The 72,089-nt window shown below is 39.9% G+C and overlaps 1 long non-coding RNA gene across 1 annotated transcript; it reads right to left on the bottom strand.

Annotated features, from left to right (window-relative positions):
• Positions 1-42,623: 42,623 nt before the first annotated feature.
• Positions 42,624-68,829, bottom strand: LOC309619996. The gene is made up of 2 exons (XR_014239355.1): positions 47,439-68,829; positions 42,624-47,217 (listed from the first exon to the last, which is right to left on the bottom strand). It is a non-coding gene; the product is annotated as an uncharacterized lncRNA (long non-coding RNA).
• Positions 68,830-72,089: the final 3,260 nt, after the last annotated feature.

Genomic DNA, 72,089 nt, shown 5'->3' with positions numbered 1-72,089 from the left:
CAGAAGCATTAGTGAAATGCTAGCTATTGTTATTAGCTATGTTCTGACTCACAGACCAGCATTCTTTCCAAATCTCTGCCACATTTTATAAACCTCTCATGAACTTTAATCGTTGTTTGCCTCATTCCTCATGACTACACTCATGGGAATAAATTCTTAGATATTGAACTGAAAGAAAAAATTAACGAGCTGACACATAGCATGGGGAGATCAGCTCGGTGCTTTGTGACCACCTAGAGGGGTGGGATAGGGAGGGTGGGAGGGAGACACAAGAGGGAGAACATATGGGGTTATATGTATATGTATAGCTGATTCACTTTGTTATAAAGCAGAAACTAACACACCATTGTAAAGCAATTATACTCCAATAAAGATGTCAAAAATTATATGTTCTGGTATAATGTAAAAAAAAAAAAAAAAAAAGATGTCAAAAAAAAAAATAACAAGCTGACTAGTTCTAATTCTTCCTGCCAGCTGATGATACCCAGAGTTTTAATCAAATGAACCAAATATAACTGTGTACCAAACAGCCGTGCTCATGCATAGGCCCTGGCCAGGTGCTGTTTGTGCTGTCACTGGGTTTTTTATGTCACCATTTCCTGTGTGTAATCAGTAATCGACACCGAAGCTCTGACAAAATGACCATTTTTAGAGTGCCATTAGCTGTCTCCCTGGGTTTGGCTGTAAATGTAACATAAGTAGGATCTTTAATACATCAATTTCTTATTGCAGGCATGTGTATCTTCCTGAAGTAAAGAGCTCTGGGAGGAGCTGAGTGGGTGGGTATTTTGGCTTGTTCTTCAGCTAAAAGATGACTTTGATGTTCTTTTACTATTACCTGAAATGTGTGTGCTATTGCAGAAAGCATCCTTCTCAAGGGAAGAACATGGGTATTGCTCGAGCTAAAGTACTGTTTTTGTTACGTGTACAAATGAGGCAGAAGGTTTGTAAACATGCTTCTTACAGAAAAGCTGCCCTGGTAATTTGTTTGGTAGTACATCTAAATAGCCTAATCCTTAATTAATCACTATGGGCCATCTTTTGCTTGTTTCATATAGAGCACAGAGCTTTCAAATTTGAGTAATGAGAGAAAATTTCTTCTTTGGTATATATAAAAATTATAATTGCCACCAGAAGCAAGGTAAATCTATAATTGCCAAAGCCAAGACAACAAGATGTTTCTGAAGGTGCCTTAATTAGAGTTTGTTCCACATTGCATCTTATCATGAAATTGAAAATACCAACCATGAAAACACTCTGTGGATAAGCTTTCTTTGTGTTTTGTTACATGCTTCCATACAGATTCTTCTATATTAGAATTGTAGATTCAATAGAATTATAGCTTGTATTGTTAATTCGGATGACCGTAAGGGAAATTGACTTAATTAAACAAGGAACAGATCAATAAAAACATTTCAAGGGTTTTGGTTATCATGGGTTTCTGATTAAACAAATTTTGAAGTCTATAGAAAAGCCACTATAGTTAATTTACCAATTGGAACTTTGTACAAGGTTTGGGATACTTGAACACGGCAATTTTTAGTTTCAACCATTGTGACCCTCCTGGAAGTAGTAAGAATTTAATGAATAAGAATCTGGAAGAAATGAGTACCTTGCAACTGATGTCATCCAAAACTCATTCTTATTTTAACATCAGCCAAGTATTCCCTACAGTCAAATTTCCCATGTTCTCAGAAATTGTAATTGTGATAAAGTGCCTTGTTGGCTCTAATTTTTCACCCCTCCCTGTAGCATACCTTTTGTCATGTGACTTTGGAGATCCTTCATAAAGGCAGAGTTTTTATTGCCACCCCTTGTCTTTGAGTTGGCTGTGTGATGTCCTTTGGTCAAAGGAATGTGGGTAGAAGTGTAGGGTGCCAGTCAAAGCCTCAGTCTTAGAGCCTTGCATGTTTCTGTTTACCTTCTTTTAGCTCTGCCATCCCATAAGAAGAACATGCCTGAGGCTGAGAGATACGTGGAGCTGAGCCTCCCACCCAGAGCCCAGCCTAGATCAGCCAACCCCCAGGCAACTGCAGACTTGTGAGCAATAATAAATAATTGCTGTTTTTTTTTAATTTTATTAATTAATTAATTTATTTATTTATTTTTGGCTGTGTTGGGTCTTCGTTTCAGTGCGAGGGCTTTCTCTAGCTGCGGCAAGTGGGGGCCACTCTTCATCGCAGTGTGTGGGCCTGTCACTATCGCGGCCTCTCTTGTTGCGGAGCACAGGCTCCAGACACGCAGGCTCAGCAGTTGTGGCTCACGGGCCTAGTCGCTCTGCGACATGTGGGATCTTCCCAGACCAGGGCTCGAACCCATGTCCCCTGCATTGGCAGGCAGATTCTTAACCACTGCGCCACCAGGGAAGCCCAATAATTGCTGTTTAAACCACCAACATTTGGGGTGGCTTGTGATGCAGGAGTAGTTAACTCACATGATCCCGTAAAGCAGTTATTGACTTGAGCTTCTCTAGGTTGTGACCTATAAATACATATAATGTAAGCCGGTCAAGTTTCTATAATAGGGAAGTTATTATCCAGCTATAATCTCAAGGAAAGATTACTTCTGTATGATACATCAAAAAATAAGTTACCATCGTTCAGTTCTGGGCTCTGTGCTCTTCTGGGTGCTGATACACAGGATGGAATACACAGAAGTGGTTCTCAAAGTCTCAGACATTGGTATATGCTCTCTAGTAACTGAAAACTTGGAAGCACGACTGCAAAGGCCATTCAAACAGGAGGCTGTAAAACTTTCTCTTTTCAGGGCTCTGTTTCCTATAGCCAGGTTTTGTAATATCTTGGCCTTTGTGTGAACACTGAATCCAATGTGGCAAGCACTCTCTCTTGCCTGATTCAGTAGAGGTTCAGGAAGTACCTCTTGTCCTGATTTCCTATAGAGGTGACTGGTTAAGTTAGGTGTGTGACCCATGGAGGAATGGGAAATTCTCATAGGCTGCAAGCCTCTCAGTATAGACAGATGTGTGTGAGAGAGGCTGGCCTAGTGTGTGGTCAGATGGTGAGCAGGGAGTAGGACTTCGAAGTACTCACCATTAGAACAGACAGACAGAGAGATGATCCTGGAAAACAGGGCCACTGGGCAGAGGTCGGAGGGCTGGAGTGGATAAAGAGGAGAGCCAGGGGGAAGGAAGAGGACAGGTAGAATGCCGAGCTGGAATCAGAGACAACTCAACTCTTTCCCAGAGGACCTTTATATTAGTTTTTTTGTTTTTTGGGGTTTTTTTTGCTCATTTGGATGTGTTTTAGCACCAAGTGGGTTATAGCACCTTGTGGGGACTTTCAGCTATGGTGTCATGGGTGTTCTTTGTTCTGCACTTCCCTTTCTCTGACATCAAGGACCAGGACCATTTGGAAAGAAGATTGGTCCTCTAGTTTGGAAGAGATATCTTTCCCTGCTCATGAAGCCTCCACATTTGTCAAAGAACTCATGCAGCCTTTGGGCACATGGAAGCCTCATTCAAGGGACAATAGAAAGTTGAGTTCTCTGAGAGCAAGAGATGTTGCTTCTCGGGTCCTTCTCCTGGGTCCTGGGACTTAGATCCTGGCCCCTAGGTTCTGCCATGTCACACCAAAGGAAGCCCTTGGACTCTCTGTCTCCTCCTTTTCAATCCACGCAGGGCATTCTGACCCATCTAGGTATCAGCAGGGGATGACTCATCAGTGGGCTGCCTCTGAATCATGGCTTGGTCCTGATGTGGAAAGGCAGAGTGAATGCAGCACTTGAAAATTAATGTGAATTGGTATTCATTTGGGGTTTGTACTTAATGTAATTTGACTCAATGTTAACCCTCCTTTTAGTTTAATAAAATAATGATGGCAGGATATTCACAGTTGCTCTGATGACTTCATTCCTAATTCAGAATCAGCCTAAATGTCCATCATTTTTGATATTGAACCCTTATATCAAAGTAACTGCTGATGTCAAATAATGACTGAGTTGATGAGACTCCATAATTCTTTTTTTTTATTGAAGTATAATTGATTTACAATGTTGTTAGTTTCAGGTGTACAGCAGACTGATTCAGTTTTTTATGTGTGTGTGTGTGTGTGTGTGTGTATTCTTTTTCAGATACTTTTCCATTATAGGTTATTACAAGATATTGAATATAGTTCCCTGTGCTATACAGTAGGTCCTTGTTGTTTATCTATTTTATGTAGAGTAGTGTGTATATGTTAATCCCAAACTCCTAATTTATCCTTCCCCTCCACCTTTTTCCCCTTTGGTAACCATATGTTTGTTTTCTATGTCTGTGAATCTATTTCTGTGTTGTAAATAAGTTCATTTGCATCATTTTTTTAGATTCCACATATAGGTGACATCATATGATATTTGTCTTTCTCTGTCTGACTTACTTAGTATGATAATCTCTAGGTCCATCCATGTTGCTGCAAATGGCATTATTTCATCTTTTTTATGGCTGAGTAATATTTCATTGTGTGTGTGTGTGTATATATATATATATATATGTGTGTGTGTATATATATATATATATATATGTGTGTGTGTGTGTGTATATATATATATATATCACATCTTCTTTATACGTTCATCTGTCAACAGACACTTAGGTTGCTTCCATGTCTTGGCTATTGTGAATAGTGCTGCTATGACATTGGGGTGCATGTATCTTTTCAAATTAGTGTTTTCTCCGAATATATGCCCAGGAGTGGGATTGCTGGATCATATGGCAACTCTATTTTTAGTTTTTAAAGGAACCTCCATACTGTTCTCCATGGGAGATTCCATAATTCTTGATGCAAAACAACTTCAAAATCAGTGCAATTGACTATTTTCTTTTGGAGAGAGGAGCAGATCTTCCCATGGGATCAGCCTCTAGAACTGTTGCTAGTTTTGTTGTATTGATAGTTCTGATTAATCTCTCTCATCATGGTCCATAAATTATTTAAGATGACAAAATAATAATTTTATCCTGTGAACAACTATGTAGTCAACGCTTTAAGTTGTTCTAGTTCTTTCCTTTCTGGATTATGTCCCTTTATGAGGATCTGAAGTCATATTATCTGAGTTATTTATTTTATTTAATTTTCCCGACAACCCCCTATTGCCATCCCTCTTTCTCATATGAGGAATTTGAGTCAGCCTTTCAGAGAGGTCCAGCAACTGGACAACAGCAATACAGTTATAAAGTCATGGAGCCAGAATTTGAACCCAGGCAGACTGACTCCGAACTCCTTGCTCTTAACCTTTATGCTACTAACCTCACCAGATGCCTAAGTCCAAATTATCTACTCCCATATCCTAGCCAATATTTGCAAATAATTTAGAAATGGAGGCTTTCTTTCAGATACATTCTAGGAGGCTATTTTTAAAACACCCTTAAATCATCTTGTTTTCCCCAATATTGATCCTTATTGTCAACATTTAATACAACTTACATTGTACTTGCAGTAAGTACAACTTTTATCTTGGTGACTTGAGGTTCTTGTGTTAATACTACATTTATTTGGTAAACTGAGGTTCTTATATTAATACTACAGTTTAAAAAGCAGCATTTTCCTGTTTTATAAACAAGCTTCAACTTTTCCTTCCTCATCTGTCTGCCTTGTGGTTATATCTAGTAACCATCAATTAACAGTAATGTCAGTAAAACAAGCTTAGCAAAGTGGGGGTAGGAGAAACAGAGTGAAGAACATTATGCCAGGAAGTACTTTAATGCAGGTGGAGCCCTGCCAACTTTTATTATTATAAGAAAACAAAGCAACTTTATTAACCCAACTTACATTATACTTTGGCTTTTATTTTTATTTTGTTTTATTTTTGAGCATGCAATAGAATTCTTTGGGCTTGGATTTTCCTTATTGTTGTCTGCTACTTGCTTCGTATAAAAGGAAGCTTATTTTAGTGGCAAGATATGTATGTCTTTCAATTTGTATTCACTCATTCTTCTCAAATATCTACAAAATTCTCTTATCTATGGTGTTTGAGAAGCAAAAATGCTACTGAAGCAGAACCAATCCAGCATCTTGCTTCCTTTGGTTAGGGCAGAATTTGTTGCAGAAGAAATTGTTTGCTTCTGAGCTGCCCCAGGAGCAACTAAATCCCCTGAAAGGATTATAAATAATGACAATTTTTATGCATAAATTTGCTCCATTACTAGTATCTATTACCAGAAAAATCCAAAACAAAATAAAAAGGAAGCTCCAAGCAATAACAGACTTTGTCATTGAGGTTGCAGACAATAGGAGCTCAGGCCTATCGGGGCCCCTCCACTCCCCCCAGACCCTCTTCATCCCCTCCCTTTGCAGATGCTCACGGGCAGATTGACAGAATTTGGTAGCTATCTGAATATCTAAAGAGAAAAAAAATATATCCAGTAAATGTATGCAGCTTTCTCATCAGGTTTTCTCTGCAGGAAAGAATAAAATGTAGAAACATCTTCATATTTCCATGCTTGAAACACACCCTTAAAGTCTTCATTTGGTATAAATTCAGATTTTGTGTGCCTCTCTCTTTAATGAAAAATCGCAAACCAGGTCTCATCTAAGAATAAAATAAAACATTGGTTGCTCTGCTTTAACATTCTATTATAGAAATTTTCCACTGTTCACACAATCGAGAGAATAGTACATAAAATGAACCCTCATATATCTGTCACCCTGCTTCAATTATCAACATTTTGATAATCTTGTTTCATCTATTCCTGCTGTACTTTTTTCTTGTTTTTTTTTAATTTTTTATTTCATTTTATTTTTATTTATTTATTTTTGGTTGCACTGGGTCTTCGTTGCTGCGTGCGGGCTTTCTCTAGTTGCCGCGTGCAGGCTTTCTCTAGTTGCTGCGAGCGGGGGCTACTCTGTTGTGGTGCGCGGGCTTCTCATTGTGGTGGCTTCTCTTGCTGTGCAGCACGGGCTCTAGGTGCGCGGGCTTCAGTAGTTGTGGCACGCGGGCTCAGCAGTTGTGGCTTGGGCTCTAGAGCGCAGGCTCAGTAGTTATGGCGCACGGGCTTAGTTGCTCCGCGGCATGTGGGATCCTCCCGGAGCAGGGCTCGAACCCGTGTCCCCTGCATTGGCAGGTAGATTCTTAACCACTGTGCCACCAGGGAAGTCCCTCCTGCGGTACTCTTTCTTACTTTCCACCCCACTGCCCAGGTCTCCAATGTAGTATGTTTAAAACAATTCCTAGACATATCATTTCATCAATAAATACTTTAGTTTGTATCTCTAACTGGTAATTGTTTGTTTGTTTACATAACCACTATGGCATTATCATACCTCATGAAATTAATAATAATCCCTTAATAGTTTTTAATGTTTACTTCATAGTCAAAATTTCTCCACTGTCTCAAAGGATAATTGATTTGGTTCAGTGAGGATCTATATCAGTCCCATCAGGAAACAGCAGTCTCAGGTTAGGATAGTTCAAGGAGGGTTTATTTACAAAAGCACTGTGGGGTGTAGGGGAATCACGGAGGCTAGTGCAGTCATCTTTGGCTAGCAGCAGCAGAGCTGTTACCACCGCTAGGTGTGAAGGAATAACGAGGACAATGTCAAGGTTACTAAACCTGGAAGGAAAGAGTCTGTAGAGAAGACCTTGAGAGGAACATTGTCCTTCTATGGAGGGATCCAGCCAGTCCAGGTGACCTCACAGAGAGGAAGTCAGGGGAATAAATCCCCAGACTGCCCACTCTTCCCCTCTCTGATCTCCTGCTGGGGCTTCCCATTGGCCAAACCCAACCAGAAGCCGGAGGGCAAGGGAGCCTAAAGGCACAGTCCATATAGGTCAACTTTCCAGGCCAGAGAGAAGGGTGGAGAGAAAATCTGGAGGAGAAAAGAGAAGATCCCTGGCATAGGATCCAACAAGTCCTACGCACTGGATTTGGTTTTTATGTTTCTTAAGGCTCTTCAATTCTGTAACAGTCCCCACCTTCCTTTTATTTATTTATTCTAACATGCCATTAATGAAGAAACTGAGTTTTTGGTCTTGTAGGATATCCCACATTTGGGATTTTATTGCTTCCCTTTGGTGCTATTAAGTTGTTCCTTTATCCTCTATATAATTTCTATATGACACTGATTCACATATCTACAGATGCATATAAGTGTTATTTATGATTTCTATGTCTTGTAAACTTGGAGTTATATCTAGAAACTTGATTAGATTTAGGTTCAATGACTTTTTTTTAGGCAAGAAGACTTCCTAGGTGGTGCTGGGACTGTCCCATTGCATCACTTCATGAGGCATTTAATGTCTGGTTTCCATCAACCTCTCACCTAACCTTGGCTACACATTAGAATCACCTGTGGAGAATTAAATAGTCACAATGCCAAGGCCACACCCATAGTCATTTAAATCAGAATCACTGGCTGTGTGACATGGGTATTGGCATTTTTTTTAATCCCCTAAGTGATTCCAACGCGCATCCAAAGTTGATAACCTCAGACGTAATGATTTTATTATCCACTAATTATCATTTTTTCTAGACCTGTTATTTCATTTGAATTTGAAAATTGTTAATTTTCTATTCTATTCTATTGATAATTTCTAATTCTATCATTCTTTCTGTATTTATTAGCTATCAAAGAGTACCAAGCATAAGCTTGCACTCAGTAAAGAAGTATAGGTTAAAAAAAAAAAAAAAAGAAGTATCGGTTGATTTGATCTATAGTTCATGTTTAATGACTCTTTTTCATCAAAAAGTTTTATGGAATTTCTCTATTAAAGAGATTCAAGCATTTACAAATGGATTTAAGTAGGATTTTATTATTTCTATCAGATCGATATTTATTTTTACAGATGATAGCTCTCTGGATCATGTCTAAAATTAAAATTTCCCTCAGAAAAATTCTCGCTCTAAAATCTCAACTATATGTGTCTGTTATTTGTTATTCATGATATGTTAGATTTTTCAGTCCCACACACACTAGGACCATGTGATGTAAATACGTAAGTTTTTTTGAAGGAAAACTTACACCAGAGAAGTAGAGAATACACATACCCCGGAAGCTCTCATTACCCCATAGAGAGGTGTACTTAGGCTGATCAGGCTAGGCTGGACAGACAGGGTTCCAAAAGAGAGACCCCCATCTCCAATTGTACCCTACATATTTATTTTTAAAATTGGGAGTAGGGAATCCTCGGGAACCATATAAAAATAGAAGGTTGATGTTTGAGGAAGTGGCCTGGTTAGAAAAGGGGAGCCCCTGGAACTTAGCAACTGGCATTTGTTGAGTTAACTCAGACCTGCTAGGCTACCTCTCTGCTAAACTACCAAAGGAGTGAAGTGCCTTCCAGCTTTGTCTATTTTCTTTTTTTTTTTTTTTAAGATTTCCCAGATTTATTTTATTTTAAATATTTATTTGTTTGTTTGTTTTGGCTGTGCCTTGTCTTAGTTGCGGCTCATGGGATCTTCGTTGCGGCATGGGGGATATTTAGACGCAGCATGAGGACTTCTTAGTTGCATCACGCAGACTCTCAGTTGCAGCACTCATGCGGGATCTAGTTCCCTGACCGGGGATCGAACCCGGGCCCCCTGCATTGGGAGCGTGGAGTATTACCCACTGAACCACCAGGGAAGTCCCCAGATTTGTCTCTTTTCAATATCATACATATATAAGATAAATATAAATATATAGAATTACAATATATAAATATATAAGATTACACTCTGAGCATTTACTAGGTGCCAGTCGATTCAATCAATGATGCTGTTATTTTCCCCAAACACACTTAGAAACCCTCTATCCTTCTTTGATTTCTTTGTCCTCCAAGATCCATTTGGTGTTTCATCTCTTTTAATGCTTATTCATTTGATGTGCACTCACTTATTCCTTTTATTCATCTGTCACTTCATTTACTCAATTATTCAGGAACATTTATGTAATAGACCTTTTTATTATTAATTTTTATTGGAGTATGGTTGCTTTACAATGTTGTGTTAGCCTCCACTGTACAACAAAATGAGTTAGCCATACACGTACAGATATCCCCGCCCTTTTGGACTTCCCTCCCATTTAGGTTACCACAGTGCATTAGGTAGAGTTCCCTGTTCTATACAGTATGTTCCCATCATTTGTGTAATAGACCTTTTGTTGAGGGTGATATGGGTTCCAGTTATGACCAAGGCATAGCCCAAGTAGCTTATAATCTAGATGATGAAATAAGGCAAACCTAATAACCAAAATATAAAAGGTCCCTTCTCTGTCCTTTCTCTCCATCCTCCCCATCCTAGTCCAAGCTTGATTCTCGTCCCTATTTGGCTAGCCCTCCTGCTTTTGTTTTATTTTCCAAACCATGCTGCGTACCTCTTTCAAGTTACTTTCTCCAAAATACTGCATTTCACCCTGTTCACAAAGTAAATGGCTCCTTTTTTTTGCCTACTAAATGAAATACAAGCTTTTAAATTTAGTTTAGCATTCAAACCCCTTCCAGACCTGTTTATTACCAACTTCTACCTCTCTCTTAAATTTTCCCCTTTGAACCCTTCTCCCCAGTGAGCTTTTCTGCCAAGTCATCTACACCCCAAATCCATGAAGCCTTCCCCACCTGTCCTATCTTCCTTTGAACAGCTAAAGTAATTATTAACTGTACCTCTGATTTTATCATCATCGTGTCCTATCTTATATTTTTAATAACCTTTTCATATGTTGATATCTCACATCCCCTACTAGAGTATAATCTCCTTGACATCAGGAATTGTGTCTTATACTTCTTTTTTTCTCAATACTTAACAGTATTAAATGAAAGGGTGCTCAATAAAAGGGTGTTGATGAAGATGAGAATATTGGGAAACTCTTGGAATATGGGGGTAGTTAAAGCATTATATCAAGAATGATATGGTTTTTCAACATTTCAATGGATTCTTTTTCTCTTATCATTAAACTAGAGTATATCCAGGTCTCTCCATCTTAAAGATGGAGATTAAAGATTTCCTATGTGCCAGTAGGTAACTGCGTCTCTCTCTCTCTCTCTCTCTCTCTCCCTCTCTCCCCCTCTCCCTCTCCTCCCCCCCTTTCTCTCTCTCTTCATCCCTCCCTCCCTCCCTCTCTCTCTTTCCCTTCACAGCCAGACTTCCTAAATGAATAGCCTACACTTGCTGCCTCTGCTTTTTCACCTCCCATTCACTTCCTCAACCCACTGCCATCTGGCTTCCTCCACCACTATACCAAAAATCTCCTGGCAGAGGTCACCTAGCACCTCATAGATGCCAACTCAGATGGACAGTTTCCAGTTCTTTTTGCATCTCATCTCCATAGCATTTGATGCTGTTTCCTCCTACCTCATTTGGGAAACTCTCCTTTACTTTGGGTTTTTAGACCACACTTACCACAGTTTTCCAGTACCTCTCTCTATTTCTTCTCTAGTTCCATCATGGGCTTCTTTTTCCCGAGTCATCCCTTGAATGTTATTGTAGACCAGGTTCCATCCTTGCCTGTCTTAATTTTGGTTCTCCCAGAAGCAGACCCTGAGACAAGGATTTACATGCACATCATTTACTGAGGAGATGATCCCAGGAGGGGAGTGGGGAAGTGAGGCAGGTAAGGGAAAGAAGCCAATAAAGCATGTAATATCAAGCCAGTTACCACTGTGGGCAACTGGAGCATAATCCCACTGTAGAACACATGCTTCAGAATTATCCTGCTTTTGGAGCCACCAAGCTTATGAGTTGTTGGTTGAGGGCTATTTTAATTCCCTGGCACTACTCACCTGTCCTCAGGCAAAGAGTCGCAGGTGCCATAGTTGGAAGTCAGACTGCTATGCACAGAATGTTAAGGGCTGAGGGATATGATTGGGGCACCAACAACATCAGCCATCTTCTTTCTTCACCTTAACCATTACTCTCATCAATGATAATAAAATTAACAATGATAATAGCTAACATTTATGTACTAGGTTGGATGTTTTACCTATGTTAGCTCATTTAATCCTTACAACAGCTCTATGAAATACCATTATCATCCCTATTTTATTGAGGAGGAAACTGAAAATCACAGGGGCTAAATTGTCCAAGGTTCTGATATCTCTGCACTTATTTACAACCTATATTGCTCCAAGCTCTAACTAGTATTGCCATTTGCCAACTGGATGTCCTCACCAGGTTTCTATCGGCATCCCAAATGCAACACATTCCAAATGAACCTATCAGAAATTCTGAAGAAGCCTTGACACATTATGATTCTTCTTAACTTTTTCCTTTTTGACAGCTTTTTGGCTCTTCACTTAAAGAATAATTTTTATCTTAAAATGAGTATTTTTAAAGTATTTTTTTTATCTAAAAATAAGGGATCATTATAAGGATTTGGGAAAATATGGGGAAGTATAAAGATTGCAATAAAATTCTCCATAGCTGTGCCACACAGTTGATACTGTGGGCATCTCCTTTTGCCCAACTGTCTATATATTTTTAAGATGTCTGAGAATATACTCTGTGTGTATAAATTTGCATATTGCTTTTTACATTATAAGCATTTTCCCATGCCATTAAAAAATCCTTATAAACATATTTTAAAGGCTACATAATGTTCCTGACATATAGATATACCAAATTTGCTTAACTCTTCCCTTGTTATTGAACATTTGTATTGCTTCCTTTCTTTACTCCTATGACAGCTGCTGAAATCAGTATTTCTATACCTAAGTCTTTATCTGCATTTTGGATTATTTCCGGAAGAGGAATCATTTTTAAGGGCAATAACATTTTTAGGGTTTTAATATGTACTGCTTTCCAGAAAGTCTGTACCAATTCACACTCATACGAAGAGAATGCAAGAGTGTCTTCCACCACACCCTTGCTGGCAATGAGTACTTTCATCCCTTTATAAACTTGTTAAATCTATAAGAGAAAACTACTTATTGGTTCCACATTCATTACCTCAGTTTCCAATGAGGTTAAATTTTTTTCACCTGTTTGCTGACCATTTATGTTTCCTTTTTGTAAACATTGTTGGCCAATTTTTCTACTGGTCATTGTGGTATTTCTTATCACTTTTACAAATTAGTGATAAGTCTTTATTATATTTATGGAAAAATTCCCATCTTGCCATTTGTCCTTTCAATTTTTTACATAACGGTTTAAATGATGTAGCAGAGTAGCTCCCTTGATGCAGTCTTTTGAAAGTCAGCCCTCTACAGGAGGGGTTTTAAAAAAGAAAAAAAAAGATTTAACTATTTTCTGAAGTCAAATCTAACCTTTCTCTTTGAGATTATTCTGATTACATTTGAGCTTTGACAGTCTTTTCCCATCCAAAGATTAGGTAAATAGTCACCTATATTTTCTTCTAGTATTTTATGGTTTGTATTTCTGTATTACATTTCTTTTAAATCCAATAAAGTATTACATGAAACTGATTTCCCCACTCCCCCAAATGCAGTACCTGCTAGTCAACTTTTCATTTATTGAGTTCTTATCCCCATTGTTATATGATATCTCCTTTGTAATGGATCACATTGTTTCAATTGCTGAAGCTTTGCAATAGATTTTAATATCTGTCATAGGAGGAGTACTATAATCCTTCCCCGCCCCCAATATTTTCTCAGCTATTCTCATCTATTTATTATTCCATATGAAATTTAGAATCATTTTATTATCAGGTTACAAAAAATTCCAGTGTGTATTTATTGTAATTACATCAAATATAAATATTAGAGAAGAATGGATCTATTTAAAATATTTAGTGTTTCCATCCATTAAGATGATGAATGATCTCTCAATTCATTAATGTCTTCTCTTGTATGTCACACAAGCTCCTAAACTTTTCTTATTAAGTTTATGTTAGTGTTTATGTTCTTTTTCCTATTTCGAGTGTATTCTTTTGTTTCACAATCTCTTATGACTGGTTATTTCTGTTATAGAGTAGATCTATTTATTTTTGTACATTTGTTTGTTTATCTAGCCACTATGATGAAATCTCATTAATTATCATAATTTTTAGTCGATTCTTTTGGGTTTCTTCCTTTTTTTCATATCTACTTCTACTACTTTTGTTTTTGCTGTTTGGGGTTTTTGCTTTTGTTTTGGTTTGGTTTTCCAGAACTTCTAAAACAATGTTGAATAATAATTCTTTTGGTGTATCACAATTACTTAGGTATTTACTGCTATACTGGGATTAATATTATTATTAATTCTATGCTAGTTTTTCTTTCTTTTTTAAAGCTATTTTTTAAATCAGAGGTGGCTATTGAATTATCAACTCCCTTTTCAACATCTATTACAGTAATAATATGATTTTTCTTGTCTGTCATCCTGATATGATGCATTATATTAATATATTTGCTAATATTATATTGTCCTTATATCCCTGGGATAACGTTACTTGGTGAGTTATTCTTTTAATATGCCATCAGATTTGATTTGCTGCTGTATTATTTTATTGCATTACATTCATACTGAGATTAGACTACAATTTTTGTTTTTGAGGGTTTTTTGTCAGATTTTAGTTTTAATTTAATGCTAACTTCATAAAATAAGTTTAGTAATAAAAATGGATGGGAAAGGTTCTCATCCTTTTTTTTCTGTTCATGAACAGTTTATATAGCATGAAAATGATGTGTTTCTTGCTGCATAGAAAGAACTCACCAGTAAAGCCATATGGCAAGGATAAATTTTTGTTATAATTATGAATATAGATAACCTACGTTGACAAGCAATTTAGGAAGAAATTAATTATTAATCATTAATTGTGCAACATTGATATTGTGCTTTCTTCATTTCTAAAGTACTCTTACATATGCTACCTCCAGTCATTCATTCCCCCATTCAAAGAAACCTTTATTGAACGCCTTCCTGAGCTAGATAGAATAGTTGATGCTGCAGATAAAAAGTGAATTGCCTGTGGTCCTTGATTTGGGGAATTCTTTAGCTAAGTGAGACAGACATGTCAACCAATAAGTCTAATAAAATATGACAACTATTTTAATAGAGACATGTTTACTCACATTATCCTTGGTCCACTTATACTAGCATCATTATGCCCTTTATACAGGTGAGGCAACATTCCAGGTCAGTGGATTCGTATTTGAATACCTCCAGTGACCAATAATTCAGTATCTCCTGAGGAAAACACACTTATCTTTGGACCAGTCTAATAGTTGGTGTGTTATTCCATATGTCTTCTACGGAATAGCAGAAGACATGGTTTAGCTTCTCCCAAACCATGTTTCTAGCCCTCAGAACCATACAAAGAGTCTGATTCCTTTTACACAGAATGGTTCTTCAGATTTTTTTTTAAATACTTATTTACTTATTTATTTATTTGGCTGTACCAGGTCTTAGTTGCAGCATGCAGGATCTTTCGTTGCAGCATGTGGGACCTTCCTTGTGCCATATGGGATCTAGTTCCCTGACCAGGGCTCGAACCCTGGTCCCCTGCATTGGGAGAACGGAGTCTTAGCCACTGGACCACCAGCAAAGTCCCAGTTCTTCAGATTTTTAAAGACTGTTATAACCATACCCTCCCCCCACTGTAAGTCCTTTTAACCAAGACAAAAATAAATCTTCAGTTCTTTCAACCTGTATACAACACAGTCCTGAATAATTATCATCTTGGCCCCTTTCCTCTGTATGTACCTCAGTTTGTGTTGTTTCAGAATTCTGCCCAATACTCTACATATGCTCTGACAAAAACAGGGTATAGAATAAATACTACCTTTTTCATTCAGATATTACACTTATTAATGTAGTACCAAGTCAACTTGGTTTCTTTGGTGGTATGACTGTCAACTGACATTGAAGCTGTTAGCCACTGAAAACTTGAGGTTTTTTACACATATGCTCCTGAGTCATATTCCCTTCACCCTGAACTTGAACAGTTGTTTCTTGGTACTCATACCTGATACCTGTCACTTTTCCCTGTCAAATTTGATTTTAGTTGTTTAAAATCATTACTTAATTATTAGAAGATTTTTTTGGATCCTGAATCTGCTATTGATTAGCTAATCTTTCTAGCTTCACTGATACATAAATATGATGATCCTGGCTCTGCAAGTCATGATAAGAATACCAGATATAAGAACACTAAGGACTGAGTCCCATGCCATAACAGGAACCACTTGTCATGCTGGCATTGATCCATTAATTAACACTTGCTAAGTATAGTCATTGACAAAGTTACTTTATTATGTGATATATATTATGTGTATATATATTGTATATACAGTTCTTGCACTTGGCTCACACATCTCCATCTTGTTCACAGTTGCATATAAGACCTGTCGAATGTCTCTGGCACTGAGATCATTGCTTACTAAGAGAAATTAAAACATACATCCATACAGAATTTGTACATGAATGTTCATACAGCTTTATTCATAACACCTCAAAATGAAAAACAACCCCAAATGTTCATCAACAGGTGAATAGATAAACAAAATGTGGTATAGCTACACAATGGAATATGACTTGCAATAAAAGTAACATCCAACAGCATGGATAAATTTCAAAAACAATACAGTGAGTGACAGAAGCCTGACACAAAAATTTATATACTATATGTTTACATTTATATGAAATTCTAGAAAATTGAAACTAATCTGTAGTAACAGAAAGCAGATTAGTGTTTGCCTGGCACCAGGAATTAGAAGGGGTTTGACTGCAAAGGGACACAGAGGAACTTTTGGGGGTGATGGAATGTTCTGTATCTTGATCATGGTGATGGCTACATGGGTGTACACATTTGTCAAAATTCATCAGACTACACACTTTAAATGGGTGCAGTTTATTTTTTGTAAATTACACCTCAGTAAAGATGATCCTGGGAATTCCCGGGCTTTCCAGTGGTTAGGACTCCACACTCTCACTGCCGAGGGCCCCCGTTCAATCCCTGGTCGGGGAACTAAGATCCCACAAGCCCCGCAGCACAGACAAAAAAAAAAAAAAACGATGATCCTTTAAAAAATAATATTGCTTATTGCATTTCCTGGATTATCATAATCATCTAATAATTTGATTAAAGAAAAAATTAAATTAGTCTCATTCTTCATGAACCCCTGCTGGGTCCTAGAGACTGCTACATCATTTCCTAAGTACATGTAAATTATTCTTTTAATATGTTCTAGAACGTTTCTGAAAATCAATATCAAGTTCACCCAGCCATACTATGTGAAAGCTATCTTCTTCCCCCCTTTGAAAATGGGAATTCTACTTCCCTGTCTCAGTTTTCTGTGACTTTTTATATTGCCAGCTCCCACAAAGAAATAATGATTCTGTCACCTCATTTGCATGCTCTCTTAGTTCCCTGGGATGTAATTCACCCAAATCAGGAGATTTAAAACTTGTTTGGAAATATTTAGTGCTCTTTCATCTTGGGCTTCCTTTGCAAGGAGACTTTTGAGTTGGAGATACTGTGGGAGAATTTAGGCTGCAGTTTAAGGAGCCGCTCGCCGCTTATGAGCCATTATGTTAGCCTCTGTCAGGATGTCTGGCTCCAAGTCTGGTGCGGGCAATGTCTGAGGAGCTCTCTTTGTGAGAGCACCGCAATTTCCTGCCTGAGAGTTCAGTATTGATCTGGCTCAAACCACTAACGGATTTTTACTCTCCTTCACTTCTTTGGTGGCAGGAGACAAGGTTACTGATGCCTTTATACTGTGTTGATTTCATATATTCACGTGGAATAAATGCATGTATAATGCATGTCATGCTTGGCATTCTATGTTAATGTTACTGAGAATATGTTTCCTCTCTGTTTCTGCAAAAACATTTGAGCCTGGAGGAGAAGAGAGAGTGAGGCGACAGTCTGCATTCTGAGCTGACAGCCTCTAGCCTCTATTTCATCCAGTCCTTCCTGGCCCATTGTAGGTCAAGTTACAGATCAGAAGGGAATGCTGGTACATCTGTGACAGGGAGCTATGGGCCAAAGGGTAAGAGTTGGAAACCCTGGTAGGTGAGGAGCCCTGTGCCCTCCCTCTTCAGAGCACAGGATAGTAGACAGAAAAGTGGGCCTGGAAAAGTAAACAGTGGATGGAAGAAATGCTTTGTGCTTTGATAGGCATGCCTTTGGAACTGTGGCTTTGACCTTGATGTCCATGGATCACATGATAAAGAGGAGTACTTACCAAAAACTCACCAAAACAGAATAGCCCTTCTTAAAGGGCTCTGGGTACTTCTGTAAGAGAGCTTATTTATACCACTAGAATACGATAACCCTAACAACAATCCTCCAAAATCCTCAAAGCCTGAAGTACACTGGAAACAAAGGAAGATCACTGTGGCTCCTATGTCAGATTTAGAGATGTTTTCTTTCTGAATTTGGAAAGTCAGAATCACCAAGCACTGTGAGTGTTAGAATCAGTTGAGGGTTGGAAGAAATGTTTAGATTAATCTAATCTATCCTTCCACCTAAAGCAATATCTCTGACAGATGATCACCACGCCCCAGATAGATATTTAATGCACAGGAACTCAATTCTTACGAGGCTGCTCACTTCCTTGCTGGAACACTTCTTTATCACTCTGAACTGAATGCCCTCCCTGGGTAAGTTGTATTCAGCGCTCTTACTTCTGACCTTTGAAGCCATATAGAATAAAACGGTATTCTTTTGAGTCTGAGAGTCATTTAAATATCTGAAGACAGTGATCATGTTTCCCATTAGTTACAGCCTCCCTACTTTAAACATCCCTAGTTCCTTCAATCATTGCTCCTTGATACAGTTTGCAGATCCTGCCCTGGATGCATTTAAAATAACCAATACAACTCTTAAAGTATGATCCAACCCTTAAACACAGTGTGACTCATTGGCGTGACAGGCACACGGAACACATACTGTACGACACTTCCATTAGAGCAGCTTAACAGTGTTTAGCTTATAGCTGACAGCAAATAGCTGCTCTGGCATAATTGTTCTTTACTGTGGAAGGGTTGTGGAGTTCACGACCCAGAGACACAACTCCTTAGTCACGGGAGCCTTTGCTAAGACTATTCAAAATTACCAATCTATTTTAATCTTTTAACAATGATACCGTCAAAGAATGTTCCTTAAAATGCATAGCGAACCATCTCCTGAAATGTGATGTAGAATAAGATTACTTTAATTAAAATATAAAAATATAAGGAATTTAGAAATAGTGAAATTATATCTACCTAAGCAGATAAGTAAGGTTGCCCGTATATTTGAGTACAGAACATGTTGCTGGGGATCAAAGCCCTGGGGGCATTTCAAAGCTCATGTTAACTTTTTTGTTTCCCTGGACAACATTCCTCTTTCCATTCGTTGTGATTCTCAAAAACTGCATGGAAGCTGATGGGGGATGTTTGTTCTCTTAAGTTGGGCACTATATTATGTCATAATATTTGTTAGAAGCAGTTTTGTTAGAAATGAAGGTCTGTATTATTTGCTGAAAGTTCTGGACTTCAGAGTAGCTGGGCCCATTTGGGGTTCAGCACATTTCTCATCTTCAGCTAAACATGTTCTGCATGGCATCGCGACACACAGAGATGAGACGCCGTGGGGTAGATGCTGTGGTCCTTTCATTATGTCTCATTATGTAGTTGACTTCACACTACATGAGAATGTGACCTAGAGGGTGAGTTACTTCGCTTTATCTAAGTCTTCTCTTGTTTATGGGCGGCTGATCATTTTCTTCTCCTCTTTGAAATCATGAGAGTGTGCCTGCGGGGGTCTGTGTGCTGGGCTTTCTAATGTAGGGGAATGGAGGAAAGGGATTTTTGAAAACATGATTCTATTTAATCTTTAAATAGCCCTCTCATGTAGACGTGAGAAATGTAGTCTTGACAAAACAAAAGCAAAGTGATCCATTCAAAGTCATAGTTGATAACAGGTAAAGCTAATATTCAAATACACATGTTCCAGAGAATAATTCCCTGGAGGGCCAGTGGTTAGGATTCTGGGCTTTCACTGCCAGGGGCCCAGGTTCAATCCCTGCTTGGGGAACTAAATCCTGCAAGCTGCACGGCGTGGCCAAAAAAAAAAAAAAAGTTCCAGAATCTAAAGCTTTAATTCTAGATGCTATGCGTTATGCTGCTCTGCGTGTCTCCCAAGAGTTGTAGAGGAAGAGTCCAAGTGTTCTTTTGCCCCTCCAAATTTGTGGACATAAAGACAGATATTGTCTTAACTTTTTCACAGGATACATAGTGATGGCTGTGCATCCATTCTCCCTGCTTATTCTACTGATACTGATGGCTACCAACCCATTCATGATTTCTACTGATAGGAGCCTGTTATTGTTCAAGGCTGCACTGTGTCCCCAGACTCCTTTACAGCTAGTGTCCATGTGATCCATTTTTGTCCAGTGAAATGTGAGCAGATGTCAAGTGGGTGAGGCTTCCCCAAGAGCAATCGCTCTCCTGATAGAAAGGGGGACACTACAAAGGGGCAAACTCAGTGTCTTTCCCTTCACCCTTCTCCTTCTTCCTCTCTGGGATGTGGGCATGATGTGCTGGTGGAGCAGCCATCTTGCAACCTTTGAGATGATAGCCATAGCCCAAAGATGGCAGAATAGAAAGATGAAAGTAACCTGTGTCCCTGGTGGCATCTTGTACTGCTACTTCTAGAATTCTGATTTTCCATACATTAGAAAAAGTTACTATTACATACAGACCAATGTAGTCCTAACTGATACATTGATTTTCTCCTTACTTCCCTTCCATTTGTCTACAAGCCCCAGACCATGGTTAAGAAGAGGGTATTTGAAGCCTTAATTTGGGAATTCATATCAGAGTTGTTCATAGGATACTGTGAATTAAGATGCTTCTCCTCTACCACCCCCAAACCAAAATTTCATTGTACTTCCCACCACCCCCAATGCTGTGGGTGACCACATGCCTGAACTGGGGGAAAGCAAAATGGGATGAGGGGTGAAGAGAGAGAGGTAGGTTCTTGCACTCCTAATTATCAAGCAAGGATGGTGTGTCCAGAGCCCAGGGTTGAATGCCCTGAAGTCTTCTATATTTCATCTGTATTGAATTTTAGAAGAAAAAGGTATGTAATATGATTTGCTTCAAAATTTCGTTTCTATGGCACTATCCCTGGATATCTTGGTGCATTTTTTTTCAGGTGGAACTATTTAAGTCAAATTTATTTTAGTGTCCCTCAATTCTAAGAAGAATAAGCATATCCTATTTTAAACCACAGGGGAATTGTCACATTAAAATGAATGTAGAATATGTAGAATAAATCCACAAAAATAGATCAGAATAAAGCTTCCTGAGTGCCTCTTATCCAGTATGACCCTCCTATGAGGGGGAATATTTATTCAGCACATTTGTATACCCAGAGGGGATATTTACATGCCTGTAAACAAGAAAATGCTATAAGAGATGAGTAATTGTTAAAGTAGCATCTGAAAGTAAAGAGTTATTCATTATGGTCTTTTAAAATGTTTTCTTGCGTTAAGGACTAAAGATGAGCAAATGAAACACTGAAGCATGTCTTCTTTGCAAATTAAGATCAAAATTGCTGCATTATCCTTGGTTGCACTTATATCACAATGATAAAGGAAGTTAATGAAATATTCTGTGTGAAGACGAAGGAGAAAAGGAAATTACAGAAAGTGGGCTTGTACTTTTTTTTTTCTTTTTTTGAGCTATAATTTAGAAGACAACTGGGAGTAATGAACAGCTCAGTGGCATAAAGTTGGTCTGCCATGTGTCACCCATTTGGGCATGATGTGGCTAAATGAACTCACCCATGAGCCTGAATGTCAAGGGAGGGGGACAGAGAAGAGAGATGGTGAGGGTACATACCAGAAGTATTAGCCATCTGTGTTTCTGTCCATTTGGAGAATCTATTTTCAGGACCCCAATCAGGAAGTCTCTCTTTCCTCAAACAGGAATGAAATAAAATACTCTCTTCTCTGCCATTTGAGCAGAGCATATGCTGAATACACAGTGGCAGGAAACCCTGGGAGAGCACAGCGAGTTGGCCTAGGGGATTCAGTCTCCTCTCTTGTCTCCCATTACTTCCTGTCATCATTTTAACTTACTCAACTCTCACCCACCCTTAAATTAATAAACAGATCCATTGCTGTGACTTTGCATTCAGCCCCAGCTGCCCCTTGTCTCTTTTCTCCCCTTAACAATGAAACAATTTTTCATTTACTATAAAATTAATACAAAAAGAAGGAAATCCTCCCATTTGCGACAACATGGATGGACCTTGAGGGCATTATGCTAAGTGACATAAGCCAGAAAGAGAAAGACAGATACCGCATGGCATCACTTATACATGCAATCTAAAACAAGCAAACAAACAAAAAAATCAAACTCATAGAAACAGAGAATAGAAAAGTGGCTGCCAGGGCCTGGAGGGTGGGGGAAATAGGGAAAGGTTGGCCAAAGGTCAAAGGGTACAAACTTTCAGCTATAAGATGAATAAGGTCTGAGGATCTAATGTAAAATATGGTGACTATAGTTGATAACACTGTATTTTCTAATTGAAATTCACTGAGAGTAGAACTTAAATATTCTCACCAAAAATAGAAAAAAAGATAAATGTGTGAGGTCATGAACGTGTTAACTAGATGTAGGGAATCCTTCCACAATGGATTCATACGTCAAATCACCATGATATATACTTTAAATATCTTACAATTTTATGTGTCGATTTTCCCTCAGTGAAGCTGAATTTTTTAAAAAAACCAAACAATTTTTTTTTTTAAAAAGCAATACAATTGTACTATAGGTTTGCAAGATGGTACCACTGGGGGAGCTAGGTAAAGGGCACAGGGGAAATCTCTATTATTTCTTACAATGCATGTGAGTCTACATTTATCTCAAAATGACAAGTTTAATTTTTAAAAAGAAGGTATGTGCTTGATACAAAAAAACTTAAACGCTACCTCGTTCTAGAGTATATACAGTCCTGCTGCCACTGGCATGTTTTACCTACATCAAAGAATAACTCAGAGATATTTAATTCTTTTGTATGCAAGTTGTTTCCTTACATGTGAGAGACTCAGTTGGTAGACTGAATTAAAGAAGGCCAAAACAGGATTTATAAAAGGCTGGAGAGAGGGGGAGGGAAAACCTGAAGATATTCTGGAAATAGGGAATCTCCTTTGCACATTTATGGGGTAAACTGATTGGCTGACAGCTAACGGAGCAGTCACTCTGGGCATCTGGCCTTGGTAAGGGCTTCAAAGAAAACAATTTCATTTGTTTTTGGATTCTCCATCACATTTTGAGGGTCTAGCTGGGGAGCACCCAAGTCGGGTTTTCTAGGTCTGCCCATGGCCTTTCACCGGCACCTGAACCAAAGTTAGGCCCATTCTGCACCATTGTGCACAATAGAATCTCTCCCCAGCATGGAAGAGCAGGCCAGGGCTGGCTTTGGAATCAGGAGTAACACTTGGATTGCAGCTTGACTCCACCATCCATTCATCGAGAGGCTCGGCCAAATCGACCTCTCTGAGGCTCTATTTCCCCACCTCTAAAAGAAACACAGTATTGTTGTGAGAGTTGAATGATAGCATAATGATGGGTCAAGTCCTCTACATGTGCTATGTATTTCTCCTGCTGTCATCTGTGCATTCAGTATGAGAGATATAAAAACACATAGGGTCAATTTCTGCTTGTTCTTCCCACAAGGAAGTTGTAAAGTTAACATAACTTCTACCTGTTTAATATAGGCCCCATAATTTGATCTGTATTATCGATTACAAAGAGCTTTCAGTGGCTGTTTTAAACCCTGGCTGAAGAGGATATTACTTTCACAAGTTTTTTTTTTTTTTCTGAAAACACCATGCATCATTTTTTTAAAAGGAAGCAAAAAAGAAACCTGCTTCTCCAAGCCTCGAGACCTTTGACCCTCAGGCGAGAGCTACCATCATAGGCACCAGCTGGGTGTCTGGGCCCTGTTGGCACAGCTGACAAAATGTCAGTGCCCGTCATTTCTTCTGGGAGCTCTTGAGAGCTGATTGAGCAGATAGCTCAGTCTTTTCCAGAAACAGTTCTCCCCTACTGCTTTATTGATCCCTGCCAGGTACCTCATTTTTGATCCTTTAGCTTGATGTGGCCAATTCTCCGTTGAGTTACAGCGGAGGACTGTGGTATTAAATTGTCCAGCTGGAAACACTCCCAGTCCCACTCCCATCACCTCCCCATTTTGTTTTGAGCTGGCTCTGAAACAGCTCTCAAAAATGAAGAATTGTCTGTGTCGTATAGATAACACTTCTTTAATTCCTGGTGTCTCAAGATTAAATTAGCTATTTTGATGGGCTCATATTCTGAGAACACTGTGTTTTTGAAAACCAACCTTTTATCATGCTGGGAGCCATTTGAAAGCTTTGAGTGAATCTTTGCCAGACCTAAGTATTGATCTTTGTGGCAGGAGGTAGAGAAAGAAACGTAGCAGACAGGGCAAACGAATAGGAATTAAAAGGTTAGAGAACACCACTGAGTTCCTCTGTGTGAGGAAAGTGCTGTTGTCAGGAGCAAATTGGGCCAGGGGATGGATACAGGAACATCCTGGGCTTCGATGATTTTCTTAAAAGCAGCCCTAATGATTCTCAGTGACCACCAGGGAAGGAACCTTATAAACATCAGAAAAAAATTCTTCTTACCATCTTCAGTTGACAGTAATCCTCCCTCTGAACTAAGTTTTTGTCTTCAAAGGTTGATTTAGTTTAGGGTGATCAGCTCATTTGACGCTTTGGTCAATGATGTCACGATCTGCATTGTGTTATTGGGGCATCTTAATAATATTTCCCTCAGTAACAGTTAACAATGATGATAGTCTAGAATAAGGGCCAGCAAACAATGGCCCACCACCTGTTTTTGTACAGTGCCATCAGCTACACTTTCAAATGGTTGTGGAAAAATCAAAAGAAGAATAATATCTTTTGTGCCATGAGAAAATTATATGAAATTCAAATTTCAGTGTTCATAAAGTATTATTGGGACACAGCCATGCTTGTTCACTTACATGTTGTCTGTGGCTACTATCACACTACAACAGCAGAGTTGAGTAGTTGTATCAGAGGTCATATGGCCCACAAAGTCTGAAATATTTACTATCTGGCCTTTCACAGAAAAATATTTCCTTCCCTTGCTCCACATCAGTGCTGCCCAATAAAACTTTCTGCAGTGAAGTGTGGAAGTGTTCCATAACTTTTACTGTCTAATCCAGTAGGCACTAGCCATGTGTGGCTAGTTAAATTTAAACTAATTAAAATTCAGTAAAATCTAAAATTTATTTCCTCAGTTGCTCTAGCCACATTTCAGTGCTCAATGGCCACATATGGCTAATGGCTACCATATTGAACCGCACAAGTTGAGGATAATAAATAATCTCTATCAAGGAGCTCCATTGTTCCGTAGAATATATAGACCTCTTTCATTGCTTCTTCCTCTTTTTGCTAACTTTTTAGGGGTCACTTCTCTGCTTCATTTTACAATCAGAGGACAGTAGCTTTCTTAGCTTGGTTACTTCTGTTCAGCAGACCTAAGACAAGGATTTGGTTGCGTGTGGTTTATATGGAAGGCGATCCCAGAAAGCATCAGTAGGGGTGTGGGGAAGTGAGATAGAGAAGGGAAGAAAGCCAATTAGTGGTGTGTTAGCAATCCAGTCGCCAAAGTGGACAACCGGAACTCAATCCTACGGGGAAACTCTAGGAGATGGTGCAGAATATGCCTCAGAATTATTCCACCTGAGGGTTAAGGAAGCTGGGGCACTTATCTACCAATTCCCCCATTAGTTGTTGGTTGAAGGCTACTTCTGGGGGCATCAGCTCCTCAGCACTGCAGACTGAGTATGCTTTACAACCATAAAACTTGCCCTCAGGCAGAGAGTCACAGGTGTTCACAGTAAATAGCCCACAGTAAACAGCAGTATTGCCAAGGAGGTATGGGCAGGGCACCGATAGCATCTGCTACAGTAAGGCACGGAAGGGCATAGCACAGGAAACTCAAAGTATGGCTCTGCTCCTCTGTAATAGCTTTGGTAAAAGGCTGGTGATAGTCGTTAGATAAAGTTAGTGGCTAAAATTGAGACTTGGGTGTATCTGTAAATGACTAGTGTTCTTTACACTGAAATGTGCCTGTAGTAGCACCACCTGACCATGCTCTTTGAGCTCATGGCAACCAGCATTGCTGCCACATGTCCTGCTGTGACCACATGGAAATATCCCTACTGGCCAGCCCATGTTCTTGAACATTGGTTGACAATTGAGCATTGTTTTAGGATCATGCCAGAGGCCAGTACAATATTACATGTACAATATTAGATGACTGACCCAAGAGGGCTAGGTGGAAAGTGGGAACTGAGAAATTAAAAAGTGGTCAAGAAGCCAGGAACACCATGAAGATGGATCGACCAATCTAGGTGGCCTTGAGAAGTTCCAAAGGTGCTGCAGATGCCTTGTATAGCTTCTGATGCGGTTCTTATGGGCTGGCTTCAACATGCTGGCACCCTGAAGCAGGACAGATGAATGATTCTGAATATGACAATTCAGAACAGCAGTACCCAGCTTGTAATTGATGACAAGAAACAGAGAAATATACTATATACCAAAAAGTCTCTGGGAATTCAATACCAAACCTCAGTGCTAAATATTGGCCTAATTTTGGAGGAGATCAGTCAGGTCATATGTTTCTAATTATGTAGGGTTTTCAAAACTTTTAAAAAATATACGTTTTTCAAACTTTCCAAATACAGGCTGTTGCAATTGGGAATCAAATTTTTAAAAAATTTAAGGCGTTAACCTCCCTTTCTTCCTGCATCTCTGTAATTGGGAGAAATGGGGTCACCTTTTGTCTTTCTTTCTGGCATGTTTGTGTGCTCAAAGGAACTCTGCCCAGTCTCCAGGTGCTTAGGCTTTGGGCCTAGCATGTGTCTGAAATCCCTTCTTTCTGGGGAGTCAGAAGGACTAAGTCTTTAAAACTATGTTATCACAGAGGAAAACTAGAAAAAAAATCTAAACAGGTCATCAAGTAGATGTGAATAATAATTTTGACAGCTATATAAAAATGTCTCTTCTATTAGGTTGAATTCCATACTAGTTAAGTTAAAGCTAGCTGTTATAATAGGTAAACCCTATAATCTTGGTGGTTTAACAAAACAAGTTTATTTCTTGATCATAAAAAGTACAGTTGGTGCAGGGAGTTGGGGCTAGGGGCCTCTGTGTTCTCTCAGTATTTGGGAACTCAGGCAGAAGAAGAATCTAAAATCTTTAAAACATGGCTTCCAAGATTACTCTGAGCATCAATTCAGTCAGCAGATGGTAGGGAGGGGTGAGATAGAGGGAGAGAGAGTAAGAGAGATTGCTTGCACAGGAGGAGTTAAATGGCCCAGGCCTGGAAGTGGCATATGTGGCTTTTCTACCCATATTGCACTGGCCAGAACTCAGTCATGTGGCACGACCTAATCACAGGGGAGGCTGGGAAATGTAGTCCAGTAAAGGGCCAGGGGGAAAAGAAGAGGGTTTGTTGAATAGCCAGTCAATTTCTGCCACACAAGGTCTATCTCTTTTCTTCTTCCCCCTTGACCTTTCTCTACCACAACTGAGGTATGGAAAAGCCCTTATGCCTGCCCCCCCTGGTTGGGGCAGTGTGTCCCCAGTGGATCCCTTCAAAATCCAAGTTCTAATCTCTTTGCCTTTTCTCTTGCTTTTTAAATTCTGCTAATCTCTCTGGTTTCTGGGAAGAGCCTGAGGACAGGCCAATGGTGAGGAGCGGAAGGTAAAAGCCACGAATTCTAACCGTGGCACTCTCACCAGAGCCATTGCTGGATCCCTGGCATCACACCCAAAGGTACAGATTCTTGTGGGCCCAAGACCTCAAGCCTGTAGTGATGTGTACTTCCTGCTCCCAACATCCTTGAAAGGACTGGAGGTTTTGTCTGAAGTGACCTGCTCCATTGATAATGCACCCTGTCTTCCAGGGATGGGAAGAGGATCCATTCTTCAGAGGGCACAAACAGCAAATTCTTTTTTCGTCTCCTATGAAACAGAGTAGGAGTGCTGTAAATGCCAAGCAGTATGGATTTTTTAGAATGATGAGTCACTGCTTCTGATTTTTGCAAGGCAGTTATTCATCCAGTCTGAATCTCTTCAAGATGAGCCATTAAGTCTGTTATATAGACAAAGAGCATGGCTGAGATCGCCAAAAGATTGATTTAGGTCAAATAGTAAAGCTGGGGCAAATAACTTTTAGAAATAGTGCATCTGTTTTGAAAAAAGAATTGAAATTCAGAACTCAAGGGCTGAGACTGCTTGCCAGTGTAACCCTTGGCTTCAATGATCCTCTGGCACCAAAGGTCTGGGTTACATTTGTGGAAGAAGGAATCCAGCTTATGCTTCACTTTCTTCAGGCAGGTACCCAGCTCGTAGAAAATGCCTCCTCAGCTCAAAGCTAGAGAGAGAGAATTAATTAACAAACAACGATATCATGAATATTAAATCTGCAAGTTGTCTAAGGAAACAAATCCCCTCACCCCCAGTCTTGTAAATACCTCCACTTCTTACAGTTTCCCCATCTGTAGTGTTCCCTCCACACACCCCCACCTACACCCTCCTTTTATGCCTACAGTTTTCCTCTGCCCTGAACCAGTTTTCCTCTGCCCTGAACCACCATCTTTTGGCTCCAAAGTTATGATTCCAGCTTAAGCTGTTCCCTAGGCTTCTTTAAGTGCCCAGAAAATCACTGCCTGTTGCCCTTTGCACACCCTTAATCCTGGTGGGAAAAAAGTCCCCTCTGTTACTTATAAAAACTGGGATTCCTTCCATTTTTTAAACTCTATTTGTTAAAATGGGATGATAAACCATGGCTTGCTGCCGGAAGAAGAGAACAAAACATCCCCACCTTAACTCCTCCTGAAGCAGGCCTAACTCCCTAGCTTATGCACATGCCAAGCCAACCAGTAAACAATAGAGCTATTGCTGCCTTGCATGGATCTGTGAGCCCAGGAGCCTGAACTTAATTCATGAAGAATTTTTGTGTTCACTTGAGTGTTGGGAAGTCTGGGATACTTTACATTTTTTGTGCCACCTATGCACCACGTGGCACAATCCTGCATTCTAGTCCCTGTACATACTATAGGAGACATCATTTGCTCAGTGACTTTGGATCATTGATGCCTTTACTTTTTAATGATCAATAAGAAAATGTGTTGCAACTAAGAGATTGTAGAAAATGTCAAGTTTAAATCTTCAGCATCGTCTCTGAAGACTTCAAAAACATTAAATATTATTCCATTTTGCAAGGATTAACTAATTCAAAAACTGAGTTTGGGAAAGGCAAAACAATGGCACAGATGTTGAAATTCTAGTTACATAGTTAACACTTTGCGAATGGGATTATACCAATTTAAGTTCTAACTCCTAGTTTGACCTGATACATCCAGCTTGGGCACACATAGTGCAGAGAAGCGGGTGGGAGAAGGTTACATCCTAATGTCAAAGTCATCAAGTACTTGCCCACCCTCCAGTTCAGTGGGTGAAGTTTTTGTTTTTGTTAAATTTTACTTTACTATTATTTTTATTTATTTTTGGCTGCGTTGGGTCTTCGTTGCTGCGTGCGGGCCTTTCTCTAGTTGCGGCAAGTGGGGGCTCCTCTTCGTTGTGGTGCACAGGCTTCTCATTGCGGTGGCTTCTCTTGTTGCAGAGCATGGCTCTAGGCGCCCAGGCTTCAGTAGTTGCAGCACGTGGGCTCAGTAGCTGTGGCTCGCAGGCCCTAGAGCGCAGGCTTAGTAGTTGTGGCGCACAGGCTTAGTTGCTCCGCGGCATGTGGGACCTTCCCGGACCAGGGCTCGAACCCGTGTCCCCTGCATTGGCAGGGGGATTCTTAACCACTGCGCAACCAGGGAAGGGCCCCTCAGTGGGTGAAGTTTTAACCCACCAAGCCTGGGTTGTGAATCCTGGAGGCTTGGACTCAGTCTAGTTCTTTGTTCCAACAGTACTTAGCAAGTTGTTATCTGTCAATAAATATCTAGCTCTAAAATTCCACTCTGTGCATCAGTTTTTCTAAGTCATGGATTTTTTTTCATTCTGCATACTAAACATTGACTACATCCAAAGCTTGCTTTAAAATGACTTCATGGGGTATCTTCTCCTTAACCAAAAGACGTTGATTCATGCCACACTTCTCCATGCAGATTTAGCTTTTTGGTGTACTAAAAATGGGCAGAAGTTCTTAGTCTATAAAGCATATGGAGTGTCAGGGTTTGGGAGGAACAAAGCATCTTAGAAGGGCTGTATTTTTCCTACTTTAACACCTAGGGAATGCTTCTTTCCCCTCTAATTTTTCAGCAAACTTTTTTGTCGGTAGAAGTAAGCAAAAGCATTCAAGTCAAAACATCCTTTGCCTTGGATTTCAAAACCATAATCTCTGTTTTGTTTTATTGTGCCTAGCTAAAACCCTGTGGGTTAGACTTTGTTGCACTGTAAAAAAAATAAATAAATAAAAAGTAACCTTTGATAAATGTGATGATGAGAGCACACAACTATAAATTCTAGCATAGCCTTTGTGTAAGAAGTTGTTCCCTATTCTGCCCCTCTTCTCGTATTTAAAGCAGGAATCATCTTCACCTAGATATTCATTGACAGATAACACCTTGCTAAGTATTGTTGGAACAAAGAATTACACTGATTCCAAGCCTCCTAGACTCACAACCCAGGCTTAGTGTGGTAACACTTTACCCACTGAATGGGAGGGTGGACAAATACTTGATGACATGCTTCTGCTAATTCCTGAGGTGGTTGAAGCATCTCTTTACTAAGTCACAGGTTCATGGGCAAAATCTGGAGATGACTAAAACTATTCACAGTTCTGATGGCCAGGATTTTTGGATGTATCTATGGGAGAATTGTGCAATAAAAGTTCCCATGGATATATTTGAGTAAATGATTATGGGTTTAAGGCAAAGCAAAAGGACTGTTGCAACACTGTAGTATTGGGTGGCCACCAGTGGGCTTATTTGGACTGCTAATATTTGTGATAGGGACCAGGACCTGTGTTTTCCTATCAAAGAAGATGCTGAGTAATTGTTTCCAATCTTTCCCTGCCTCACCTCACCACCCTGTTACATCCCAGATCTTGTGTTTTTATTCTTGTTTAGATGTTTGTTGTTGTTATTGTTGTATCTTCTCAGGTTCACCCACCCACCTAGGAGAACCCACCAGGTCCCCACAGCAGCCAGAATGGCCATTTTTAAATACCAATAGGAAATCAAAGAGGGTGGAACACTTCCAAACTCGTTTTACCAGGCCAGCATTACCCCAATACCAAAGCCAGACAAGGACAACACAAGAAAAGAAAATTACAGGTAAATATCCTTGATGAACATTGATGTAAAAATCCTCAGCAAAACATTAGCAAACTGAATTCAGCAGTACATTAAAAGGATCATACACCATAATCAAGTGAGATTTACTCCTGACATGCAAGGATGGTTCAACATATACAAGTTAGTAAATGTGATACACCACATTAACAAAAGGAAGGATAAAAATCATATGATTCTCTCAATAGATGCAGAAAAAGCATTTGACAAAACTCAACATCCTTTCATGATGAAAACTCTCAACAAATTAGATATAGATGGAACGTACCTCAACATAATAAATGCCATACAGTCGTCCCTCGGTATCCACAGGGGATTGGTTCCAGGACCCAGCACAGATACCGAAATCTGAGGATGCTCAAGTCCCATAGTGAGCCCTCCATATCCACAGTTCTGCATCTGCAGATTCCACCAACCCCAACCGTAGATCACGTAGTACTGTATTTACTATTGAAAAAAATCCATGTATAAGGTTGGTAAAAGGGTACAAACTTTCAGGTATAAGATAAATAAAGTCTGAGTATCTAATGTATAGCATGGTAACTATAGTTGATAATACTGTATTGTATAGTTTTTTAAATTGAGATATAATTGACATATAACATTGTGTAAGTTTAAGGTGTACAACGTGTTGATTTGACACATTTATATATTGCAATATTATTACCACCAAAATGTTAGCTAACATCTCTACCATGTCACATAATTATCTTTTTTTGTGTGTGGAGAGAACGTTTAAGATCTCATAGCAACTTTGAAGCATATATTGAAATTTGTTAAGAGAGATCTTAAGTGTTCTCAGCAAAAAAAAAAAGGCAGATATGTGAGGTGATGGATGTGTTAATTAACTTGATTGTGAATACTCTTTCACAATATATACATAGTATACAAATATCAAGTCACATTGTACACTTTAAATATATTACAATTTTATCCATCAATTATACCTTGGTAAAGCTGAAAAAAAAAATACCAATAGGATCACAACAATCACAGCATTCCCCTGCTTAAAACCTTTCAATGACTTCCTATTGATCCCAGAATAAAGTCCAAACTCCCTTAGCTCATGAGCAGTTTCCTTCTGGATCAGGCCCTTGCTTTCCTCTTTTCTTCCTTATTTGTATGCTACACTCATGCTGCAGCCAATTATGGGCATGTTCTCTTATGATTTGCCCATTGAGATTTCCTCCCTCTGAGATCCTTCTTTGCTCCCTTCTCTGTCTGGCTAAGGCTTATATGATCTTTAAGACATGACTCAAGCATCACCTCTTACTGGAAGCCTTCCACGATCCCTCCCATCTCCAGACTGAGACAGGTCCTCACCTCTGTACCACTGAAGAAACCTCTGCTTACATCTGACCCTATGTCAGAGCCTCTCCCTCATCATGCCTCGAGATCTTTGGGTGCAGAGTCTGTTTCTCACCTCAGTGTTCCCAGTGTCTAGCATCCTTCCTGGATCTGAAAGACTAATCAAATTCTTTTGGGAAACAGATAAAGTGCCATTGAAAATAGAGATTCCATACAAGCTACTATATATAAAATAGATAAACAACGAGGTCCTACTGTACAGCACAGGGAACTAGATTCAATACCCTGTAATAAACCATAATGGAAAAGAATATGAAAAAGAATATGTACATGTACCCATAACTGAATCACTTTTCCATACACCTGAAACTAATACAATATTGTAAATCAACTATACTTCAATTAAAAAAAAGAAAATAGAGATTCCATATTGCATGAGGTTTTTAAAAACATGTAGTGAAGGATAGCATTGAGAAAACTACTCAAATAAACCTGTAACTCAAGAAATAGAGCAGCATCAGCTACCCAGAACACCCTCATCATGCCCCCTTTCAGGCATTATTGCCCCAAGATAAGCACTATCCCGCCACTATAAATTAGTTTTGCCTGTTTTTTACTTTAAATGAATGGAAACATACAATATGTACTCTTTTGTGTCTGGTTTCTTTCACTCAACATTTGGTTTATGAGATCCAGCACAATGATGTTGCATCTAATTGTAATTTGTTCATTCTCATTTCTGTATAGTATTCCATTGTGTAAACATACCACAGTATATTTATCCAACTATCATCAGGCAGTATTTGCATAGTTTCTGATTTGGGGCTTTTACAGAGTGCTGCGATCCATATTCAGGTTTTAGAGTTCTTCTGTTCGTCACTTATTTATTTTGTTGGTAAAATTACTTTTCCCAAGAAATGCCTTCAGCAGTGTCCTTAATTCCAAACTAATCTGGACATTCTTTTACTTGTTGAGTTAATTAGAGCTGGATCAGTGAGGTCAAAAATGGCAGATCAATTATCAAAGAGTTGGTGAGTAAAATCAACCTCCTAGGACAAACATAGTTTACAAGCTTAAGCAAACAAGCACAATTTTCTACCCCAAACATTCTAACATGCAGTTTCCTGTCATAAACATTCATAGTCTCAGGGTTACAAGTCGACAGTCTTTAGAGTTACTAAAACTAACCTTGCAAGATTATAGAAATGCTCTTTGCCCCTTTTCAGTAAACAGCCTTAGAAAGTCAACTTTATAATGACCATATATAGAAGTAAAGATTTAGCTTAAATGTTGTGAAAACTTGTAGGTAAATATTTGCTTATCTTCTCCCTTATCTGTCTAAGCAAAGGGTAATGGTTAGTCCAGTGTTTCGAATTGCCAAAAATGCTTGTGTCACGTCTTAACCTTTCTCCCCATGTTTTTTCATATCCTCCTATTTGAAACTTGTAGCCTCTGATTTCAATATTTATCTCAGTTGAGCTTGAATCATAGATACTCAGGACTTGTTTCATTATTTTCCATAATGGTGTATATATAAATTTATCTGATAATAATTACTCAGTTTCACTGAATTGAACTGAATTAAATAATGTTTTAGAAAATAGTTAAGAAAGACGCCCACCAGGTGTTCTGATGGTTTCATCGCATTGCCTCTTTTCAGAGATGTAAACTAGGAAAAGGTGGTATGGTTAATAATGATTGACTGTTAAATTAAGGTGAAGTCAAACATGACCTTGAGATATCTTGAGCAAGAACCTAATATAGAAGAGATAGAGAAGAAAGGTATGGAAAATAAAAGCGGGAAATACCAGGAGTGTTTCTTTAACACGTTGAGTTAGGGTGGCTAGACAAGCCATCATCAGTCATAAGCAAAGTGGGAAAATTAGCACATCTGAGAAACAGTGAAAGGATCCCAAGTTAAAACAGGGAAAAGGGGAAAGATCTCTAAGGATAGGAACATATTAAAAGCAAGTAAGTAAACATTTCTGTAATACACGTGTGTGGAGGGGAGACAGGAATCTGTGAAAAGATTTTCTCTCAAAAAAACTTACGGCAAATCGGTAGAGAGCTAAAGGCCCAGACGGAGCTTGTTGGGTGTCCCAGATGTAAGCCCTGAGAGGAGAATTCACGTGAAAGTGATTTATTAGTAGGCGTTCCCAAGCAGGCGAGTGGGAAGGGGGTGTGGGAAGGAAGGAGGCCAAGCAAGAGTGCAGCAGCCAGCAAGCCCACGGAGGGTAACTTGGGCTCAGTCCTGAGGGAGCTCCGCGGACGGTGGAGGTCACACCTCAGAGCTGTCCCCATCGGGAGCACAGGGACTGGAGTTGCTCCTCCTGGCCTGTCAGTCATTGGTCAAGGGCTACCCTGGGGGCACCCCCAGCTCTCTTTGCCCAGGCAAAACCGGATGAAAACTGGGGCAACAGCACCAAAATCGATAGAGCAAGCAGGATTGGAGAGTGAGACATGAGATGCTCTGTGGCTTTGTCCGGGCCGCTGTGGACATCTGTGGAAGGCAAGCCAATCTGAACACTTCCCTGGGGCGCTGCGACCTGGAGCTGAGAGAGAGAAACCCTTTGCCCTCGGCTGTGGAGTTGTGATAAGGTAAGCTGGAGCGTCAAAGTCACCCATGATGCGGATCATTGAGAGAGTGAAGGAACACCAGATTGAGTGGCAGCCTAATGGTCAAGGGAGCCCTGAGGGCATTCGAGTCCCTAGTTCTATTATTCCTCCCTTTTGCTGGGGTTTGGATTCAGAAATCGATTCTCCTCTTCACTTTATTCTTCAAATATTTACGGAGGTCCTACTATATACCAAGCACTGCTCAACGGCTGAGGCTGTGGACGTGAACAGAAAAGATAAAAGCCCTCTGCCCTCATAGAACTTAGAGTCTAGTGGACAGACAGCCAACTATATGTGTGAATTGTGAATTAGTTGTTTCCCCCACTAGACTGTAAGCTTCATTTTATATATATATGTATATGACAATGTCCTATTGGTACAAGTGCTATGAAGAAAAGCCAGTCAGAGCAAGCGGATAGAGTGAAGAGTGAGGTGGTTATTTGGAATAGGGAAGCCTTTCTGCAAGGAGATATTTGAGCAGAGACCTGAATACAATGAGGGTGTGAACTAGGCAAGGATGTGGGCAGGAGGTGAGTTTCTGTTGATTGCAACCAAGAGAGTCTTGAAAGTCTTTCTGACGATATTGAAACATCATGGTTCCTGGGATTGTATTTGAGCAGACCTGCCGTGGCCCCCAGGGCTAAGGGGGGGTGTGCGTGTTCCTTCTGGGTCCAGTCTTGCCAAGGCGGCTCTAAGCAGGGGTGGGGGGCCTTCGCTGGGCGCTTTGCCTCGCTACTCAGGGCTGAGTGTTTACAGGGCCGTGGCTAACGCCACCCGCTGAGAGGTGACGGTCTAGGAGATTTTCCTTTATGGTCATTTGGATTACAATGTTGGAACTTTTCTTTCCTAGTTCAGTTGTAAAATCAGGTTTTTAAATCTGCTTATGTGCCCTCTTACAACATCAGACTTCCTGGTTCAAGGGTGTGTTCTTTTTGTTTTGGTTTAAATCATGTTTATTAAGGTATCATTGGCATACAGTAAAAATCACCCATTTTAGGTGTACAGTTCTCTGAATTTTGACAAATACGCACAGTTGTGTTACCTGTACCACAATCGTGACACACAACATTTCCATTGAAGCCAAATCTAGCCTCTGTATCCTGACAATGAATTAAATCTCAGAGACAGAGTTTTGGGTGAAGTAGAGAATAGCTTTATTGTTTTGCCAGGCAAAGGGGGCCACAGTGGGCTAATGCCCTCAAAACTGTGTGTCCCAACTTGGAGGGGGTAGTGAGAAATGTTATAGTAATGGTTCAAGGAGAGCGTGATCAGCTCGTGGACATTCTTCCGATTGGCTGGTGGGGAGGTAAGTGGGCGTCAGTATCATCCACGTTCTGGTTCCAACCAGTCTGGGGTCTACGTGCTTGTGGGCAGCATACTGTCATTAACCCGTTAACTTCTCCCACCTGGTGGGGGCTTCAGTATCTGCAAAGCAGCTCAAAGATACTGTTACAGTGTGTGTATCCCTTGGGGGGAACCAGGACCCTGCCCCAGAGTTACACTATTGTTTCTCTTGACTGTTCCTCCCTTGTCTCTGTATCCCCTCCCTTCCCTAATTAGCATCTGTTTGAACCTGCTCGTTGGCACTCAGGGAAGGTCGTGGAGGCTGAATGAGGCCCATTTCCTGTAATCAAGAAATGGGGGACATAGAAAGGCTTTTGTGCCCAGGAGCCCCACAGGGTCCTGCTGCGCATCACCATCACCCCAAGGATGTGTCCTGGAGAACACCTTAGGTCCTTTTTCTTCTCTCTCTCTTTGCTGACAAGTTGGGGATACAAAGATACACAAGCATGGAAAATAAAGTTAATACTTGAAAAATGAAACTGAATCTTTGCCTGGGAGTTTAAGCTACAGCAGATAAACTATTATATAATAATCTTTACTAAACATATGTTTTTATATTAATTGAGCTGTCTCTTTTAGATATGTAAACAAAATAGTTAATATGTGACGATTATAATCTTCATCTGGACATTTGAATTGTAGAGGATTGACTTTTTTTTTTTTGGCTAGCTCCTTGGAGTTTATTTTCCACTTGGTGCAAGGCACAGGGTTATGGAATGTCAGGAAGGCTCTTGTGTGGCTTGGATAGTAAGGAGTGGGGTCCTCTCAACTTCCTTTTGGTGTTTTGCTGTTTTAATATTAAAAAACAAGTGCTCCCGCTGCCTGCCGCCCGCTTAGTGTCAGGAGGGAAGGGGGGGCTCTGATGAGCCTAGTGCCTTGCAAGGAAGCCTGGCAGCTGTTGGGGGCCACTCAGGACGGGGGCCTGCAGTTGGTTTTGCCAGGCTGGCCGCCAGGCTGCTGCTTCCCCACGGTAGTAGTCGTGGGTGGCCACGAGTGGGCCGCTGGAGGGCGTGGCTGCCATGCTTTTGCCTGTGGGCTGGGGGGAAGCCTCGGCGGCGACCCCTCGCAGGCCTGGGCGCACGGTCACGGGCGGCGGGGACCGGGGCGCTAGGCCACGGAGCCCATCTGCGCAGGAGACCGCGGGTGGCCGCTCCACCGACAAAGTTTATCATATAATAGTGTGAACATGTATGCTTTAAGAATAATTCAGCTGTTTCTTCTTGGTAAGAAACTACTATTTAGTGGAAGTGGGTTATTCCTTCAGGAATCATCTTGGTTCCAGTGCGTTCAGGACGCTCGCATTCAGATGAGCTGTGGATGCGCTTGTTCCTTCCCTTATCCCCACTCCCTCTCGCGCCCTCCATCAGTGCCCTTCACTAACTCTCCGGGGAGATCTTTCTTCCGTTTTCAACAAGGCAGTTCTCCTCTATGTGGGGGGGGGGGGGGGGAATCGTTTAATTCTTCTCAAATACAGCTGGGTTCCCAGTAACTAACATTTGTTGAGTGCCAGTAAATTGCTAATTGCTTTTGGTCATTATCCCACTTTATTCTCCCAAACTCTGGTTGCAGGTAATATTTTACAGAAGAAAATATGATGGCCATGTGCCTGGACTGTCGGTGTTATGAAATCCCAGCACGTCATCCCATAGGTTTTGCTGTGAGAATCAAATGTAATCAGTGAGGAAACTGAGGCTTAGGAGGGGCAGGAGGGTATATATTTCAGGCTCTTGGGAAATCTGCTTCGCGGTCCTCTTGCAGCTTGATTGCTTTGGCTTTGTCCCCATCTCTGCAGCATGGCTCCATTTCTCCTTCACTCCCTGTGCCTGGAACTCTTGGCCTTTACTCGAGGTTTTCTGGGGGCCACATATTGCAGAAATTCTCTCAAACTGGCTTAAATTTTAAGAGGTAAATATATTATAAAGATAGGGGATTATCTCACAGAGCACAGGGTAGAAAGTACTGTTAGGCTTCTGACAGGACTGGCAGCAGGAATTAGAAAGCAGTCAGGAACCAGGGCAACATCGTCTCACTTACTTGAACATGAAATCCTTTTTACACAGGATATCTTTAACATCCAGTAACTAGTGTTCCTTAGAACCTTGTCACGCCAATTGTGACCCATGGACCATCGGTATAAGCTGAGAGCTTGTTAGAAATGCAGAGTCAGGCGGCACCCCTGGCCTACTGCATCAGATTTTATATTTTAACAAGATTCCCCAGGTGATTCGTGTGCACATAAAAGCTTGAGAAACCCTAGCACTGGCTTACAGCACAGTTAGGGGAAACACTAATCTATCAGGCCCCCATCAAATCGGGAGATTCAGCAAATGCCTTTATAGTTTTTAACCCCCTGAATAGGAACATTGGCAAACTTGTTTGGTGCATTCATCAAGAGGCCTCCACTAGATAGTCCATTAGAATATGAGCCCCATGAAGCAAGGACTTTGTTTTGTTATAGCTGTGCTCCTTGCAGCTAGAACAAGGCCTGACATGTGGTAGGCACTCGGTTGCTACTTGTTAAAGTTTTAAAAAGCGCCACAGGACAAAGGGATGTAACAGAGACAGTCCCCTCACTCCCTCAGCATTCTGTGGTGCTTGACTTTGCTTCAGTAGAAGGCACTGTAATGATTCACTGCATGGGACGTACGCTGCTTGGGATGGACTAACTGCTGAACCAAATAGACCTGAAACTGTACAAAGGCTCAAATGCAGTAGAACTTGATTTCTTGCTCACTGACTAGTGCTCGACAGGTAAACGAGTCAACAGGGTACTCTCCTCCATGTAGTCATTCAAGACCCAAGCTGATGGAGGTCCTACTACCTTTAACCTGTGCGTCCCAAGTGGCCCTGAGAGTTGTTTCATTTCAGCCAGCCGGCAGGGGAAAGCAGCACGTGGGAGTTCTTTCTGTACGAAGCATGAGAGTAGTAGAGAGCACTTCCTCTGGTAGCCAGCCTTCAAGATAACCTCTGCCTCCTGGTCTTCATGATCATGCAGAGCCCCCTCCCACACTGAATGGGATTGACCTGTGGAACAAATAAGATATTGCAAAAATGACAGTGTGTGACTTCCAAGACTGAGTTTTACTATCTTGAATCACTCACTCTGAGGGAAGCTGGCTGCCATATGATGAGGACATTCAAGTATCCCACCGAGGGGCCCAGAGAGCTCCCACCAATAGCCATGTGAGTGAGCCAGCTTGCAAGTGGATCCTCCAGCCCAAAGCAAGCCTTCAGATGACTGTAGCCCTGCCCACACCTTGACTGCAGCCTCATAAGAGGCCCTGAGCCAGACCACCTTATTAATAGACTCCTGAATGCCTGACCCTCAGGAAGTATGAGATAACAAATGTCTGTTGTTTTAAGCAGCTTAGTTTCAGGGTAATTTGTTATGCAACAGTAGATGATTAATACATTTCCACTCATTTCATTGGCTAGAAATCAGCCACATGGCCACACATAACTGAGAAATGTAGTCTAGCCCAGAAATAAGAGGGTTTTGCTAAGCAGTGGGCAGAGTCTTTCAGAAGAGTAGACAGAATAATCCAAAGATAACATAAGCAGAAATAGAATTGAGAACCCAGGTTCAAACCATAGAGCTAGTGGACACATTTTGCCCTTCTCTTCATCTTTGCAAAGTCCACCTACTCTTAAAGGGCCATCTCCAGTCCTTGCCTTCTTCTTGAAACTGTCTCTGTGCACTTCAGACCACATTCCTCTCTCTCTCCCCTCTGAACTCCTGTAGCTCGTCTTGGCTTGATCTCTTCTGTATACAGCAATAAATGTCACTGGTTCAGAGATGGGAGGCGTCATTTGACATTCAATCATGCATTTCCTTGTGATAGCTCTTATATCACTGTCTAGGACAATTATTTAACTTTTCATGTCTATATCTTGTCTTCCCAATTATATTTAATATCCTAGAGGGCAGAGACCAGTGGAGGTGGATGATATATGATTTGTGACCACATTAGCTCAATAATCTGTAAAGTGATTTATTGAAACCACCAAATCTAACCTTGATGGGAGTTGAATTTTAATAGGAATTCGGTCCCTTCCCTAGATCACTAAACATATGATCACAACCATGTATTTAAAATTCTGTTTGCTAAGCATTAGATCATATCCTCAGTGGTACCTAGCACAAGGGTAGTCAATGAATATTATTTGAATATAATTTTAACAGTAACTGCAAATGAGAAACTTGATTAAATTTTGTATAAACTATATATAATGATATTTAGAAAAATTCAATGACAGTAGTTTTTAATCTAGATTTATTTGACACCACTCACTCACCTGTGGTTTAGCAGATCCTAATCAACTTTAAATTTTAACCACTTCGTCTTGGTTTTATAAAAGCGACCAATCATATTGCCAGCAAATGTTATTTCATTTACTCTCATTAGCCCCTCCTTATGATATATATTAGTCATTTAAAATAATTGCAGAGGCTTTATGTTCACCTTCCATTTGAATCTTAGCTTGATGCCAAAAGTAATGACTCAAGGACTGACAAATAGATATTGCCTGATAATAAATTTATGAAGAGTTTATCAAGCGTGTGCACTGTTCTTTGTCAAGCATCTTGTAGCTAAACATAGCAAGCAGGCCATTTAAAGTAACAAGGCTCACGGTAGAAGCTTTTAAGAATGATCACAGAATACAGCTTGAAAGGGCCGAGATAAAAAAAAATCGCCCTGTGATCAATTACTTCAGCTAAAAAATACTTTGTTGACAACTTTGTTGTTTTCTGTTCTGGAAAAAAAACCCCTTTATTTTCATATCATTGTTGAATTTTTTAAAAGACCGTGAAATATTAGAATAATGCACACTGGTTGAACTCATGGAATATGTAGTCTAACTGGCTCTGTAAATCCTTGAAATCAATTATTTATACTATGTAAGGATTGTTCAAGGAAACTGAGGAATTTCGATTTTAGAATGCTGGACCTTTCAGTGTGAGAGGAAAAAAATATGACTATGAGCTTTTCTCCAAAGATAATGTTCTAATCTGACTTGGATCACTACATGTTAAACACACATTTTTCCTCTGCTGAATTAAATTAGGGAGTTGATTTGTTTTACAGATTCCATAGAAATTACAATGGCTTTGAACACCAGGCAAACTTACTGAGAGTACAAAGATCATTGGTTAAAAGAAAAGTTCTTTGTATTATGTCTTCATGTGTTCAGATCCCAGAGTCCCTGAAGCAATATCAGCTAAGTACGCCACACTGTGATCTTGTAAATAAAACATGACAATCTGAAGGTCAGAAACTGTTTTACCAGGGTGCTCTGACTGCTAAAAGTAGGACCCATGATTGACACGCGTCTTCTGTACAATTGTGCCCTTTACTCTAAGTCTGACCAGAGTTCAATGTATAATCACATTTCATATGCTCCCTTCCAGAGAATTTTAAAAAATATGTCCATTGACTCTTAGCTGTTATAGCTGTTTCTAAAATACTGCAATTACCACAGTATTTGTTAATTTGTTCATATACTGTAAATTTACCATGATTTCATCATTAAAATGTTAATAGAGACTATAAAGCTGATTAGAAAGGAGTACTATAAAAATATACACCATGCAAAATGAAATTAAATTACAATATACTGTTATCACTCACAAGAAACAATAAATAGTGGACTATTTTTGGAAAAATATATCTATTTTGAAATAATGCTGTTATCACTGATCAAAACGATTCAGTGTCAATTGAACACCAAATTATTTTTAGTTAGAGAACATACAAATCAAAGGCACTAATAGAAGGTTTACAGAGGAAGGGATCCCTCCAGACCAGAAGAGGACAAGTACTGAGCAGGGATTTAAGAAGGGGTGGTTGTACCTTCTGGGTAGTGCCCTGCATTGGATTCTGGGGCAAGAAAGACCCTTTAAGTGCAAAGAAACTAACTGCTTGCTTTCAATGATAACAAATGAGAGGCTGAGGAGACCCCATCCAACCCTTCCACCAGTTTGGGAGAAACCCCTCAAGAAGGGGAAAGCTTTATAAAAGAAAGGAAGGCCTTAAGAAAAAGAGTGATACATCATGTCCCTTAGAAGTGGCCCAGAGGGAGTTCCCTGGTGGCCTAGCGGTTAGGATTAAGGACTTTCACTGCCAGTGGCCTGGGTTCAGTTCCTGGTCAGGGAATTGAGATCCTGCAAGCCATTCAGCACACCCCACCCCGCCAAAAAAAAATGGCCCAGAGGTAGAACTACTGGTTGACCCATGACCTTGCTGGGCATCTTTGTAACTGGACAAGAGCAACCACAGAGCTTGCTGTGACCCATTGGCCTCTGGATGAGCCATCTTCCCGTGCCCCAGCCCTAGATCAGCCCACTTGCTGCTAGAACAGCATGGCAGCTGAGAGCGCCAGAATTTTATGGGAAGAGAAATGGTTGATGCTAGGCCCGCCAATGGTGCAGACATATTTTAGAACAACTTCTGAGATTTCTAAACATCATTAGGGACCACTTGGCTATGGGTTGAAACAGTCATTTGAAATCACCAAATTCTGTTGAACAGCAAAGGGCTTTACTTATGCATACTGAAAGCTTTCACTGGTATATAAGAAATTAGAGAAGTAAATACGAAGTATGTATTCCAGGTAGACTCAAGATAAAAATAAAACTCCTTTTAAAAACTCAAGGCAAACACAGTAACACATTCGAGGCATTTAACAAAGAGCTGTTTAAGAGTCAGAATATTCAAGTGTTATATTTTTTAAATTAAGGCTATCATGATTATATTTGTTAGAATATGCACTGAGCTGTTATTTCTCTACTCTGAAATACATTGGGCCTCCCATAGAGAACAATTTACCCGTCATCTTTGCCTGTAGTATGCCAGCATGGCTGTACTTTGTATTATCACATCTGAGACTGAGTCAGTCAACAAAAGAAGATTTAGTATGTGACTAACAGCACTCATTTTTCTTTAAAGAATAAAATCAAAAAAGAAAAGAATCAGAGACAGAAGCCATGCATCTTCATATGGCTTAATATGCACTAGGATAGACCTTAATTAATATCGTAATTCACATGTCACATAGATCAGTGCTTCTCAAGCTATTGTCACAGACCAATAACTTTATAAATTACAATGAAAATAAATTATTAGGAAAGTATTAAAAAGCATACAAAATGTAAGCCCACCGATCACACAGTGTTACAGTAATGTCAAATTTTTAAAGAAGTTTCTACATGCTTATTCTCAATCCCTGTGCTTACCACAGACCTGTAACAGTTTGTGGGCTAGTGCCGGTCCAGGGACCATACTTTGAGTAACCCCGGTTGGTGTAAGTTACATTCACTCCAAGTTTCATAGGTCAAAATTATTTTTTATTTAAACTTTATGTCAAATGTTCCTTGAAATAAGAGAGCCATTGACAGTGACTTAGACATCATCACCCCTTTTCCAGTAACCTTTACAATATCACTTAATGTGTGTTCAAAATATGACACATCATTCTGCACTGAATAACTTTTGTAAAGTGAAAGCTGCCTTCTCTTATTTGCCTGGGTATTTATTTATACCGCCAGCCCCCAATCTTGTTCCTTAAATAATTTAAGAAAAAGGAGTGTTGAATGTGGTGTATACCCGTGTAATTGGTCTTTCAACCTTATTTGCAGAAGTTTCATGGAAATTCAGTTCTGCAGATTTGTTCAGTTTAACCTCAGTGGTGTTTTTAAAGCATTAGACTTTCAGTGCCTCTAAGTGAGGCATTGTCAGTTGCTCAGCCCCACATACGTGAGTTACCGGGCTCTCAGCCTTTGGCTTCTTAACCAGGGTATCCTGCTGCAGTGGAAGAGGATGTGTGGGAGGCCGGATCCACCTGGGTTAGAATTTTGGATCTGCGACAGATGATCGTGGTGCTTCCTGTGTGACCTACACAAGTTGCTTAAATGCTCTTAGATTCATTTCCCTCTTGTAAAATGGAGATAATACTTAGGTGGCAGTGTTCTTGGGAAGGTTAAATGAGGCAAAGTAAATGCGATGCCTGGCGTGTGTAGTTGAGCACCCAGTAATATTCCCATCCGTATCTACCTAACCATGCCTCATTTCCCCTCACCCCACCCCTGCCCCTGCTCTTTGCACCCTTGGTATTTTGCCTCTGGTGAGTGTACTGCTTCGCTCTGCTGAAGAGAAGGATAAAATGAACCCGTCCAAAATATACCTTTGCTAAGTACAGAGGAAATACTATGCTAATAACTTGAAGCTTGGCCACCTAGAAAAAAGGATGACTCAAAGCGGGCACTAAGTGAAAAGGAAAGCTCTGAAGGAAAGAGCTGTGGAAAGCACCTCTCTCAGAATATAAAAAATTCACCAAAACAAACAAACAGTGAGTGCTCGTCCATCTAATGGAGCCATTTCCCCCCCATCTCACTGACGAGCATCGTTGCCTGAACAGCGCAGCACGTTCAAGGGAGCATTTCAAGTAACCTTGAGAAAACTGCTCTGAGGAGGTGAGGGGGGAGCTAGGATATACAGGAGTTTTGCAACAAAAGGCAGGTAGTCTGAACATCAGAAGATTATTGTTAATTAAAGAAAACCAGATTATCTCAATTTAAGGAATTTAGCACTTTTCTTTGTATGGGAAAATGCAAGATTCTGGGCTCACTGAAATCATTCCTTTGATATGCACCTCAGCTATCTGGGGCCAGTATCCTGTGTTTTCTCATCCTGCATTTCCTCAGGGCTCACCGTAGGGAGTGGCTGCAGTCTGATGGCTACTAGATGGCAGGTATTCTTTGTTTCCTTCCTGAGTTCCCTCAGGGCTCACCAGCTCACTGTAGGCGTTGGCTGCAATTGGCCGTGGTCACTGATGACTGTGACATCCTTTGTTTACTGATATGGCAGGCAATATTTTATTTCTCACTGTGAACCTGAAACTGCTCTTAAAAAGTAAAGTCTTAACAAAAAAAAAATGAAAGCTACCCCCACCACAAACCACTACCCCACTCATACACCCCCAATCACAACACCCTCCGCCATCCCCGCCAAGGTCTTTCCAGCCCTAAGGGCCTGCTCATTTCTGCCTTATTGCTCAACTCAGTCTGAAACTTTAGGCATAACCCAGTCATCAGCCTGTTCCATTCTGCTTTTCTCCATCAAGTGTCTTGCTCCTTCTCTTTTTTACTTCTACTCCATGACCACCTCAGATACTAGAATCCACTTGACTAAGAATTCCAACTCAACAATAACAAAACAGGAATTACTAATCTTTTATTGAGGTATAATGGACACGTACACTGAAACTAATATAATGTTATAGCATAATGATTCAACATTTGTATTACCACACAATAAATCTAGTTAACATCCATCACCACATATAGTTACATAAATTTTGCCTTGCGATGAGAACTTTTAAGATCTACTTTCACCAATTTTCAAATATGCAATACAGTATTATTAACAGTAGTCACCATGCTGTACATTGCATCCCCAAGACTTACTTATTTTATAACTGGAAGTTCGTACCATTTGACTCCATTCACCCATTTCACATACCCACTCCAGCCCCTGCATATGAGAACCACCAATCTGTTCTATCTGTTAAGCTTGGTTTTAGTTTTTAGATTGCACATATAAGTGAGATCATTCAGAACTTGTTTTTCTCTGTTTGATTTATTTCACTTAGCATAATGCCCTCAAGGTCCATCTGTGTTGTAACAAACGGCAGGATTTCTTTCTTTTTTTATGGCTGAATAATATTCATGTGTGTGTGTATGTGTGTGTGACATTTTCTGTATCCATTCATCCACTGATGGACACTTAGGTTGTTTCCATATCTTGGCTATTATAAATAGTGCTACAGTGAACATGAGGGTGCATGTATCTTTTGGAGTTAGTGTTTCACTTTCTTCACATAAATACCCAGAAGTGAAACTGCTGGATCATATTGTTCAATTTCTAATTTTCTTTGAAGAACTTCCATACTGTTTTCCATAGTGGCTGTACCAATTTACGTTCCCACCAACAGTGCACAGAAGTTTCCTTTTCTCTACATCCTTGCCAACACTTGTTATTTCTTGTCTTCTCGGTAATAGCCATTCTAACATTCTGACAGATGGGAGGTGATATATCATTTGTGGTTTTGATTTGCATTTCCCTGATGATTTGTGATGTTCAGCATCTTTTCATGAACGTGTCGGTCATCTGTATGTCTTCTTTGGAAAAATGTTTAATTAGATCTTCTGCCCATTTCTAATCAGATCGCTTGTTTTTTTGTTTTTTTGCTATTGAGTTGTATGAGTTCTTTACACATTTTGGATTTTATCGTCTTATCAGAGATATGATTTACAAAAATATTCTCCCATTCCATAGGTTGCCTTTTCATTTTGTTAATGGTTTCCTTTGCTGTGCAGAAGCTTTCTAATTTGATGTAGTCCCAATGTTTGGTTTTGCATTTGTGGCCTGTGCTTTTAGAGTCAGATCCAAAAAATCATTGCCAAGACCGGTGTCAAGGAGCTTATTGCCCATGATTTTTTCCAGGACTTTTATGGTTTCAGGTCTTACATTCAAGTCTTTAATCCATTTTGAGTTAATTTTTGTGTATGGTATAAGACAGTGGTCCAGTTTCATTCTTTTGCATGTGGCTGTCCAGGTTTCCCAACACCATTTATTGAAGAGACTGTCCTTTCCCCATTGTATATCCTTGCCTCCTTTTTCATAAATTAATTGACCATATATGCATGGGTTTGTTTCTGGGCTCTGTGTTCCATTGATCTCTGTGCCTATTTTTTTTTTTTTAAAGATTTATTGATTGATTGATTGATTACTATGTTGGGTCTCGTTTCTGTGCTAGGGCTTTCTTTAGTTGCGGCAAGCGGGGGCCACTCTTCATCGCGGTGCGCAGGCCCCTCACTATCGCGGCCTCTCTTGTTGCGGAGCACAGGCTCCAGACGCGCAGGCTCAGCAGTTGTGGCTCACGGGCCCAGTTGCTCCATGTCTATGCCTATTTTTATGCTAATACCGTACTGTTTTGATTATGAAAGCTTTGCAATATAGCCTGAAACCAGGAAATGTGATGCCTCCAGCTTTGTTCTTCTTTCTCAAGATAGCTTTGGCTATTTGGGGTCTTTTGTGATTCCATACAAATTTTAGGATTGTTTGTTCTGTTTCTGTGAAAAATGTCATTGGAATTTTGATAGGGATTATACTGAATCTGTAGATTGCTTTGGGTAGTATGGACATTTTAACAGTATTAATTCTCCCACTCCATGAACACAGATAATCTTTCCATTTATTTGTGTCTTCTTCAATTTCTTTCATTAGTGTCTTGAATTACTGATGTTTTAAAACACGTAAAATTGTATTATGCATGCTTTATATTGTATCCAAGCATGAAGACATAACAGTTTGCCTGAAGTGGAGGTAGAAGTCCCCTTACAAGTCTTCCATTAACTGACTAACTGACCATATCATTCCTTCTGTAAAACAAGATGATCAAAGCCCATGATACATGGAATGCCCACGTTCCAGTCCACCCATGCAGCTCAGCTTCCATCTTTTAAGTTGTGTGCTTAAAAGAAGATCTGTTGGGTTTCTGTCCTCAAGTTTGTTTATTCCAGTTGTAATTGTAGGTATGTTGTTTTAAATACTATGCAAGCTAATGAAATGTGAGTGCTAGTGAGGGGAGGGAAGCAGAATTGTACAGAGGGAGAAATTGAGCGGCAATGTGTTGATCCCAGGGGCACTATTTCATAAATGTCTTGCCCACTAAACTCCATCTCAGAATCTGCTTCCCAGGAAACCCAACCTACAACAGTGTTGCTATGCATCACAGCACTTAGCCTGGGGAAATAAAAATGTTTATGTCCATTCAGCTCAAATACAATTTCATCTAAGTATGGTCAGACCTTAGACCAGGGAATATTTAATTCAAGGTACCCACTAGCCAAGAAGAGCACAATGTCCTTTATGGATATAACCATCTCTTCTCATGAGCTACACTGACTGATAACCATAAAAGATGGGCAAACTGGAATTTTTAAGACATATATCCTAACAATCAAATCTTACAGGAAAGGAAGTTCAATGTAGTAAAATATTTAGGTTCAGAAAATCTAGACATTCCTTTTTAATATTAAGATTAGAAGTCCTGCATAGATTAGAAGCTGTGAGACTTCAAAAAGAAGGAAATAAAACACCGGGAATTCAACATTGCAACAGAAATCTCTAGATCTTTTTCTAAGATGATAAATTTAGGCAAGGGAATGATCGCTCCTCATTACTGATGAAAAAAGAAATATGCCTGACAATAGCTGTGGGTGGACTTGCTACTTGGTCCCCAAAGCAGTCAAGATTAAAAAAGAAAAAATAGTCATTATTTGAAATTTTCCATAGTGGTGACAGCTATTACAGTGTGCTCTCTTTTGACCTAACAATCTAATCTACCTGATTTGCTGCTGGAAAGTTTCACTGATGACTAAAATGTTTATTTAGCTAATAAAATTATTCACTGTCCCTAGATAGAATGATGAAGATTGATTTTAATGTGAATAGTGACAAGAAAAGTGTCATCAACTATTTGCAAGAATAGGCAAAGAAAATAGAAAGGAAATAAGAACATTGTAATGCGTCACCTCAAGAATTATCCCTTTACTTTTCTTCATTATGCATAGGGACTTCAGAGATATTCATTTCCCATATTCTATCAGGGTGAAAAATGACATCTTTCCTATCTATAAATAGAAAATTTTATGACCTGCTAAAATTATACTATATACCCAAATCCTACATGGAATTATAAGTAGAAAGGAAGTTAGGAATTGACATGCTGTTGCACTGAGAAATCTTCATCACCAAGAATAAAGAGGTTAACCTGTTTCCCCTCCCACCTACTCTCCATTGCCTATACTTCTTTTATCGGAATCATCTGACCATAAGTTTGGAATGTTTACCTCCAGTTGGTCTAGGACCTAGTACCACCTTTGATTTGTTATCAGAAACATTTTAATCAAGCATCCCTAAATCTTTTCTAATGTGTGTTTTTAACTGATTCTGATGAAAATTTGGAAAGGCACTGAATCTAAAAAGGAATGCACGTTCCTAATGGGATAGGGCAGGCATGGCAAAAGCAACAGTCTATATGCTCCATACTCCTAGGGCTTCTTGGGGAGAAAGGGGATGTACCAATTAACTATGGCGACGGTAATGCTGTATAACGAACAACCACAAAATCTCAATGGCAAACAGTAATAGGCATTTATTTATCCCATGAGTAACCGAGTCAACAGGAGTTCAGCTGATCTAGTCTGGGCTTTGGCTGAGTGACTCTGCTGATCCCTGCTGGGCTTACTCATGCATCTGTAGGGTTGACCAAATATCAGTGGATCTCTCTGGGCTTGGCTTGAGTGACTTGGCTCTGCTCTACATGTCTCTCATCCTCTTTCTGGGACCAGCAGGCTAGCCTGGGCACGTGCTTCTCAAGGTGTTGGCAGAGGGGTAAGAAGGCAAGCCTAATCACGTTAGTGCTTCTACTTTTGGGTCATCTCACATTTGCTAACATTCCATTGGCCAAAGCTCATCACATAGCCAGACTCAAAGTCAAGTATCAGAGAAATATAGTCCACCTCTTTAGTGGGAAGAACTGTAAAGTCTTATGACAAAGGGTGTGGACACAAGAAGGAGTAAAAAAAATTAGGGCCATTAATTCAGTCTACCATAGGGGAGGAGCAAAAGCAGTTGCTTTGATATCAGAACTGCCACTTACTGATGTGCAGGCGTATCCTGCACAACAGCACCTGAGAAAGGGGTGGTAGGGGCTGGAATCCAGCCCACACTTCACTCCCCAAAGCCATGCACCCTGGCATGGGGCTGTGTCCTTCTTCTAACAAAAGCGCTATGTGGGTTAGTGGAGCCCTGTTTGAAATTCACCATTGAAGGCTTCAAAAACTACTGTTGTATCACTGTCTACCCACTGGATGCAATTGTAAACTTTCTCATCAGGTTTTTCAATTCCATGTTCTGCTACTTCAGTTACCCCCTTCTACCCCCACCCCCTCCAGATATCATTTCCAACACATGCAGTATATACCAATCCCAGTACACAAACCCAGGTTGCCAAGACATTTAACTTATTTTCTATAGCTAAACTTAATTTCCATTTTAGACCCCCATTTCAGTCAATGGTAGAAAATTAATTCCAGTCAATTCAGCATTACCCCTTCTCCACAGTTGTGTCAAATGCGTGGGGGACTTACATGCTGTCATGCAGTCAGTGGAAGATCTGGTATGTGGTGATCACATAGCCCATGAAATGTGAGGATGATGTGCACCTATAAAATCCTCTCACATGCAATCTTCCATGCTCCTTCCCTAAGCTGAAACCTTAGAAACCATGAGTCAAAGATGACAAGGCGACAAGAGGGTAGGAGCCTGGAATCATCACCTAGAGTAGAGCCACCTGCCCATCAGGAACACTCTTTGGGGATTTACATAAGAAGAAAGAGGGACTTCCCTGGCTGTCCAGTGGTTAGGACGCCATGCTTTCACTGATGAGGGCGCGGATTTGATCCCTGGTCAGGGAACTAAGGTTCCATAAGCCGTGTGACGCAGCCAAAAAAAAAAAAAAAGAAGAAGAAGAAAGAAAGAAAGAAACTTTTATTGGATTAAGCCACTGATATTGGGAGTTTATCTTTTCAGTAGGTAGAATAACATAAATACAGACAATTCAGACAGCAAGTTGACTGGGAAATGTAGGATGATCAGGGTATACCTAGAACTCATATGACTTTGATCACTAACTCAAAGTGCAGATCATTAGCATAGTTACGGTTTTGTTCTGCAACACGTTAAGCTTCCCCGTGCAAATGTGGAGTGAGTAGAATCCCATTTTGAACCTCAGGCCTCTTAGCCTCATCCTCAGTGAATTTGACACCCAGATAACTATCTTCCTCTCCAACATTACTCCTGTCATAATTCTTGGAAACTTCAGTATCCACATAGATGATCCTTCTAGTACCCTGTCACTGCCAGCTCACTTGGTAAGAGGCATGTGTTTCTCCAGAAACAGAATCTGAAATGGAGATTTTTGTACAAGTGATTGATTGAAGAAGTAATCTCAGGAGTAAAGAACAGGGGGAAGCAGGATAGGACAGAAGAAGCCATGAAAGATGTCGTTTCAGCTCAAGTCTAGCCTCAGCTTGATCCCACAAGGAGCTCTGGAGTCTGAGTGGCACCACAGAGTTGTCCTACCTGGTGACAAGGGGGGACAGGATTTTATACTCTCCCCCAAAGCAGGCAGTCATTGTCTGTGAGAAGGCCTCATGGGAGGGGCATAATGTCCCAGGCAATTCCAAGGAAAGCAGCTCCAACTGGCGAAGGATAATTCTCCAAGGAACAGTACAACTATAAGCCGTAAGCAGCCAACTCTCACGGGAAAGAGCATCTGAGTGGAACACCACCAGCTTACTACCGCATGCAACCAAGACTTACCCTCCAGTAAGCAAAATCAGTTTTTCTGTGCGTGGCCGCGTTCTTCAGAAGGAATCTAACCAGACCACTTCTCTCCAAGATAATTTGGCCGGTTGCCTGGCATAGCTACCCGATGAGCCTCACTGCCAGCCCAAGGTCATATCAGACAGATGTCTACATCATAGTAGCCACTTGGGAAGGGGTAGTGCTAAAAGCTAAATCTCCACCTAGAGTAAAAAGCAGTAACATGCAAGTATTGGCCTGAATTGTTACTGCTCCCACCTTGTTTCAGCTGAAATAATTTGATATAGCCCTTAGCTCTCTTATTAGGAATTTTGTGAACTTGATCTGCAAAATAAAACTAAAGGGAAGACGATTTGCGCTGCTAACCTCACTGAGGTCCACAAGTTTTATGCAACGTTTCCCGTGTAACTAGCTTTTCCATCACTTCCCAGAGTAGTTTCAAGTTATGGCGACAGAATTATTCTTGCAATTTAAAAAGCCATTTCATGAAGAAACTTTGGCTCAAGGCATGCTCAGAGAGCTCTTGAAATCGAATTAACAGAGTGAATGGGGGCCCTTGTCTTTCCAAATTAATCAAAGAAGACCTACTTCCCCTCCATAATAACAAAATACTCCCAAACTCACTTTTTTCCTTGCTGATGATTTATCAGCCCCATTAAAAAAAAAAAAAATCCACCTACCCAGTCTATAAAACTCCAGGAAAGAGCTCTGCTTTCATTCAATTCCACCACCTACCAGTTTCTCAAATATATTCAATATATATTACACACATACACATACATATGTATATAAACACATGCAAAAAACTAAAATGTTGACCAAAGTTATCATTATACCTCAAATATCTTATTCAATGTGACAAATACTTATTTAGCATAAATGTGCCAGACACTGTGCTAAATGCTAAGCTTGCACAAGAGAATGAGGCATATGTCCCATCCTCAGGCTGCTCCCAGATCATTCATTGGGCGAGATGGACCTGAATTCAAATAACTCATAAAAGAACTGTGGCATATGGATGAAACAACTTTGCATGGGCTAGTTTGGGAAAGCTTCATTGAGAAGGTGGCATTTTATGTGAAGTTTAGAGGATGAATATGCATTGTCTAGTAACGGGGATAGTTAAATTAATATCCCAATTTATAGAATAGTCAATGAATCCACCTTTGAAAATTCAGAAGCGTCACTATTTTTCAAGATGAATTAGTTCTGAAGCTTCCAATATAAAATGCCTTATCCAAAAACATAGGTAATAAACATTTTTGCCATCTAAAGCCAAGTCTTGCTCAGAAAAAAAGAAGAGAGGGCTTGATATAGTATACATAGTGATAAGAAAGAAAATTATATAGACCTTATTGTTTTCTACCAAACTATTTTTTTCACTCATTCAGCTCAACAAACATTTACTGAACACTTTCCAGAAGCCACACATGGCAATATTTAAGATGAAGAAGAATAGTTGAGTGTGCAAAAATCCAAATTTTGGAACTTTAGAACAAAACCTCTGGCAATGAAAACCATTTTTTTTAAAAAGAAAGAAATGATATCCATAGAATTGTTTGATGCATTACTCATATTTTTCTTTACCAAAGACTTTTCTTGCAGCAAAAATTAAATAATTCTCTAGGACACATAAACTGGAAACACCCCAAGGATGACAGGTACATTAGTGAATGTAAGGAGCATTCCCACCTCAAGGGAGTCTGCCGCCTGAGTAGTTCCAGACTATGGAAGATGGATTAGGCATTGCTGACAACCATGAAATTGATGTAGCTAGAGAATGATTCGAGCATAAGAGTCACAGTCATAGTCATGGGATTTAGAGATGGAAGGAAATCCACTCATCAGGAACAGACGGTTGTTTGTCAAACACTCATCCAATTTAAATAGCTCTTCCTGTACTGATACCATAGGTCAGGATTAAAGCATTGGGGAAAAAATTGGCGTGTCGACCCACAAGCACAAGGTGGGCAAGAAGAGGCCACCCATTTGAGCTGAAGAGATTTCAGGGCTCCCAACCTTTAACACACCCAGAATGTGCATACACACACACACACACCCTCACATGCTCACACGCTCATTCACCTAAACACACAATCTTACTCTATATCTCAAAGCACAGCCTGAAATCCCATACTTACAGACTCATTACAGTTTAAATGTTGAATTCATTCCTGGACCCAGTTAGAGTAAAAATTCCTCTGGAAAATAAAATGACCTTTTTACTATATGATCCAGCAATGCCATCCCTAGAGAAATGAAAACTTACATTCCTACAAAGACCTGTACAGGAATGTTTATAGCAGCTCTACTCATAATTGCCAAAAGCTGCAGACAACTCAAATGTCCTCCAACAGGTGAATGGATAAACACTCTGTGGTACAGCTACAGCCCAGAATACTACCCAGCAAGAACAAGGAGTGACTAACAATGCAGATAGCAACATGGGTGAATCTTATAGGCATTATGCTGAGTGAAAGAAGCCACTCTCAAAGGTCACCTTCACAGTATAATTCTCTTTACATAACACGTATGAGGATGGAGAACAGATCGGCAGTTGCCAGGGTTCAGGTGTGGGGAGCAGGGTTTTGCAAAAGGACAGCTCAAGGATTTCTTTCTTTTTTTTTTTTTTTTTTTTTTTTGAAGTGATTGAACTGTTCTGCATCCTGGTTGTGGCAGTGGTTACACAAACCTACCTGGTGTTAAAGCTCATAGAACTCTATATTAAAACAATTCTATAATATGTCAATTTTTTAAAAAATTTAAGACAATGCATGCCAATCTCAAAAAGAAAAGAGAGATGTATATTTAGCTACAATGTGGAAGGATAATCAGATTCTCCTCTCCAAAAATCTGTTTTATATAAAGTGAGAGGGAAGAAAGATGAAGAAGGCATTTTGGAGCACCTGGAGGTGGATTTGCAGAGGATGTAATGCGTGGGAAAGAAAAGGCATGTGTGAGGGAGGATAAAGAGCAAAGAAAATGGAGTCTGGGAAGCCAGGGAGTTTTCTGACATCTCCATTTTGCCCAAGGAACAAGTCTGAGACTCAGAACCATAACAGCACCAATTTCAAAAATTGAGCAGATAAGACGATGCTTTTCAAAAGCAATTACACAGCCCTCAATTTTTGTTCTTCAAGAAACAGAGGCTGAGAAGAAGAAAGCTGAATAAAACAGGAGGAGCAGGGGGAGATCAGCAAACTAAAAGAGGCTATGTTCCCCTGAGTACTTTCACAGTGAATATTGCTTTTCACGTTGAGTGTAAGTGCAGAGGTGAGTCAGCTCTCTGTCAATGGTAGCGTTGAGATCACCTGCCTTTGCCGAATGAACCATACAGCCTCTTGTCAATTCTCAACCCTTGAAAGAAAATTATCCATCTACTTACTTCCTCTTTGGCAAGAGGCTGATTTTGACAAAGGACAAAGAATCATCATCAATTAAGCCTTCCGAACTTTAAGTCTCTCAGTGAGTCACGTGCATTTGGGCGCATACGTTTATTCCATATCTAATTCTAAATCAGTGGTTCTCAACCGGGGACAGTTACGCCCTCCACGGGACACTTGGCAGTGTCAGGAGACATTTTTGGTTGTTACAACTTGGGAGGGGATGCTACTGCATCTCGTGGGTGGTGGCCAGGGATGCTGCTAAACACCCCTGCAATGCACAGGACCAGCCCCACAGCAAAGAATTACCCGACCCCAAATATCAATAGTGCCCAGATTGAAAAACCCTGTTCTGAACGTTCTAGTAATACTTGAAATGTTTCCATTATCTAATTTACATGCCACCTTTTCCTGAAATAACTTTTACTCATTAGAAGTTTTTCTAAAACATGTGTGGTGTGGCTGGAGGTCTGGTTGGGTTTCTTGACTTCACAACTAAAGCTGCTGATCACCACAGGAAGCTGTGAACTAAATACAGTTGCTCTGACTTGAAAACCCAGGCTCTGTGGGGCTGTACGCTCATCCGCATATGTTAAGTGCATTTTCCACATTTGGTACTTTTTATGGGGCAAATAAAACCCACGCTGCTTTCCCAAGATCACACAAAGATCAATCAATGTTCTCCATGGAAACATCACCCAGCTCAGGTCAAAGCAAAGCAAATGTGTCCCCTCTGTATAGGGACAGTCCTTCTTGTTTCAAAGGCTAGTGACAGGTAAGATAAGTATTTTCATGCCTCCTCAAAGTTTAAAAAGCATGAATTATTTTCTTTTCAATGTAATAGCCAGAACAATCTATTAATTTTCACTTTGCTTTTTCACTGTAGAACAGAATCTGAAACACCTAGCGAAATCACCAAGCTCCCTCTGTACCCCCTTTCCTATCCTCATCACCTCTCTCTCTCTTAAAGCTGCAGCTGTCCTCAGTTGGGCAATGACAAATTCCTTCTAACCTGAAATGTAGACCAGCAAATTCTCTGCATCCTCTAAGACACAAGGCAAAATAAACCCAAGTCACATCTCTTTCAATGAAGGTTAAATAGAAACATTAAGTTGCCATTCATGCTTGAATGAATTCTTTCTGTATATGCTGAACCTTCTTTTCCTGCATCACAGACACTTGGGTTTTTCATACATTTGACTCCTGTCTCTCTTTCACCTCCTGTCTCATCCAGGCTCAAAGCATCAGCACAAAGGTACATTATGTTGCTGTCTTGGTTCCTTATTCAGTGTCTTGTAAAGAAAGACAGCAATGAATGGTGTCGAGCATAAATGGAAGCAGGTGTGCCACACCTTGCCTTCCATCTCGTGTCTGACATTTTCAAACACGTAACAGAAAAATTGTGCTCTAACAGGGCCCAATTTGTTGCCATTTCTAAAATGCCTAAAGCACTAGATGGATGACTAACAGCTCTAGTTCATTTCTTCCATCTATGCATTATTATGAGAGCGATACATTGACTGGGGATGACAAGGACATTTATTCAAAGACCACCTGCCCCCAAAGGCCTAATTTTCTATGTAGAGACTCTTCCCTATAAAAGGAGTAACATTTCAGCCTGCACTTAATAGCCACCTTACTATGATGAGCTCTATAAGCTGCCTGTGTTTACGGCATAGTGAAGTTACATCAGAAGAGAATGATCACCTAAAGCACAGTTCTGGCTAGAAATTTTGGTCGCTGAGGATTTGGGGATGTAGGGTAGGTGCTGTGAAATACATGTATTAAATCAGCAAACAGTAAGTCTACCATTCGAGGTTCTATGGCAGGGTTAACATGACCTGCCTTCAAGGAGTTTAAGATATAACTGAAAACATAAGACAAATATACACACACCAAAAAATAAAAAGACAAACTAAAACTAAATAAGGGCACTACAGATGTACATATTTCACTTATTGCAAACTCTGTATGATGGTGGTTAACCCTCAAATCAAAAAAAGCCAAACTTCCTTTGGGGAGATTCAAAGAATATGATATCATATGATATCCAGATGACATCAAACACAAATCAAGTGCGGGTTTTCTGAAGACATCAAGGTATGGCAGCCATATGTGGATGATTTCTAGAGTAGTCCCAATTTCAAGTATTTTATCATCTTGCCGGATCCGGTGCTGATTTTCAGTTCAGAAAATATGGTCACAATACGTAGAGTGAAATGCTGGATTCTCATCAGTGGGGTACCTCCAAACCTCACTGTAGGAGGAATTTCCTAGAGAAAGACTTCTAGGGCTAAGGAATCCCACCTTGACTGGACAATTGTCTCAAGGAAAGAAGGTAGCACTTGGTTTTTCTACCCTTATATTTTGAGAGGTGATTCTCACTTTTGAACCTTTGGGCCTCTAAAAATCGACTATGTTACCTATCATCATGATAAGGACTCTGAAAGCATGAGAAACAAGCAATGTACTTTTGCAAGCAATGTACTTAATCAAAGAGCAACAACCCTCAGACACAATAAGACATTGTTTTTTTTTTTTTTTAAAAAAGCAAGTGATATTTTTATCCTGGTCAGGCTCTGACATTTATGTGGGGATACATAAAATGAATTCTTATTCTGCAATTAGCCGCAAAGCTCCTGACCCGAGGTTATGCTTATAAAGGAAGCGAAGAGAATCAGAATTCGGAGAGAAGGATGGATGCCTCAAGCCCAGTAAATCCACCGAAAACATCCCAATGTGAAAGACCTTCTGTATTGTCTCCAAGAACAATTTCTTTTTCCCATCTCCCTATTTTTCTCTTGCTGAGTGGAGGATTTTCAAAAGAACCATTGGGTCAATGACAAATTGACGGAAAATGCTTCAAGCCACTTGTTCTGTCAGCATGTATAGACTCCTTTAATTCTCAAATGACTGTCTTCGGTAGCCTTCCTGTTGCTATGAGTTAGGGGTATTGCTGTGTGATGAATAAATTGCACCCGTTGGTTATTGTCAGGAACAGAGTTAAATTACATGTTGAAACTGGCATTCCTTTCTTCAACCTTATCACTAAATGAAGCATGAGTGATATGACTATGAAAGTCCATCCTGACTCAGAGTAGAGTAAAATAAAAAACAATTTCTAGATTACCGACCCCTTACAGGATAGGAAGAAAAATCCCCAACACCCCAAAAACATCAGAAGGCCTTCTGGAGACCCTCTTAGTGCTATATCTCTTTCCTTCTCCTCTATCTCATGAAAGCTCATATTTCTATGTAAGACCAATGATTAAATGCTTGAGCTCCATTTGAGAGGAGGATTAAGATAAGAATTAACTGATTTGTGAAGTTAGAAATGAAGCCTGTGCAGGCTGGGCATCATTGGCAATTCCTCATGCTTTCATGGGACAAACCCTGCTCTAGTCTTTCACAACCTCCTGTGATTCCTTACTCTTCTCCTTGTGACTTTTAACGGGAATAGAAAATAAGAAAGATGTTCTAATCTACAATCCTATTAATGAGGATTCAGTCCAAATTCAGGATTTTGTATAAATTATACATTAAGTACATCTTAAATTACATCAATATATTTGAAATGGGAAATGAAAACAGGTTTATGGATTTTTTTTTTCTGGCCACGCCTCATGGCTTATGGGATCTTAGTCCCCAACAAGCCCTGCGCCCTCGCCATTGAAAGCGAAGAGTCCTAACCACTGGACCACCAGGGACGTCCCAGGTTTATGGATTTTAAATAGCTACTGATTGCTTACCAAATGAACTTGACTTTTAAAAATTCACTTGATAACTCACCCATATCCCCAACACATTTTTGTTCTGTTGTATGGAATATTTAGTAATCAAAACTGTTTATTTATTCAACACACTATTTTTTCAAGTAACATTTCCAGAGTTTCTAGTACCAAACTGAGACTCAGTTCTTAATCTTAAGGAGCTCAGTCTAAGGGAGAAATTTTATCTAAGGTCAAGCAGAGTCATAAAGAAAATTTAAACCATTCAGTAATGTTATTCTTAAACCTAACTGTGGTATTCTTATCCAGAAACTACTTTTTTAATATTGTAAGATAAAACAAGTAATTATGTTAATTATGTTAAGAATCAAGATTTTCAGAGTAAGAGAAAAGGATTATAAAATCAGAAAAATTTTTAAGTGATATTAAAGTTAATTGGATATATCACTGAAGTCATTTGTAAAAAGAAATTATATATATAAAATTAAAATGCACTAAAGTGACCTCGAAGCAATGTCACCCCAATCATCATACTTAACCTTGAAACTTTTTTTTTCTGTCTAGTACCCATTCCTCACTCAAAGGAACTAGGGCTCCTTGGAGAAATGGCTGATTCTAGGCCTGGGGCAGAGAAGGTACAATTATAGTCTGAAGGTACAATTATAGTTTTCTTTTGGGCAAGAAAGAAAAGGAGCTTGTGAAGATTAATTGGGTCACGCCAAAAGGACACAGGAGCCAGATTGAAAGTGCCCCACCTACTGGCCAAAGTTGTGACAAATGAGCATCGAAAAGAACAATGTAGTTATTTGAAATGTATTGAATCTATGAAAATCCATAAATCAAAAAAAGAGAAAGCCAGGAAAAATCCATTTGGCACCATTAAGGGCAGCTCTAAAAACAACTCCTTTCTTTGAAAGTTGGTGATTAAAGGAAAAGAATTCAGCATTTATCCTGGAAAGGTAGCCAAATAGCTCTAATTGATAAAAGACAACTCTTCATTCCATAACGATGCCAGTTAATACATGTAAAAGGAATGCTAGAATTATGCAATTATTATTTTGCAGCCCTCAAAGAAATTATTGATTTGGGCAAGAATGATCAATTGGAGTTTAAAAAAATAAAACTATTAGGGGAATGTTTGATGAGGAATGAGGCATTCATATGGTGCCAAGAAAAACCAAACAATTTTCGAACTCTGGTCTTGAAGAGTAAAACTTAAGTGTATGGCAGAGGGATCAAGCTGTCATCACTTTAATCCAGGGTTAAGTCTCTGCATCACCAATGGTGGAACAAGCAGATATCACGTGTCACCTGATGTGACGCATTATAATGTACCCATCATCTATGATGAATTCTTGCAGCAAAATTTAACTTGTACCCATCAAGGTTTTAGAGCCAACTTCCACTTTACAGGAAATACAGCCAAATACAGCAAAGTAACACCACAAGGAATCAACCACACAAATCCAGAAAGTGAAATATTTTTATGGGCAACTTGCCCATCAGTAAGTCAAGGTCATGAAAAAGAGAGTGTTTTGGAATAAAAGAGACTTAAAGGAAATAATCACTTGCAATGGGTGGTCCTATAGTGAATTCTGATTGATTAAAGGATATTTTGGAAGCAATTGGGAAAATTTGAATATTGACTGCATATTAGCTTTAGTGAGCATAATTTTATCTTTAAGTGTGATAGTTATTTTGCCCAAGATGATTTTTTTTGAGTTTTATTTATTTTTTTATACAACAGGTTCTTATTAGTTATCCATTTTATACATATTAGTGTATATATGTCAATTCCAATCTCCCAGTTCATCCCACCACCACCATGCCCCCCGCCACTTTCCCCCCTTGACGTCCATACGTTTGTTCTCTACATCTGTGTCTCAATTTCTGCCCTGCAAACCAGTTCATCTGTACCATTTTTCTAGGTTCCACATACATGCGTTAATATACAATATTTGTTTTTCTCTTTCTGACTACTTCACTCTGTATGACAGCCTCTAGGTCCATCCACGTCTCTACAAATGACCCAATATTGTTCCTTTTTATGGCTGAGTAATATTCCATTGTATATATGTACCACATCTTCTTTATCCATTCATCTGTCGATGGGCATGCAGACTCAGTAGCTTATTTAGAGTGGTGTGCAACACAAGCCCCGCCTAGAGCTAAGTGTGGTCCATGAACCAGTAACATAGGCATCATCTGGGAGCTTGTTAGAAAATGCAGGCTCTCAATCTTCACCCCAGACCTACTGAATCAAGAGTCTGCAGGTCAACAGGATCCCCTAGGGATTTCTCTGCACAGCGCAGTTTGAGAAGCACGGTTGTGGTACATGTATCTTGCTACAGGGGAAACCACTGGAGAACGTTGTGACAGGGATGTCAGTTGCTTCTGCCTCCAGCTCCCAGTGCACTGATGTACTCCATCCCATCCAAAAATGGACTGGGGGACTTCCCTGGCGGTCCAGTGGTTAGGGCTCTGCACTCTTACTGCCGAGGGTGTGGGTTCAATCCCTGGTTGGGGAACTAAGATCCACAAGCCTCAAGGCCAAGAAGAAAAAAAAAAGGATTGGGACCTAGCCCCTTAGTCCACAGGACTCAGCCTCTAGTTTATCCATCTACCCCTTTCACTCTCCCGCTGTCTTATCACTGCTCCTAGTGGCTCCCAAGTTTCAACTCCAGGGGTAAGAAGAGTCTGGTCAGAAGAGGTGGTATTGTACTCAGTAGAGTGAAGCAGTCATCCACTGAATATGGAAAATTCTCCTGGGGGCAGCCGGAGAGACAGTGTCCTCTGTGACTTGTTTCTGTCACAGCTCTTTCCTTCTCGCCCAGGTTCTGCTTAGTTCAGAGTGAGCTCTGCAAGTCCCCTCTTAATCTTTTCCAAGGTTTAGTGCCATCCCATACTGGTATACTGGTTCAAATGGTGCACCCCCCCAAATTCATGTCAACCCAGAAACTCAGAATGTGACTTTATTTGCAGATAGAGTCTGTGCAGTTGTAATCAAGTTAAGATGAAGTCATACTGAAGTTGCATGAGCCCTAAATCCATTATGACTGCTGAACTTATAAGAAGCAGGAAATTTGGACAAAGACACACAGGGAGAATGTCATGTGAAGATAGAGGTAGAAATTGGAGTGATGTGTCTACAAGCCAAGGAACGCCAAGGACTGCCAGCAGACAGCAGAAGCTAGGAAGAGGCAAGGCAGGATCCTCCCCTAAAGCCTTCAGAGCTTTGCCCACACCTTGGTTTCAGACTTCTAGCCTCCAGAACTGTGCAAGAATAAATGTCTGTTGTTTTAAGCTACCGAATTTATGATGCTTTGTTACCGCAGTCCTAGGAAACTAATACACTGAGCAATCCTCCCATCCTAAATTGAAAGGAAGAATATGAATATTAGTTGACATTGATCGAGTGTTTATTATGAGCAAGACACCAGACTAAGTACTTTATATGCAATTTTGTAATTTAATTCTAAAATCATCCTATCAGTTAGATAACTTTATCCTTCCTTCTACAGATTAGAAAACTGAAGCTGTGGGAAATCAAACACCTTGTATAAATTTATAAAGTTAATGAATGGCAGAGTGGGATTTAATGCATCTGTCTGATGCCACAGCCCATCTGCTTAATCACCGTGCTATGAAGGTCAAGATGAAAATAGGATCATATTTTGACCAGGATTTTTCAATGTGAATGTCCCATGATCATTTCTCATATGGATTTGTATCATTTCCCAGCCAGAAGGCAACAAACGCTAGGGCCCTGAAAAACTAGGGACCCAGGGACACTCAGAAGGCCACAAGTCCTGGTGTTTTGGTTACCCTATCAAAGTGGATTTTTTATTCTCACTTACTGGTGTCTCCATTATTTCTGAATACAGCTCATGTCACAACTGAATCTAAAATAGCTTTCAGTCAGCTCTATCCTAATAGATACTCAAAATTCTCAGTCTTTAATTCTTGTTAGGACAGAGATAAAGCCAAAAAACATGATCCGAACTGTACAATACCGTTGCCTAGGTGAAAAATGCCTGAGTTAAATAATCATTAGCTTCCTGCACTAGCTAAAAGCCAGAAAGCTCGGTTTAAAATACACCAATATTTTTACTCACTTGCCTCTTTGTCTCTCCTGCCAAACCCAGAGACAAATCCTCATCATTATCAAGAGCAACATCTGGGGAAAGAGACTGCTAAGTAGCAGGTCAAAGTTATCTTTGAGTGATTAACAACTTAGATGTGAATTTAGTGTTCCAGTAGTCTCGGTATTTTATGAGAATTCTAGGCTTTTGAATTACTACTACTTAAGTGTCTAAGTAACTAGTGAACTTACTTTATAAGAATCCTAAAATGATTAAAGTGGCTTTTTTGTTTTAGGGTAGGGAGGCTGTTGTTGTTTTCAGTGCTAGAGCCCAGCAAGGTGGGGGATTAGTCACAACTTGAAGCCAGAAATATTTGGGTTTTCCTTTCTTTAACTGATTTTTTTAAACCATTTTAACAAATATCTTATTGATCTCAAGTTCTTGAGACTGCTCTATTTTGTTTTGAACTCCTGTTTTGTGTCTCATGTAGCCTATTAAATTAGCCCAGGGCAGAGGGTGATGGGGAAGGAGTGGATCATGTATGATGCTAGAGTCAGTCCTCAGCTATGTTACATTGTCTTTATTTCTTTCCACTTACATAGAGCTTTAGCGTTTCAAATCTCTAATTGTATTTGATGTTCACAGTACTTATAAGAAGTAGGCAGAAAAGACATTACTGTGGTGGCCCCTTGTGAAAAGAGAGCTTGTTTTGAGGTTCCAGCAAGCGAGCTGTGGGACTCAGATACTCTTGACCAAAGAAAAGGAAGACTCCACTCCACCCATAGGCTTTCGGAGGGGCTGACATAAGGAGGAAAGGGACACCCACTTAGCCAGTCAGATCAGTGGAAACAATCCTGGCAACCAGTTCAGTAACAGATGCTCCAGCCAGATGGCCCTTTCATTCATTTTACACATGAGGAAACTGAGGCCCATTCACACGACAGATTGATTGGACAAATATTTATTGAACACCGAGCTTGGGATACAGTATCTAGAGTTGCATTCTAATGAGGGGAGTGGACGTTAACCGAATAGATAACTGCTCTGAAGAAAAAGCAGGGTAAGGGGATAGAGAGGGATGGGGGTGCTGTTTTAGATAAAGCACTTAAGGAAGTCTTCTCTAAGGTGCCATTCAAACAGATCCCTGAAGGCAGTGGGGGAGTTAGCTCGTGGATGTCCAGAGCACATATATGCCACTTACAGGGAATGGCAAGGGCAAAGGCTCTGAGGCAGGAACATACTTGGAGAGTTCAGCAGCTGGGAAGCCAGTGTGGCTGAGCAGAGAGAAGGAAGGGAAGAGCGAAAGGAGATGAGGTCAGTCTCATGGTGGGGATGGGCTGAGGGCAGGGGATATTATGTGGGGCCTCATATGATATGAATTCTCAATTTCTTTCTAAATGCAGTGGGAAACCATTGTAGATTTTGGACAGGGCAGTGACATGATCTGGCTGGCACTTTTAAAGGATCACTCCACCTGCTATGTTGAGAATAGATTGAAAACTGGACAAGAGTGAAAGAAGGGATACTGATCCAGGCAAGAGATGATGGTGGGAAAAATGAGAGATGATGGTGGTGATGAGAAGACAGCAGAATCAGAATATTTTTCTAAGAGAGAGCTGAGAGGATTACTGAAGCATTGGGATGGAAGTACGAGAGAAAGAGAGGAATCAGGAGTGACTCCACTTTGGGGCCTGAATAACTGAGTGAACTATAATCCCATTAATTTAGATCAGGGTTCAACAAGCTTATTCTGTAAAAGGCCAGATGGTAAATATCTTCAGCTTTACAGGCCAGATAATCTCTGTTGTAACTAATCAACTCTGCCGTGAAATGTGAAAACAGCCAAAAGTAATAAGTAAATGAATGGGCATGGCTGTGTTCCAATAAAACTTTATAAGACAGATTTGCTCATGATCGCACAGCTGATAGGAGCCAGGATGAGAATTTAGATCTACTGATCCGTGCTCTGCTGTTCTATCTGCTGTTCAGCCTCTTCTAATAAAATTGCTCCTACCACTGACAGTATAGAGAATCACAGTGTACAAGGCCAGCACTATTTGAAACACCACCAGGCAGTCAGTGAGTACCATCCACTGAGCATCTACAAATGGCAGAGGAGAAGTTCAGCAGTGCACATCCCCGAGAGAGGGCAGAGAGTCTCCCATTGCACCCCTATTCTAAGTGCTATGTTCGAGTTCGGTCCTGCGCCAGCATCCTGTGCCAGCCTCCCGGGCTTCCTCCCTGCACAGCCTGTGAGTGACAGCCTTTCTCTCGCACCTGACTGGGCCTCTGGGGTGAGGAGGTGCTGCACGAAAGGAAATCTGAGGCACAGAGAAGTTAACTGCCTGGTCCAGGATCACAGAACTACTGTGTGGCTGACAGGGTCTTGGTGCTCTGGCCTGGTGTCAGGCCTGAGCCTCTGAGGTGAGAGAGCCGAGTTCAGGACACTGGACCACCAGAGACCTCCCAACCCCACGTAATATCAGACGGCAAGAGCTCTCCCAGAGATCTCCGTCTCAGTGTTAAGACCCAGCTCTACCCAACGGCCAGCAAGCTCCAGTGCTGGACGCCCCATGCCAAACAACTAGCAAGACAGGAACACAACCCCACCCCCTAGCAGAGAGCCTGCCTAAAAGCATACTAAGTTCACAGACACCCCAAAACACACCACCAGACATGGCCCTGCCCACCAGAAAGACAAGATCCAGCCCCCCCATCAGAACACAGGCACCAGTCCCCTCCACCAGGAAACCTACACAAGCCACTGAACCAACCTCACCCCCTGGGGGCAGACACCAAAAACAACGGGAACTACGGACCTGCAGCCTGTGAAAAGGAGACCTCAAACACAGTAAGTTAAACAAAATGAGAAGACAGAGAAATATGAAGCAGATGAAGGAGCAAGGTAAAAACCCACCAGACGAAACAAATTAAGAGGAAATAGGCAGTCTACCTGAAAAAGAATTCAGAGTAATGGTAGGAAAGATGATCCAAAATCTTGGAAATAGAATGGAGAAAATACAAGAAACGTTTAACAAGGACCAAGAAGAACTAAAGAGCAAACTAACAATGATGAACAGCACAATAAATGAAATTAAAAATTCTCTAGAAGGAATCAACAGCAGAATAACTGAGGCAGAAGAACGCATAAGTGACCTGGAAGATAAAATAGTGGAAATAACTACTGCAGAGCAGAATAAAGAAAAAAGAATGAAAAGAATCGAGGTCAGTCTCAGAGACCTCTGGGACAACATTAAACGCACCAACATTCGGATTATAGGGGTCCCAGAATAAGAAGTGAAAAAGAAAGGGTCTGAGAAAATATTTGAAGAGACTATAGTTGAAAACTTCCCTAACATAGGAAAGGAAATAGTCAATCAAGTCCAGGAAGCGCAGAGAGTCCCATACAGGATAAGTCCAAGGAGAAACACACCAAGACACATATTAATCAAACTATCAAAAATTAAATACAAAGAAAAAATATTAAAAGCAACAAGGGAAAAGCAACAAATAACATACAAGGGAATCCCCGTAAGGTTAACAGCTGATCTTTCAGCAGAAACTCTGCAAGCCAGAAGGGAGTGACAGGACATATTTAAGGTGATGAAAGGGAAAAACGTACAACCAAGATTACTCTACCCAGCAAGGATCTCATTCAGATTTGATGGAGAAATTAAAACCTTTACAGACAAGCAAAAGCTAAGAGAATTCAGCACCACCAAACCAGCTTTACAGCAAACGCTAAAGGAACTTCGCTAGGCAGGAAACACAAGAGAAGGAAAAGACCTACAAAAACAAACCCAAAACAATTAAGAAGATGGTCATAGGAACATACATATCGAGAATTACCTTAAATGTAAATGGATTCAATGCTCCAACCAAAAGACATAGACTGGCTGAATGGATACAAAAACAAGACCTGTATATATGCTGTCTAGAGACCCACCCCAGACCTAGGGACACATACAGCCTGAAAGTGAGGGGATGGAAAAAGATATTCCATGCAAATGGAAATCAAAAGAAAGCTGGAGTAGCAATTCTCATATCAGACAAAATAGACTTTAAAATAAAGACTATTACAAGAGACAAAGAAGGACACTACATAATGATCAAGGGATCAATCCAAGAAGAAGATATAACAATTGTAAATATTTATGCACCCAACATAGGAGCACTTCAATACATAAGGCAAATGCTAACAGCCATAAAAGGGGAAATCAACAGTAACACAGTCATAGTAGGGGACTTTAACCCCCCACTTCCACCAATGGACAGATCATCCAAAATGAAAATAAATAAGGAAACACAAGCTTTAAATGGCACATTAGACAAGATGGACTTAATTGATATTTATAGGACATTCCACCCAAAAACAACAGAATACACATTTTTCTCAAGTGCTCATGGAACATTCTCCAGGATAGATCATATCTTGGGTCACAAATCAAGCCTTGGTAAATTTAAGAAAATTGAAATCGTATCAAGTATCTTTTCCAACCACAACGCTATGAGAGTAGATATCAATTACAGGAAAAAAAATTGTAAAATATACAAACACATGAAGGCTAAACAATACACTACTTAACAACCAAGGGATCACTGAAGAAATCAAAGAGGAAATCAAAAAAACCCAGAAACAAATGACAAGGAAAACACGACCACTCAAAACCTATGGGATGCAGCAAAAGCAGTTCTAAGAGGGAAGTTTATAGCAATACAATCCTACCTCAAGAAACAAGAAAAATCTCAAACAACCTAACCTTACACCTAAAGCAGTTAGAGAAAGAAGAAGAAAAAAATACCCAAAGTTAGCAGAAGGAAAGATCATGAAGATCAGATCAGAAATAAATGAAAAAGAAATGAAGGAAACGATTGCAAAGATCAATAAAACTAAAAGCTGGTTCTTTGAGAAGATAAACAAAATTGATAAACCATTAGCCAGACTCATCAAGAAAAAAAGGGAGAAGACTCAAATCAACAGAATTAGAAATGAAAAAGGAGAAGTAACAACTGACCCTGCAGAAATACAAAGGATCATGAGAGATCACTCCAAGCAACGATATACCAATAAAATGGACAACCTGGAAGAGAAGGACAAAGTCTTAGAAAAGCACAACCTTCTGAGACTGAACCAGGAAGAAATAGAAAATATGAACAGACCAATCACAAGCACTGAAATTGAAACTGTGATTAAAAATCTTCCAACAAACAAAAGCCCAGGACCAGATGGCTTCACAGACGAATTCTATCAAACATTTAGAGAAGAGCTAACACCTATCCTTCTCAAACTCTTTCAAAATATAGCAGAGGGAGGAACACTCCCAAACCCGTTCTATAAGGCCACCATCATTGTGATACCAAAACCAGACAAAGATGTCACACAAAAAAAGAAAACTACAGGCCAATATCACTGATGAACATGGATGCAAAAACCCTCAACAAAATACTAGCAAACAGAATCCAACAGCACATTAAAAGGATCATACACCATGATCAAGTGGGGTTTATCCCGGAAATGCAAGGATTCTTCAATATACGGAAATCACTGTGATGCACCATATTAACAAGTTGAAGGATAAAAACCATATGATCATCTCAATAGATGCAGAGAAAGCTTTCGACAGAATTCAACACCCGTTTATGATAAAAACTCTCCAGAAAGTAGGCATAGAGGGAACCTACCTCAACATAATAAAGGCCATATATGACAAACCCACAGCCAACATCATTCTTTTTTTTTTCATGTAATGTCTGAAACATTTATATTAACATATTTCCATACATATTTCCATACAAATACAAATATAAGATTTTTAGAAATTTCATGTAATGTCTGAAACATTTATATTAACATATTTCCATACAAATAACCCAATGAAAGTTTAGTATTAGTTGTTTTGTTTGTTTTTTTACACTGCAGGTTCTTATTAGGCATCAATTTTATACACATCAGTGTATACATGTCAATCCCAATCGCCCAATTCAGCACACCACCATCCCCACCCCACCGCAGTTTTCCCCCCTTGGTGTCCATATGTCCATTCTCTACATCTGTGTCTCAACTTCTGCCCTGCAAACTGGCTCATCTGTACCATTTTTCTAGGTTCCACATACATGCATTAATATACGATATTTGTTTTTCTCTTTCTGACTTACTTCACTCTGTATGACAGTATCTAGATCCATCCACGTCTCAACAAATGACTCAATTTCGTTCCTTTTTATGGCTGAGTAATAGTCCATTGTATATATGTACCACAACTTCTGTATCCATTCCTCTGTTGATGGGCATTTAGGTTGCTTCCATGACCTGGCTATTGTAAATAGTGCTGCAATGAACATTCGGGTGCATGTGTCTTTTTGAATTACAGTTTTCTCTGGGTATATGCCCAGTAGTGGGATTGCTGGGTCATATGGTAATTCTATTTTTAGTTTTTTAAAGAACCTCCATATTGTTCTCCATAGTGGCTGTATCAATTTACATTCCCACCAACAGTGCAAGAGGTTTCCCTTTTCTCCACACCCTCTCCAGCATTTGTTGTTTGTAGATTTTCTGATGATGCCCATTCTAACAGGAGTGAGGTGATACCTCATTGTAGTTTTGATTTGCATTTCTCTAATAATTAGTGATGTTGAGCATCTTTTCATGTGCTTCGTGGCCGTCTGTATGTCTTCTTTGGAGAAATGTCTATTTAGGTCTTCTGCCCATTTTTGAATTGGGGTGTTTGTTTCTTTAATATTGAGCTGAATGAGCTGTTTATATATTTTGGAGATTAATCCTTTGTCCGTTGATTGATTTGCAAATATTTTCTCCCATTCTGAGGGTTGTCTTTTCGTCTTGTTTATGGTTTCCTTTGCTGTGCAAAAAGCTTTGAAGTTTCCTTAGGTCCCACTTGTTTATTTTTGTTTTTATTTCCATTACTCTAGGAGGTGGATCAAAAAAGATCTTGCTGTAATTTATGTCAAAGAGTGTTCTTCCTATGTTTTCCTCTAAGAGTTTTATAGTGTCCAGTCTTATATTTAGGTCTCTAATCCATTTTGAGTTTATTTTTGTGTATGGTGTCAGGGAGTATTCTAATTTCATTCTTTTACATGTAGCTGTCCAGTTTTCCCAGCACCACTTATTGAAGAGACTGTCTTTTCTCCATTGTATATCTTTGCCTCCTTTGTCATAGATTAGTTGACCATAGGTGCGTGGGTTAATCTCTGGGCTTTCTATCTTGTTCCATTGATCTATGTTTCTGTTTTTGTGCCAGTACCATATTGTCTTGATTACTGTAGCTTTGTAGTATAGTCTGAAGTCAGGGAGTCTGATTCCTCCAGCTCCATTTTTTTCCCTCAAGACTGCTTTGGCTATTCGGGGTCTTTTGTGTCTCCATACAAATTTTAAGATGATTTGTTCTAGCTCCGTAAAAAATGCCATTGGTAATTTGATAGGGATTGCACTGAATCTGTAGATTGCTTTGGGTAGTATACTCATTTTCACAATGTTGATTCTTCCAATCCAAGAACATGGTATATCTCTCCATCTGTTGGTATCATCTTTAATTTCTTTCATCAGTGTCTTATAGTTTTCTGCATACAGGTCTTTTGTCTCCCTAGGTAGGTTTATTCCTAGGTATTTTATTCTTTTTGTTGCAATGGTAAATGGGAGTGTTTCCAAAATTTCTCTTTCAGATTTTTCATCATTAGTGTATAGGAATGCAAGAGATTTCTGTGCATTAATTTTGTATCCTGCAACTTTACCATATTCATTAATTAGCTCTAGCAGTTTTCTGGTGGCAGTTTTAGGATTCTCTATGTATAGTATCATGTCATCCGCAAACAGTGACAGTTTTACTTCTTCTTTTCCAATTTGTATTCCTTTTATTTCTTTTTCTTCTCTGATTGCCGTGGCTAGGACTTCCAGAACTATGTTGAATAATAGTGGTGAGAGTGGACATCCTTGTCTTGTTCCTGATCTTAGAGGAAATGCTTTCAGTTTTTCACCATTGAGAATGATGTTTGCTGTGGGTTTGTCATATATGGCCTTTATTATGTTGAGGTAGGTTCACTCTATGCCCACTTTCTGGAGAGTTTTTATCAGAAATGGGTGTTGAATTTTGTCAAAAGCTTTTTCTGCATCTATTGAGATGATCATATGGTTTTTATTTACAGCAGTGTAATCTGCTGTTTTTGGATGGAATGTCCTATAAATATCAATTAAATCTATCTGGTCTATTGTGTCATTTAAAGCTTCTGTTTCCTTATTTATTTTCATTTTGGATGATCTGTCCATTGGTGTAAGTGAGGTGTTAAAGTCCCCCACTATTATTGTGTTACTGTCGATTTCCTCTTTTATAGCTGTTAGCAGTTGCCTTATGTATTGAGGTGCTCCTATGTTGGGTGCATATATATTTATAATTGTTATATCTTCTTCTTGGATTGATCCCTTGATCATTATGTAGTGTCCTTCCTTGTCTCTTGTAACATTCTTTATTTTAAAGTCTATTTTATCTGATATGAGTATAGCTACTCCAGCTTTCTTTTGATTTCCATTTGCATGGAATATCTTTTTCCATCCCCTCACTTTCAGTCTGTATGTGTCCCTAGGTCTAAAGTGGGTCTCTTGTAGACAGCATATATATGGGTCTTGTTTTTGTATCCATTCAGCCAGTCTATGTCTTTTGGTTGGGGCATTTAATCCATTCACGTTTAAGGTAATTATCGATATGTATGTTCCTATGACCATTTTCTTAATTGTTTTGGGTTTGTTTTGTAGGTCCTTTTCTTCTCTTGTGTTTCCCACTTAGAGAAGTTCCTTTAGCATTTGTTGTAGAGCTGGTTTGGTGGTGCTGAATTCTCTTAGCTTTTGCTTGTCTGTAAAGCTTTTGATTTCTCCATCAAATCTGAATGAGATCCTTGCCGGGTAGAGTAATCTTGGTTGTAGGTTCTTCCCTTTCATCACTTTAAGTATATCATGACACTCCCT

Source organism: Balaenoptera borealis (genome assembly GCF_965194805.1).
Source record: "Balaenoptera borealis genome assembly, chromosome: X".
NCBI lineage: Eukaryota > Metazoa > Chordata > Mammalia > Artiodactyla > Balaenopteridae > Balaenoptera > Balaenoptera borealis.
The sequence above is the reverse complement of the archived record's forward strand: the minus strand, read 5'-3'. Positions and strand labels throughout refer to the sequence as shown.